Raw genomic sequence first — 72,089 nt, 5'->3', positions numbered from 1 at the left:
ACTGCCACTGTGAAGGGAAGGCTGCAGAAGACTGGAGACAAGCAAGCGACACTTCCAAGGCTTACACTTACAAGGCTAAGCAGGATTTAGTCTGAAACGCCAGCTTTTATCTCCGGCCCAAACTAGGTGCAAGGAAACACATGAAGGAAACAGAGGAACTCGTTAATCATTATTGTAGTTGCACGTTTCTCAATTGTCTTTTTCCCTTTAGGAGGATCAATTAAAGAACCAGCAGTTGTTGACAGTTGACATGTGCTTCCTGTATTACCTGGGTGAGGCCCAGCTGTTCAGATGTTATCTTGACAACAAGCATTGGTCTAGTTCTGCTTTAAACATTGGCATTATGTTAATAACTGAGCTGCCAAGCTACACAAGGTTTCAAAGGCAAAACATGATTCAAACTATTACTGTGATAAAATGAAAATAACATCTCTGATATCTCTAATGGGGGGGATAAGCATGACTAAGGCATGACTAGCCCTGATTACAGCTGGGACCATGACAGGTTCCCGATCCTTCTGGAACTCTCTTGTGAGTGCCTTTTGATATTCCCTTGGTTTGCGTCTCTCCTCTGGAATCAGCATCCTTTAGTCATGTCGCACCAACTGAGACTAGTGGCATGGAGACCTTCAGCAGACACTGGCAAGTGCCATGTCTTTTGAAACAAGCTCTCAACCTCATTGATAAGACGGATTTCACCTACAAAAGCTACCACTCAACATGGAAACATTGGTCCCGCTGGTGCATGGAAGATGCTTGATCCCGTTACAGCGGATGTGATTCATGTCACCAACCTTCTGTCTTCTTTAGCTGCTGAAGGGCTCCCTTATCATACTATCAACTATTACAGATCAATTATATTTGCAGGGCATATGGTGGTGGCCAACAAGCCTGTGGGTGAACACCCACTTGTGACTAATCTTCTCAGGGGAGTACGTTTTTTGTTTCCCCTCAGCCGAAATATTCTTCTTTGTTGGATGTTTCTGTTGTCCTTCATTTTCTTCAGTCCTGGCCAGATAATTCTTTCCTGGCAATGAAGCAGCTGTCTGTGAAACTCACACTGTTGCTTTGTCTGTTCTCTTGTAAGAGAGAGTCCAATTTTCAAGCACTTCAACTTGCAGGTAGAACCTTTATTCCTGAAGGTGTTTCATTTCATATTACCAAGTAAACTAAGACCACAACCAGACAAGTAGTGTTTCCAGAACGTCCAGCAGATAAGAAGCTCTGTGTGGTTCACTGCTTACAGGAGTATGGCAGGGTTACTGCCCCTTTAGACAATTCTCCATCTGGTCCATTGTAAATCTAGCTTGTACATCCTCAAGTCCCAGTTTCTTGCTCCACCTTGGTTTGTTGAGTACAATGACTGCTGTCAGAGGCAGGCAGAGACACTTCCATCTTTGATGCTCACTCAGTCAGAGGGGCTATAGCTTCAAGGTCCATTGCAGTAGGCACAGCTTGGAAAAAAATATTGGTTTGGCTGATTGGTCTTCAGATTCAATGTTTAAAGAATTCTGTCATAAGCCAGTAAGTAATCCATTTTCTTTGGTAGTGGATAAACTTTGAACTTGCATAATCTGAAGCCTCATGTCATGACCTAGAATTGAACATTTTATAGCATTTTTAAACAAGAATTTTCATTTCTATTAAGGACACAGAGGTGAAAATTATCCCACCCGCTCATGATATCTTGTGACATTCACATGTTTACAGTGATAAAGGTATTTGCTCATATTGTTCTCTGCATATGTAAACATGATTACACACCTGATTATTGTTAGATTCTAATGTCTATCACTTTCAGATCAAAAGCAGGAATAAAGTTCATAATTCAAGGACATTTTTCCTCGCAGCAGATAATGCAGAGTTAGAAGAGTTCAACTGGTTTATACAAGATGTGTTCACTGATTGACTGTTGGACATTTTTTGAAACATATATGGTTGCTTTGGATCTTGGGATTTGTAGTTTTTTTTATAATATACATATGTTTATTTTTTTTTTTTTTACATGGCTGCTATTCAAATAAAGCAAAGAGGAGAATGCATAATCGTCATCCCTGTGTCCTTATTAGAACTGAAAATTGTTGATCACAAATGCTCTAAACTTTTCAATTCTTGGGGAATTTTTAAAACGTGAAGACAGAGAGGAGGACTGCGCCTATGCAGAGCCGAACAAACAGAACGAGCTGCTCTTCCATACGACTGTGCTCAGGCAACCCGCTTCTTTAATTATGGCACCTTACGGTAGTCATGTGTCTCTGCTCTTTGCTATGTGCCAATCACTGAGTTTATCCAAATCAATAACATGCTATTCTGGCCATGCTACAGATGTAAGTTGTTTTATAATTCTTCACTTTCTTATTCCAGTCATGTGTTTGTGTTGAACAAAATGGTTCTTGTCTTCTCCATTACCGCCTGTGCGGGTTTCTATTTTCAGGGTTGGATTGGGATCAAATATAGGCATGGTCCACTGAAAAAAAAGTAACCTTCTTTCGTGGATTGCATCCTTTCACAAAACATTTGCTGGTCAGAGTCACCAGGTTAATTTTTGGAAATAAATGGGGTAAATGACCAGTTTGATCAACTGACAAATGTTCACCTCGCTGAGCTATCTGTTCAGCATGCTGACAGATTGTTGTTCATCGCTGATAAGTATAACACACAAAAAAGCTAAAAAAAAAAAAAAGGTGTATATTTAAACAGGCAATTGCATGTGCGCTACTGCTTTAAGTTGGATGAAAAAAGATGGGTAAAGTCTCTAAAATTTGTGTGGCCTAAAAAGTGTAGCTAGGAATTGTTTGAGTTGCATCAATTGGCGTGGCCTAATCATGAGCTCATATCCTGTGCTCTCAAGGTATGTCCCCTGACTAGTATTCAAAAGCCTACATATGTGTTTTCTGTTACGGATTCCAAATATATCACACAAGGAGCACATGCACATCAAATTGTAACACCATTGGACTTTATCAGTGCTTATTAGTACTGTAGTATTTAACATCAAATAAATGGGCATACTCAGAAACGCTGCATTTTCTTTTTCTTCGGCATCATGAATATTTTCAAAGCAGTATTTGTTTACCTAAGTGACACATTTCACCTAAAATACTAATTACGATTGCCAAATATGTAACTCCAACCACCGCTCAGTGTACTCAGTAGAGAGGCCACAAATTGGAAGAGTGACTATTTTATGTCCCACTGATAGACACTGTGAGGACCTCCTCTGATCTGTGAATCGTGCCCATCATAAACAGCCACCCACAATCTAAACTCACCCAGGCATGACTCAGTTCATAGGATGCACTATAAATGGGTCATAGGTTGCTTAAAAAATGAAACTAAAGAAACGCACCAGGAAAAAGTAAATAGTAACTTGTATACATAAAACGTGAATTGAAATAAGGTCTTCAACACTGACCTCGACTACTAAAGGTCACCGCATTATGGACCAAGAGATCAGTGTTTTGAAAAGCAAACTTTAATATGTATAAATAGGTCACGCACAGTAAAGGTCCGTTGCAATGTTTTCACTGCTGCTGCTTATCACAATCACTGCCTCCCTCTCTACCGTTTATGGAAAGCCCATGTGCTTTAATCACAGAGATGCAATCATGCACGGATTAAAATAACGTCTGACCTTTGGGAAACAATCACTTATGTCCTACCAAAACTGGGGGATTTCCTTGCCATGGGGCAGAAAAAAAGTTAAAAGATGTGTGTATTGATCTTGTCCACTGGGAATAAAGAAGAAAACAATGGGTGCAGTCTGGCCATACTGCCTAGTTTGTCCGTAATGGACACGGCCAGTAGGGAGGATAGGGTGACAAAGACGCACCTGGCCGCTGCTTTTGGTCTTTGGGGAGGTCGCTCAGCCTTCTTCACTTCACCTTGGCTAATTGTGCCCACCCGGAAGGGGAGGGGGTGTCACAAACCACAAGCATTTAATCTTCCGGAGGAGGAACCCTTGATCTCCTGTTAGCGCAGACTTGGCTTATCTATTTAATCATAGTAAGTGGTTGGACGCAGCCATATGGTCGATTAATCTTTTGACTCATTTAAATTATATTGAAATCAGTAGTGAAAAGCACATCAATGATAAACTGTTCAATAATAGAAAGATGGTAAAAGAAGCACCATGACCAAATTTGGCCAGAAATAACAACACCTTTTAGTATCAATTAAAATATTTATTTCCCTATAGTAACAACGTTAAGATCACGAAAATTAGTCTCAACACCAAATGGTTTAATAAAGAAACATCACAGGCTGTCAGATTGGCCTGAAGAATCTTAGTTTAAACAAAGCAATAAGTACAATAAACTCAATAGCGAAAACATTCATTAATAGCACCAATATTTGAGAAAGGGATATGTAATACATCTGTTTCAGCAAGCAAAATTAATATCAGTTCATTGGCATGAGGAAACACCTCACTCTGTCACAATGTGAATGCTTCTTACCGCGATTATCTGTCAATCTGAAGGCACCACCTGGTCTCTTGCTGGTTCTGGACTGACCAAGCTAAGGGTGACCCTTTCCAGTAGCCACGGTGCTGCTGATAGAATAACACCAGGCAGACCGTGACCTCCAGAATGAGTCCCACAGGTAAAAGCCCAATCCTGGGAAAAACCTCAGAAGTAAGGAACTCCTGAAAAAGAGGTAAGAAAAAAGAGAAACGTAATATGAACTGGAACAGCAAAAACTGTAGACAATAAAAAAAGGAGAAGTAAAAAAAAAAAAAAACACTGGATAGAAGAGCGAGGAGCGCCACCAGAACGGAAGTGTTTCAACGCAAGGAACAGAAGACCAATTGTGCTTATATACTGCCAAACAGGAAGTGACATGCAGGAAGTTCCAAAGACACCATCTTGAATTGAGAAAAGCCACATTAAAGTGAATGGAAAAATAGCCATGGTGTAAAAGAGGAGGCAAAGCATGTAGGGAAGAAAACACAGACTCCTAGGAAGAAGAAAAGATGGATAAGAGGGAAACCACAAAGAAAGAGAAAACAAGAAAAAAAGACAGAAAAAAAATAAGTGAGAGAGATTATAAGAGCAAATGGTGGGCACAGCACAAACCAGCACCCAAAGAAAAATTAACCGGTTGCGCTGTGGACCGAAAAATAGGCAGCGGCCCGAAACTGGGGTCAAAACACGACCCGCGGCAGAAATGGCCATCCAGGACACGGACTGCCGATCTGACCGCAGTCCGCAAGTGGGGCGCCGCAGGTCCTCGCTGTGTCACAGCAGGTCCCCTCCCTGAAGCCCCAAGCTTGTCCGTAAAATTCTGAAAAAAAGTACAGACTAAGCGAGAAGCATAAACAGAGGAGGCATCCTCCCACGAACAGTCATTAATGGGAGAGCCCTTCCAGCGAATCAAAAACTGGAGGCGATTCCGAAAAATGCGCAAATCGCATATCTCTTGTACTTCATACTCAGGATGACCATCAACCAAAAGAGGAGGAAGAGGACCATGTGCAGTTTTCTGGTAGGGATCTGGAACAAAATGCTTTAGTTGGCATACGTGAAAAACAGGATGCCCTTTCCAAGTCAATGGCAGACAAAGTCGAACAGAGACTGGATTAATCACATGCAAAACTCAAAAAGGCCCATAGTAACGAGGTTTGAACTTGTTCTGAGATAAGTGAAAAGGCAGAAATTTAGAAGAAAGCCGGACCTTGTCCCCGGGTTGAAAAGATGGAACATTATTACGCCGAGCATCAGCTACCTTCTTCATATATTGTTTTGTGGCCACGAGATTGGCACGTATCAGATTCTGGACCTGATGGAGATGACAAACAAATGAGGAAACTGCAGGAACAGGGGCGTCCTTAGAAGTGACATTAGGAAAAGCAGTAGGGTGAAAACCATAAGTGCAAAAGTAAGGTGTAGACTTTGTTGCACTATGGACTGTATTGTTATAATAAAACTCAGCCAATGGTAGGTAAGAAGACCAATAATTTTGAGTCGCATTACAAAAACAGCGCAAATATTGTTGGAGTCTTTGGTTTAGGCGTTCTGTTTGACCATTGGTCTGCGGATAGAAGCTGGAGGATAGGGCCACATCAATATGTAAAAATTTACAAAACTCTCTCCAACAACGGGATATATTTTGAGGTTCCCGATCAGAAATAATTACCTGACAAAGACCATGTAATCAAAATATATCTTGTATAAAGACGTGACTCATTTTTTTAGCGGTGGATAATTTCTTGAGGGCTGAAAAATAAGCCATCTTAGTAAAGGAGTCCAGTGTAACCATTATGACCTGATAACCTGCAGAAGATGGCAAAGAACATATAAAATCTGTGGTTACCGTATGCCATGGAACGAATGGTACTGGTAAGGGCATCAATCGACCTGCTGGCTTAGTCCGAGGTGTTTTAGTTTGAGCACACATTGGGCAAGATCTTACATTTTGGCATCAGACTTTAACATGGGCCACCAAAAAGAGCAAAGTAGTCGTTCCTGTGTGTTTCTAATCCTGCGATGTACAGAAATAGGACAGTCATGACACATTTGTAAAGCTTCTGTCTGTACTTTCTTAGTAGTTAAAAATATGGTGTTTCTATGAAAGTAATATTCCTGATGCTTCTGTAAGTGGGGTTTAAAGTGTTCCATTCTTCCATGGATAACTTCTGATACTCGGTCTTCACCCGGTCATAAAAAGATTGAACTAGTACCACAATGCGACATGGCTCAATGATGGGTGGAGAAATAGAAATATTGCTCTCTGGATAACTGCGGATAAAGCATCTGCCACAATATTTTTGGATCCGGGAATGTAAGTAACAATGAAATCGTATTGACTAAAAAAGAAAGCCCACCTGGATTGACGACTATTCCGGCACTGAAAACTGCTGAGGCATTGTAGATTGCAATGATCAGTTCGTACTTCAAAAGTCTTCTGAGAACCCATTAGGAAATGCCTCCATTCCTTGCAGGCAGCCTTTAATGCCAGAAATTCTCTTTCCAATACAGAATAGTTTTGTTCTGCGTCGAATAACACGTGGGATAGATAACAAATTGGATGTTCAAGGTTATCATCGTCTTGCTTTTGAAGTACCACGGCTCCAATGGCTCGATCTGAAGCGTCCGTGACCACAATACATTTCTTATTGTGTCAGGATGAAAGAGTATCGGGGCTTGGGTAAAGGCACGCTTTAGAGTCCGAAAAGCCTTTTCTACTTCTTCTGTCCAAATGAACCCCTTCTTTAGGCCTTCTTTTTTGATGGTCTGGGTTATACATGCTTGTTGTTGGTCAAAGTCCTTTATAAATTGTCTATAGAAATTGGACAACACTAAGAAGCACTGTGTTTCTTTGACAGAAGTAGGAGAAGGCCAATCTAATATGGCCTGTACCTTTTCTGGGTCCATGGCGATTCCAACTGGATTGATACGAAAACCTAGATATTGAACTTCGGTCTTGTTAAACTCACACTTCTCCAGTTTACAGTACAAATTATTTTGTCTGAGTCTTTCCAAAACTTGAAAAACATGTTCAGTGTGTTTGGGACTACGAGAATATATTAGAGTGTCATCTGGATAGACAACAACACTCTGGTTCAAAAGATTAGAGAAAACCAAATCCATAAATCTTTGGAATATGGAAGGTGCATTGGTAAGACCAAAAGGCATGACATGATATCAAGGTGGTCCAACGGAGTACGAAAAGCAGTCTTCCATTTGTCACCTTCCTTAATTCGTAAGAGATGATAGGCACCCCTTAGGTCTAGCTTAGTGAATATTGTAGCTCCTTGGACTGCTTCCAAAACATCCTTAATAAGGGGTAAGGGATACCTATCATTGAAGGTAATCTTATTTAACTCTGGAAAGTCTATACAGGGAAGGAGATCTTTAGTCTTCTTGGGTACAAAGAAAAGAGGAGCCCCAGCAGGTGACGAAGAGGGAGCAATCAATCCACTTCGTAAGTTTTCCTCTATGTATTCCTTGAGTACCTTCTTTTCCCGTTCTGATAGGGAATACATTCTTCCAAATGGGACCACTTCCGAAGGTATCAAAGAAATAGAGCAGTCATAGTCCCTATGAAGAGGCAAAATGGGTCTTTGAGGTTTCTGGAATACGTCAGAGTACCCCTCATAGCATCTGGGTACTCCCTGAATCATATTAACAGTACTGCTTGCTTCGTTGGAGGAAAACATGGACCCTTTTGGTGACCAATAGGAGTCAGTAGAATAGCAATGTAATTGACCAAAGTGAGAGGAAAGTGATGAAGTCCATGTCTCCCAGTTTATATATGGATTGAGTCTTGCTATCCAAGGAATATCCAAAATCATAGTATGATTAGGGGAAGATATCAGGTCGAAGGCCACATGTTCCTTATGTCTTCAGAACTGCAGGCAAAGATTGGGTGTGGTATCAACCACTGGTCCAGAAGTTAGAGAACAGCCATCTACCGTTTGGATGTGTTCTGGGATTTCTTTAGGAACACAAGGTATTCCTTTTCCTTTAGCCCATTTTTCATCTAAAAACATACCACTGGCTCCACAATTAAATAACGCAAAGACTTTTTCTTCCTGGTTTGGGCACTGAAGAATCACTGAGATGATAAAAAGAGCAGAGTTGTCTTCTCTGGAGTAGGAAAATGAAGGGATTTCAACACTTCCTGTCCCCTTCCTTCTCACAGGAGGCAGGAGTTCACGTTTTCCGAAGGTCTGATGGGACGGATAGGACACATTCAAATTAAATGACCTGCACTGCCACAATAAAGACATAAGCTTTTACGTCGTTGGTTGTCTCATTCTGCTTCTGATAACGGACCACGGGCAAAGTCTATTTGCATTGGTTCTTCCTCCGTAGAAGCGGAGTATTCTGATTGTTTTTCTTCAGGATGACGTGTAGATGGGTGAATAGCCACTGTCGGAGCCCAGACCCTGGATCTTCGTTTCTCTAATCTATGTTCCAGTAAACGGTACTCATGTTAAGGGCCAGGTCCACCAGTGCCTTCAATGATTCTACTGGAGTAGAACGCACCACTTCATCCTTTATTTTGTCTTGTAACCCTCGACCAAAAAGTGTCACAAAGGTGCGATCAGCCCCCGTGGTTTCAGCCACTAGTTTAAATTGGGTTATGTAAGTCAGAACATCCTGATTTCCTTGTTTTATCTCACATAACGCCTCTTTGGCAGCAGCTTCTAATCCAGGTAGTTCAAACATCTGTTTAAAAGCTTGCAGAAAGTCTGAATAATTGGATATATTGGATCATTGGCAGCTACCAAAGGGTTTGTCCAAACTAGGGCTGTGCCAGAGAAGGAGCTCATCAGATAACCAACCTTGGTCTTATCCTGGGTAAACTGAGAGGGTCGAAGCGCAAAGTATACCATGAAGGAGTACAGAAATTCCTTTAACTTGTTTGGATCTCCAGAATAATGATGTGTGGAGACAGAAATAGCAGGTACATCACTGGACCGTGACACCAATGCTTGTCTCAGAGCTCTGTTCTCAGTACACAGTTGTTATAATTCTTTTGTCTGTGGTTGTATAGTATGAAGCATAGACTGTGCAGTTTCCAAGACATCATCCGGTGGAATGTCCATGGAATCTTTAAGCGTTGGAATCTCTCACGATCTGAATGCTTCTTCATGTGGTTATCTGTCAATCTCGAGGCACCAGGTGGTCTCTTGCTGGTTCTGGACTGTCCAAGGTAAGGGCGACCGTTTCCAGTAGCCACAGTGCTGCTGATAGAGTAACACCAGGCAGACCGTGACCTCCAGAAGAAGTCCCAGAGGAAAAAAAAACAATTCTGGGAAAAACCTCAGACGCAAGGAACTCCTGAAAAAGAGGTAAGAAAAAAGAGAAGTGTAATATGAACTGGAAACAGCAAAAACTGTAGACAAGAACAAATAGGAGAAGTCCCAAAAAAACACCAGATACAGGAGCGAGGAGCATCACCAGAACGAAAGTGTTTGCAACGCAAGGAACAGAAGACCAACTGTGCTTATATACTGGCAAACAGGAAGTGACATGCAGGAAGTTCCGAAGACACCATCTTTAAATGGGAAGAGCCACATTAGAGTGAATGGAAAAATAGCCATGGTGTAAAAGAGGGAGAAAAACATGCAGGGAAGAAAACACAGACTCCTGGGAAGAAGAAAAGATGGCTGAGAGGGAAACCACAAAGAAAGAGAAAACAAGAAAAAAAAAAAGACTGGAAAAAAATAAGTGAGGGAGATTATAAGGGCAAAAGGCGGACGCAGCGCAAAGCAGCGCCCATAGAAAAATGTACCAGTCGCGATGTGGATCGAAAAATAGACAGCGCCCGAAACACGGCTCAAAACGTGACAGATTAGCATTAACATGTTGGGCTTCATGCAAATGTTTTCGTAACACTAATTTAGAAAACATCTAACTATGGCACTATCAAAAATAGCAGCAGTATTAAAACAGTAGCAGGTGGTACCTGAAAAACAAAGACAAACACAGTACACAGATTTATACATTTACCTATCCTTAAGGTAATCAGCAACTAGGTTATAACTTCATCAGGGGGACAGCAGCATCAGCATCAGCATCAGGTCAGGAACAGGGTAGGGGGATGGTTTCGAATTTTGACTATAAGATTACTTAACCATCAGAGCATTAGTTCAGTAGTGAACAGGCAAAGTAAACTCAGAAAATAAAAAAGAATGTCAATAGATTGACTGGCAAAGCATGAAGTGTCAAGGTGCCAGGTCACACCAAGAATACAAAGTGATGTCTCTGGATACCAGGAAAGAATGCGGTCCATGACAAAATGCGACTGACAATAAATCAAACTTACTAAACATTTTCCATTGGCTGAACACATCATGCAAAGAAAGAACATCCAATTACAAAAACATCAGATATCATAATTGTATCAAATGTTATCTTTGAGATCGTTGATTCACTTCTACTCTTTCTACATAATTCAGATTTATACTAAATGTATCTTGCACACTTCCTTCTCGGGCTGCATCTGTAGGCCCTTTTGTTTGGCATCGTCTGGATTTGCTTCTACTAGACAATGGTTACAAAGATGTGAAAACATTTCTTGTTGCACTACTTCCCTCAAGAGAAATACATGAGTTAGAAACATAACTACAGACAAATATGCAAATTCAATGAATGGAGTCTGTTAAACAACGGACGTGAAAGTATATAAATGTTTTAACAGTAGGAACACCGGGAGTTAGATAACTTTGCACTGTGGCCTTGTCTGCTTGAGGCCCAGCAGAAAACAAGAAATACCCCTATTATTTCAGCATTTATTTTAGCAGAGAACATGTTCTTAAAGAGACAGAATAATTTCTATTACAGCATTAGTATTGTATTATAAAGCATGTGCAGGCCTTTCACTTGATGGCGGTCAATCACAGAGGCACTTTCTGTGTTAACATTAAATTTCATAGTTTAATTATTTCACAGAATTAGTACATCAGTATGATTATGTAAAGGTAATTATTCACGCTAAGTTTCGGCTCTCACACTCCCCCATTGTTATAGACATTTGATGACAGGGAAGCCTGTGTCAGAGTCCACCACTGCCTTGTCAAATTCTGTTGTTTCTGAACCTGCAGTTCATCATGCTCTATTGCTGCCTACAGCCTCGGTGTCCCTGTCTGTTTTTTGATGTACTGCTGCATCAAACCTGAGTGTCACGGACTGCTGTTGCCGGAGACGCCAGTATCTTCTGAAGCATCCTTTGGGAGGTTGGCTGTCACACGCTGGCCAGAGTTGTGTCAGGTACTGTCTTGTGCTAATGCTGTGACTGTAGCATGAGGCGATGGAGCTGCTGTAGTTTGAATATATCACATTGGCTGCTGCACTTGATAGCATCACGTGCCCTGTGCAGCTGCACTGTCATCACACATCACGCAGCCTCTGGCAGCCATTTTAAATTGGAGTTACTACAAATAAGCCCCACTGCCTGTAGAAACACTTTTTGGAACCTGTGTGCAATGTAGTGGCCATTTTGATCCTGTCATTCTTCAGAGCTTTGTCTGCACTGTGGGTGACAGGCACCCTTTGTGAAATGGTTTTCCCTCAAGTTTGGTGCATCTTCCTGACCTCACGGTATAACATCTGTGGAAGGTACTATATTAGTGGTTTCATCGTTTGTTTTTTGTTTGTATCTCATTTTCAAGATTGTGTGCATCCCCAACTCTTGCTTTGTTTTAGCTGCCTTCATTATATTTATTAAGGTGTTTTCCTAATGCTTCATGGCATCTTATCAGTACATAATGCAAATACCAGATTTCCTACGACAACGGGGTAAGCCGTCCATGACACGGAAATACAGGCAAAGCAGCTTTCAAAATTGCCTAGTAATAATAGATGCCACCAAATTTAATGTAGTTAGAAAAATGGCTTTGCTCTTCGGTCATTTGGGCCAGGAAGGGCAGCAGATTTTTGACAACCTTCATGAATTAGATGCTTCTCCTGATTATTTTGGGTGTTGGAATGCATATACTGAAACTGTGGCAACACTTACCAATATGTTCTCAGAAGAGCGGAGTGTGTGATTAGGAAGATTCAACTTCTTCAAGAGGAAACAGGCAGCAGATGAAACTGTGAAAGAGTTTGTTTCAACTCTCAGGGTGTTAAACTCCACTTGCAATTTTGGATCTGCTTTAAACATCTATATAGGAGATCAATTTGTCTACAGTTGCTTTTTTTTTTTTAAGTCAAGAATGTCTCGAGTTGCTCAGGTCCTACTCTTTAGTAAGTAGTTGACATTGCTAAGCCTAAAGGAATAGAACTTTCTTTGATTGTTAGCAGACATATAGGTCATGAGCATTCTTGTATTATCAGATGTTGAAACTGTGGAGATGATCTCTGTAAAAGAGTCAACTTGCTTGCTATAGATGTGAATCTAAAGTACATCTAGAAATAGCGATAGTTGACCTGCTATAGGGAAGTGTTTGCAGAAGTATCAAAAACAAGTCAGCGAACAGTGTTGATCTCGATATGGAGGAATATGTGTATGATCTATCTAAAGTGATCCTCACGGTTGATTTGGAACCTGTAACCACATCGAAAGTGAAGGGGCCAATGTGTGATGTGTTGGTGGGTGCTGTGTCCCTCTGCATGATGGCTCCCTCTGGTGGTCCCATCACAATTTTGTCTGACAGTCTTTTTCTATATATGGGATAAAAATGTAACCTTGAAAGAACCTGATGTTCAGCCTAAAGCATTTGGTGAACAAGACATTGATTTGCTGGGATATTGTTGATTTATTAATATATCTTGTCAGAAAGACTATTACCAACGTCTATGTGGTAAAGAAAGGCAGGAATATTGTGGGTTGGCAGAACTTAACAAAACTTGGTCTAATGCTTGTGCCGGGTTCAGAGACTCCTGTCATGATGGTAGCAATACCTTTTTCATTAGCTGAGAATAGTTTTAAGGAAGGGTTGATGTAATTGTTAGAAATTTTCCAGAAGCTTTTTGGGGCAAGATTGGTGTCATCAACAAGTTTGAACACAGGTAGAGGCTCAAATCCAATACTTTACCTGTGGCACAAAAAGTAAGACACGCTCCTTTGGGTGTGAGAAATTATCTTAGAGTTTTGCCACAAAATTTGCCCACTAAAGGGATCATCCAGAAGACTAATTCTGCAGAATTGGTAATTTCCATAGTGATTGTTAGAAAAAAATCTGGTGAGATACACTTGTGTTGGGGATTTGCGCACTACTAATGACAACATCATTGTGGATTGCCATCTTTTGCCCAAAATGTATGAGTTGCTAGCCGATTGGGATCATGCAAAATTCTTTTCACTTCTTAATTTAAGATCAGAACACCATCAAATTCCTCTTAATGCCAAATCACAGCAATTAACCACCTTCATTATGCCTTTTGGTGCCTTTACATTTCTGAAAATGCCATTTGGCTTAGCTTCTGCTGCTAGTGTATTTCACAAATGTAGGTTGGTATTGTTGGTGTACACATCTTGCAGGATGAGGTTTTCATTTTGCAGAAAGCATTCAAGATATAATTTAATCTTGGGAAAAGTGCTGTCTGTTTTTAAAGAGGTTGGTGTTACTTTAAGATCTGATAAATGTAAATTATTGACTGAAGAGGCAGATTACCTTGGTCACACAATTACTTCTGAAGGGATTATACCCAATCTTTCCCTTGTTCAGGCCATCAAGGATTCTTCCCCACCTAAAGACAAAGATGTTGTTCGTTCATTCCTTGGTTTAATGGAAAATTAAACCCTTTTTATTGATGGGTATGCTTCAACTTTCCAGCCTTTTCGCTGTTTACACAAGAAGGGAGCAAAAGTTGTGTGGAGCAATGATGTGAATGAGGCTTTCTTGAAGGTGAAAAAATGTATTGTTTCTGTGTCTGCACTCACACGATTTATATCTGGAAAAAATATTTTCTAACAGTTGATGCTACTTAAATTAGGCTGGATGCTGTTTTGTCTCAATGTTTGAATGGTAAAGAGATGCTTAATGGGTGAATGATAAAGAGATGACTGTTGCCTTTGCCTTCTGAGGCAACATGAAATAAACTATAGCACCATTGAGGGAGGCGATAACATGTACTTGGGCTGTGCAGAAATTTAAAACCATTTTATGGGGAGCAAAGCTTGATATTTTCCCAGATCATAAATCACTGGTGCACATGTTGAATGAAACTGTCTCAGACAAGGCTTCGGTTTGGTTGGTGTTGTAAGACTTCATTAAGGTTGGTAATATTGTTACATCTTTGATATCAAGTGCATTTCAGATGGTAAGGGTGTAGAATGTGATTGTTTGTCCAGAAAGCCATAGTATATAGGTATTTGTGATGTGCAAAAGCAAGTAGAATATGTGGTTGCTTTGGTGGAGGATCTATTAGATGGGAAAGGTGTAGTTACACCACAGGAGTGGTTGGGTGCCTGTAAGTGTGATGAGATCGTACAGTGATTGTTACATTTCTTTATTGCAAGTTGGCCCAAGGAAAGAAATTTGGAGGTTTGTTTGAAACCTTTTGCTAACGTTTTTGGGGAAAATTTGGATAATCAGAGTAGTTTCAATGCGTAATGATAGGTGCATCCCTCTAACATCCTTTTGTGCAACTCTAATCAGGGTAGCTCATGATGGGCATCTAGGTGTCAATAGTACTTGTAAGAACTTAAAGCAGTTTTACTGGTGGCCATCTATGGATGTACGAGACGTGAAGGGGATGAATTTGTATACTACCTGTCTGCTTTCGGATAAGCATTGGAAAACACATGAAACTCCTTTGCATCTGGTTAAAACCTGTGGTGGATTATGCCGACCCTTTGATTTGTTACCTTTTGAGAAGAGATTTATGTTATTTCTGGTTGACTAGTTCTCTGGAGTGGTGTATTTTGATCTTGTTTCTGCTCCTAACACTGCATCAGTGATTACATTTCTTAAAGAGGTTTTTCAAATTGAGGGAGCGCCCAAGGAACTTGCCATAGACAACAGCACACATTTTACATCTACACTTATGAGGCAATTCACTGACTCTTATCCCTATTGAACATCTTCAAGTGGCATGTATTCACCCACCACTACTGGCCTTGGGAACAGATGTGGAGGATTTTTGGGGAAAAACATTGTGGTCTTATGTAGACATGCCACATAGGAATACAGGAGTGTCTCCATTTGAGCTTCTATGGAAGAGAACTCCCAGATTCATTTTATGTCATGTTTGGGTGAGAGACTTACACATGAATGTGAAAAACCTAGTCATGTTCCAAGTAATGTGTTTGTTGACAGTGTCATCTCAACTGGAAAATTTTGACAAAAGACAATGTGAAGGAAATGGGTTTCTATGTTAGTGATTGGGTTCTGGTTAAAAAAAATGCCAGGTTAAGAAAGGTGAGTCTAAGTTTATGTCATCTGTTCAGGTTGTGAAATTGTCCAAGGGCGTACTGCTGCTTTCTGGAGAGAGTTGGTGGAGCATGAGGAACATAGGCATCTGTTTGACCTTAGTGAATGGGTTACTCCGTCACAACAGTGATGGACATCCTATCTGCCAAAATCTAAATCCTTTAGGATGGAATGGGATTTAGATTTCAGTGGATGAGATATGCATCACCGTTATGATGGAGTAACCCGTCCGCCGAGTTCTAAATTAGGCCCTAAGTCAAATTATCTGAGAAACAAGCAAAAAAAAAACTTGCTAGTTAGGGTGGAAAGTATGCATTCTTTTGCTGAATCCTTTACCACGCCTGACAGTGCATGGTGGTTGGACTGCAATGGTGATAATACTGTTAAAGCATTGCAGGGTAAATGTTAGAAATTGGGTATTTAGTTGGCAGAGGTATACACTCTGTCCTAGTAGGGACCACAACCCTAGACAAGGTAAGTCACAACACAACCCAAATTACCCTGTGCTCACCCTATAGTAGCTTGGCACAGAGCATGCAGGCTTAACTTGGAAGGCAATGTGTAAAGTATTTGTGCAATACCTCATACAGTAATACAGTGAAAACACCACAAAAATGCACCACACAGGTTTACAAAAATAGATAATATTTACAAGAATAAAATAAGGTCAAAACGAAAAAAATCCAATAAGCACCAATTAAAATATCACTTTTAAAAGGTTTAAAAGAGTCTCAATCCTTAGAAATCAATAGTTGTTTCTTTGTAACACACAGTACCTGGGATCTGTCAGAAAATGACGCAGGGGGACCACAGAGGAGGAGATGCGTTAAAAAATAAGGTGTTGCATCGGATTTTCCGGTGTGGCACATATGATGCATTGTTTCTTTCCATGCTACAAGGGGGTGCGTAATTTTTCAGGAGCCTCGTTCCTCACTGCGATGCAGAGATATTTTGACACCCTGGGACGATGCGTTGAAAATCCTTGATGCGCTAGTAAAAGGAGCAGGCTCTCCCTCGATTTGGCAGGCGATGCTTCAAATTTTCCGTCGCAAGGTAGGCACTACATTGAATTTTCCTTCAGGAAGTCGGTACTGCGCCGTTCTGGTCAGCGTGCGGCGATTTCCCAGCCACAATACAGGCTTTGCATCGATTTCTAAAGGTGTTGCATGGATTTTTGTTGCACAAGTATTTTCTTGAAGAATTTAAGCTTTTGTTGGCCCTGAGACTTCAGAAACAGGAGGCAAGCGTAATCCAAGCCCTTGAAGAGCACCTGAGGAAGGCAGAGTCCTTCTTGCAGAGTCAGGGGTCAGCAGGGCAACAAGCAGGCCGGCAGTCCTTCCACCAAAGCAGTCCAGATGAGTTCTTTGCACAGCCAGACAGTCTCTCTGACAGTGTCCAGGTGTAGGTCCAGAAGTGTCTGATTTGGTGGGGTCAGAGACCCGGTTTATATACCAAAAAAAGCCTTTGAATTGGGGGAAACTTTAAAGAGTGGTTGTGAAGTGCATAAGTTCCCCTTTCAGCCCAGTTCTGTCTGCCAGGGTCCTTGTGGGGGGAGGGTTATCAATCCTTTGTCTGAAGGCAGGCCACTGACTTTTGAAATGTAAGTGTGAGCCCCCCACCATTCCTGCTTAGGAAGACCCATTCAGTATGCAGATGAATGCAGATGTGATTGGGTGACCTGTGTTTGTAGTTGTCTGGGTGGAATGCACAAGGGGAGCTGTCAACCAGCACAGACAAGATGTGGATTGGAGACAGGCTGTAAGGCACAGATGGCAGTAAGTTCAGAGAAATCCCCACTTTCTACAAGTGGCATTTCTAAAATAGTAATATTAAATCCAACTTCAAAAGTAAGCAGGATTTTCTATTACTATTCTGGCCATACTTAACATGACAGGGCTACTCCTTTCACATCAGAATCTCCCACTTAAAAGTATATAAGGGCAGTTGTTAATGCTGGCCTCAGAGAGGAGCAGGCCTCACAGCAGTGGAAAACGAATTTGTGAGTTTTCCACCTCCAGAACATGTAAAACACATAAGTACATGTTCTGCCTTTTACCCATGGGTTACCTAGGACCTACCATAGGGGTGACTCATATGTAGAAAACGGGGAGTTTAAGGCTTGGCAAGTAATTTTGAATGTCAAGTCGAAGTGGCAGTGAAACTGCACACCCAGTCCTTGCCATGGCAGGCCTGAGAAATGGGTAAAGGGCTACTTATGTAGGTAGCACAATCAGTGCTGCGGGCCAACTAGTAGCATTTAATTTACGGGCCCTGGGCACATGTAGTTCACTTTACTAAGGACTTACAAGAAAATTAAATATGCAAATTGGGTAGGAACCAACGTTACCATGTTTAGGGGAGAGAGCTTATGCACTTTGGCACTGGACAGCAGTGGTAAAGTGTGCAGAGTCCTATTACCAGCAAAAACAGGGTCAGAAAAATGGAGGGAGGCAGGCAACAAAAGTTGGTGGATGACCACCCTAAGGCTGTCAGGTCTAACAGTAATATTTTACATTCTGTATCACCTACTCTTTCTGTTTTAGGTTCTGCAGTTTCTTTCGGAATTTATTTTTCAGGTTCAGCTACATATCGACACTAATGGAATTAATTTGCATGATAATTACTCCTCAGTTGTACAAGTTTCTGATGACACTGGTGTCATGCTTCCAGTTAATTCCAGATCGAGTTGTAATGCGTCTATGACTGCAAGATTTAAGGATTTTTGTTTGCAGTCATATTCTTTTTGCTTTGCTCTGGATTTTTGTGTTTTTTTGTAGGGGGAAGGTGATGTACTGTACATGCTAATGCTCCACTAATGGTACAGGTTAATGTTTTCCTGATGGAATGTTTAATGCTTTACTTTTACTTACCTTGTTATTGTTCTACTTGGTTCCATGAGCTGGAATGTTGCTCTTCCACTCAACCATCCTTAAGGCAGTTGCTTTTGCACATCACTTGAGGCGGCAGCTATTGTTTGTGTGCTCTCACTTTTTTACAACTGGAATACATTAATTTTTCCTTCGCTCTTCGGTTGTGTAGCTCTTCTTGACACAAACCCATTGCTCTGTGCCCGACTGCCTGCCTTCCCAAACTGACCCTGTGTACTCTACTGTAGTTCATTTGTATAGTGCTTCCTACCCCTGACGAGCTGCCAACATGCTTTTATGAACAGGGATCATGTTACTTAATGGGAATGGATGGAGATGTGTGTCTGTCATGTAGCCTTTACCGCTAGACTATGGATCATGTGATCCCAGGGCCCAGAGCTGTGCGGTAATCATGTTATGTCGCCGAACCAGTGAGTTTGAAGCAAAAATGAATAGGATACGGACCACTTAGGCATGAGATGCTACTGTACAGATGGACAGAAAGCGTGGGAGTGCAGTGTGTCCTCTGTGGGAAGTATTTTGGCATTTTGAAAAGTATTCTTGGGAAGGTGCATCCTGCATCAATTATAGTCTTTAATACGGAGGCTACACCAGAGTGGCAGAGAAGCAACGTTGAGGAATGGCATATGCTCCGAGGAGTACACCCAGAAGCACAAGGGAGTAGAAGAGAGGAACAGGCATTATTCAACCAGCCATAGTAAACGCTGTAATGTATACACGTGGAGCAACAATAGGGGCAACCATTATATGACTGACTATATCCATATTCTATGACCGAAGAGTCCTCCCAAAAGGGTCAGGGAGCAACCGATAAGACGTAGGCACTGTGGAGTCAAAGAGAAACAGTCATTAAGTGATCAGCCATACTATATGCCTGAGGAGTCCACCCACATGTGGCAAAACGGAACCCCTAGGAAAAGGCATTATGCAACCAGGAGTAACAGAACAACCTATGGAATAGGCATTATCTGATCATATTTGGTATGTAATTGTATCGCCATACTCTGGAGCAACAATGACGACAACCACTATAGCACCACCTATATCTAGTGTCTGAGGAATCCACACGAGTGGAGAGAAACCCCTAAGAATGAACATTTTAGAACTAGCCATAGCATAATATCTGAGGAGTATTTATTATGCATCCGGCCACTATGGTCTGAGGAGTCTAGTGGAAAGCAACACATGGGACTGGTTATCCTACAACTAGCCTTGATAAATGGTCAGAGGCATCCACCAGGAGCAGCAGCGGAACAGCCCAACGAAAAGGGCATATTCAAAATGCCATGGTCTGTACCCTGAGAAGCTGATAAAGGAGGGATAGGAAGCAACCCAGTGAAATGTGTATTATACAGCCAGCCTCAGCGCTTTGAAGGGTTCACAGAGGAGCAACTAAAGGGACAAATATTACAGGGCCAGATATAACTTATGCCCAAGAAGGAGCAGCTGGCAGAAACCCATAAGATTGCGTATCATACAGTTAGCCAAAGTATATGCTCTGAGAATCATCGTGAATCCAGGCACTATAAACGCGTAAAGAAGCAACAAACTTATTACTGGTCATTCTGGATAGAGCCTTGCTATACGAGCTAAGGCATGCACCCAGGGTGAGTAATATATATGGACATTATAAACCAGCCATGCTGTATGGTTTCATGGGGATCAACCCAAGAGCAGCAGTAGAGCAACCTGTGGTATGGGGCATTATATAACTAGCTATATTCTACTGGATGAAGGGAATCGAGCCACAGTGCAGTACTGAAGCAACCTATAGAAATGGGTACTGTACAAGAAGCCAAGATTTATGATATGGAAGGTCCACCACAGGAGGAGGAGAGAAGAAACCCTCACTAATGTGCATTACTCGGCCACCTTTAATATATGCTCTGATACATCAGCCACAGAGCAGTAGCAGAGCAATGCTTTATGCAACACGCCATGTAATATGAACTGCAGCCCGAAGTGACAGGGAGCAAACCATAAGAACAGTTATACAACCAGCCATAGTACACTCTAAAGAGTATTCATTTTGTAAGCAGGCACTGTAAATGCTCCGAGGAGTCCACAGACGAACAAAACATGGGACTGGTTGTTCTATATCCAGTTATGCTATAAAATCTGAGGCATCGACTCAGATGCAGCAGTGGCACAATCCAAGGAAAGGACATTATGCAACCAACAATGCAATATGGTCCGAGACATCCGCCAGGGAGTGGCAGCGGAACAACCCATAGGAATGGGGATTATACAACCAGTATTCCATATGGTATGGATGGACCACCCAGAAAATGGAAGCTGCAAGCACAGGACTAAGATTTATACAATTAGCCCTGCTACACGGTCTGAATGGGCTCATCCAGGACCGGCAAAACAACCCCCTGAAATGGACATTATACACCCTACCATGCAATATGTTTGAGGAATCTACCCAGAAAAGGCAGTGGAGAATCCCATTAGAAGGGGCATTATGCATGATAACTAAATATCAGGAATTTCATTTGCATGGTAGGTGGGCATTTACCCCTGCCCCAAGTGACCCGGCTGCATGTGAAATTGGTTTCCTGACTTATTTTTGGACTGGCTACTAGGTTAATCCAGTGTGTGCACTGAGGCCTTGCACTGTCCATGGCAAAGCCAAGATCTCTTAATTGTAATGTGATCTGAATAGGTGCACCAAGCATATCTGCTGCAGAGACACAGAACTATAGTCCGTGTCCTTGTATTCTGACATACAACACTGGTCTTTGGAGATTTAGAGCCCTCAGCAGATTTTGTTTTCTGTTTCAAAGGGGGAGCAGCCTACTGGCCCCACTCATGTACAGTTCCACTGAAATGTATTTATTAAATGTGTGTTTGCATTATGGATGTCTGGCACATGTAAGGTAGCAAGAATCCATGAGTGGGGAAAATAAGATTTCTGAGATCAGTGGGATCCATTACGGATGCCTCTGGTTTAGGAGGGCAAAAGATTAAGAGTGGATACACTTTCCCCAAACAGTGGAACTTTTCGTGGCTGGAGGAATGAGAGCCACTGCACCGAAATTCAGAAGGATGGAGACAGGGCTGCCTCCTGTGAGAGCCCTCACCTTGCACAAAGACTTTGGCTGCACCAGAATTTACATTTTAAACTGAACCACCTCAAACTGGTTCAAGGACCTTAGACAATGGATCAACATTCCCCATCTGGAAAACGAGTATGAAAGTGGGGCCAAACCGTGCCACTTTGTCCACTTCCAAGTTCTTTGTGAGTAAGGGGGTGCTCAACCGAGTAGCCAAGGAGCTGCTGTGTGACTAGGTCTAGTCTCCCACAGGTGGGAGCACAATTTCCTGGAGAAGGTGTGGACGTACCTAGAGCTCAGAAGACTGATTAGATGTGGCAGGAGAGTGTCTGGCCATGGAAGAGGGTACACTGTTCAGACGAAGCCAGCTGTGTTTCTGATGTGTGAAACAGCAAGTAGAGCAGACTTGCCCTTGGAAGTGTTCCCGGTGTCAACAAAAAGGTCACCTTGCACCTCGCCATCCTCCATGTTTCAAATGGTAAACTATGTCAAGCAATTTAAACTTTCTCTTCCAGTGTGGCATTGGGCATTTCTTCCTCGACCTCAGGGGCCTGCCTGTCGCTGTGGAGCACTGCATCCAGATGTCAATGCCACTACAGCAGAGGACTTTTCCAAAGGACTGGAGGCCACACATATCAAAGAAAGACAACCACTGACTCCCGGGCCTGCTTTGCCTCAGTTCCGACTAAAGGCAGCAGTACAAACCTACATCTGCTATTGGGGACACATATTGCGTTTAGCCATAGAAATGTGTATCGAAATCCGGCATCAGTGCTGCCACAACCTCATTAGCCAGATATAATTTGGACTGACCTACAGGTCCCCCCATAATGGGCAATGACGTGCCTTACCAAATAGTGTCATCATACTTGAGCTGTTTCTTGACTGAGAATCCCCATTGGAACATTTCCCCTTAGATGGCTGGGAACCACAGCCACAGTACTGAATTGCTGCAATAGGGCAGGAATTGGCAGCCCTTATCCAGAACCCCAGGACAGTGCAGGTGCTTTAAGGCCGGTTGTAACTCGTAGCATTTGAAGGACATGGTAACTGGACCCCACATCTATGTGTAGTGTTATGCTTTATCCGTTATTCTTCTATTTCACTTCTACAAGTAAGGTACGTGTCTTAATGCCATATTATTGTGTCTGTTGGCACGCAATTGAGTTGAGTTCTGGCCCCTACACTCTTCACTGAGAAGCCTGCGACTGTTCACCCTTCCTATGCTGAGAGCCGTGTGCAGAAGAGGTATATTTGGCCTTGTTTGCCGAGCTGCACTAGAAAGGACTGTGGGTAACAAAGGCAAACAATCCCAACCACCAGAATTGTGGTAAGTGGCCAGTAGTACCCATCTGCTCATAACCCCATGAAGGGAGTCTAACTGTCGTAGGTGGCAGGACTTTTCCTGACAACCTGTGCAGGTGACCTACAAATGAGCCCTATTTGAATGTTAAACATAGCTGCACTAATCCTTTAGACTGTTTGTGGAAGGTTTGTCCCCTTGGAAACTACTATATGTGGAACTGTGATAATAGCTTTCACAGCGTGCGAGATCGCTATATTATTTCATTAAGGGGCTGATATTAGACGTACTAACAAAAATGCAGAACAGAGAAAATCTTCCATTCCGCTATTTAGGATAATAAGAGAAACAGATGGTGCCACCAGTTCAATCAAAACCATAATTGTAACAGTTGTAATGTGCAATATAAAATGTTTTGGGTTTTTCTAACATAATTAGTTTATGTTATTATACACATGGCGTGTGTGCTACTTTCACATAATAAATAACAAATCATGATAAACACTAATTAACAAGTGTCTATTACTTTCAGGCTTCAAGGTAAGGTCTGCACAACTACAAAGATAAGAGTGTCACTGCCAGAGTTGTCTGACTCACAGCACTATAAATCTACCTGCCAGTTTTCATTTTCTCGTAGGGACAGGGGGTGTAAGGAAGTCAATAAGCAAATACCATTAGGGCTAAGGAAGTTTAACTGGGTGTGCCCCATGTTTAGGAGGGTGCAAGACTCAACAGTGCTATATCATTTAAGATGACTACCTTGGCCAAATATTAATACAAACTAAATGGTGTTCCACATCCCCATGTCATTAAATCACCACCGCAATAGTCAATGTTTCAGATACTGAAAAATAGCTTCAAAAGAGACTCTGTCGTTTACTGTAAAGGCCCGAGAACCCACCCATTACTTACAATGTGTTGGCTTGCATGGCACTCTTCTTTACAGCCTTGTAATCCATCACTGCAGGCCAAGCATAATTTCCGCTCCTCTCTGTGGAGCAGGGACCAAGCACTGATTGATTCAACTTAATCAATGCCCACCCGCTGCACCCAAAGTGACTGAGGTACTATTTGTTCTTTTTAGCTTCTAGTGCCCTGGAAACAGAAGGCGTGTGACTGGCAAAAACATGGCCGGCATGACAAACAAAATTGCTAATTTTTATTTTCTATAGCTACCTTTCTTTTTTTTGCCATGCCATTCTTTCTCACTTTGCACTCATGTTTTCTTTTGTTTTTGCTCGTGGGAGCTCTTCTCAAAAGATGATGATTATCTTGTTCTAAAATATTGCAAAGCAACATTGTTTCTTGCTTACTTGTATTTTTCTGAAATTATGCTTTAACACATAATCGTACAGTACACCCCAATCCACCTAACTCCAACCTGCCCCACTCCAATCCACGCCAACCTCACCCCAAGCCAATCCACACCACACCACACCACTCCAATCCAATCCAATCCAAACCAGTCACTCCAATCCAATGCACACTAACCCACCCAACTACAATCCCCCCAATCTAATCTGCCCCACTGAAATTTGCCCCAATCCCATCCAAAACAATCTGTCCCACGCCAATCCAAAGCAATGTGCACCACTCCAAAACAATCTGCCCCACTCCAATCCTAAACAATATGCTCCACTAATCCAAAACAATCTGCCCCATAATAATCCAAAGCAAATGCCCCACTCAATCCAAAACAATATGCTCCACTTCAATCTACCCCACTCCAATCCCAAAAAAACTGCCCCATTCCAATCTCACACTTAAATCCAAAACAGTCCCCCCACTGCAATCTGCTGCACTCCAATCCAAACCAATCTGCCCCACTCCACCCCTCACTCCAATCCAGAACAATCTGTCCCACTCCAATCTGACCCACTCCAATCCATTACAATCCACCCACTCCAATCCAGAACAATTTGTCCCACCAGAATTCACCCATTCCATCCCAATTCACCCCACTCCAATCCAACCACTTGAATCCAATCCACCCCACCAACCCAATCTACCTCTCACTCTAATCCAATCCAATTTACTCCATACAATCCAATTCACCCCAATCCAACCCAATCAAATCTACCCTACTCAATAAAATGTACTCTATCGCACTCCACCCTAGTCCACCCACTCCAAAACAATCTGCCCCACTCCAAACAAAATAATCTGCCCCACTCCAGTCCAAAACAATCTGCCCCACTGCACTCCATTTAAATCTTCCCAGCAATCTACCTCGCTTCAATGTGGCCCACTCTAATCCAATCCATCCCACACCAATCCAATCCACCCCAATTCAGCCAGTCCAATCCACCACACCACACTCCAATCCTATCCACCCCCACTTAAGTCCAATCCACCCCACTCCAATCCTTTGAATCCAGTCCACCCCACTCCACCCCAATGAACCCGACTCCACTCAAATCCAATCCACCCTGCCCCAGTCCTATCACTCCAATCCAAACCACCCACCTCAATCCAATCGCATCCACCCCACTCCAATCCATCCCTTTCTAATTCACATCACTCCATTTAATGGCATCCCACGTTACCCCACTCCAATCCATCCCACTCTACGCCAATCCACACCACTACCTCTATCCACTCCAACCCACTCAATCCTATTCTACTCCACTCCACTTAACACACTCTGCCACTGAACTCTACTTCCCTCTACTCCACTCCAACAAATCCACTCTATGACACTCTATTCCTGTACTCCTCTACTCCACTCTACACCAATAACTTTTAGCCATGCTGAACAGCAGCCACACTGGCATACAACATGGCAAAAACACATTGCCAAAGCCAATAGCTCTTGTATAGGTGAGACCTATTGGCTTTGCCAATGCTTCTTTCCCCTGCATGCATTCGTGTTCTCTCTTTTCTTCATGTGTGAGGACTGGGTCTTCACACATCTGCATTATTGTCTCCTGGCTCTGCCTATAATTACAGACTAACAGGTGGGCTAGCTTTTTTAATTACGCATCTGTATGGGAGATATTTAAACTTTGCCTTGTGGGCATGTCTTTGTTGGGTCTCTGCTTTGTGTGTATTTAGAGGCAGAGTTACTGAAGGCATTTTCCTGCAGGTGTGGTTTTGAGACAGTGTGGGCAGATTTCTGTACTTATTCTAAGGATGGGAAAACATTTCAGGAAGTGCAGGAATTCTGATACATCCTCATCAGCTCTTCTTCCTCTGGGGATAGGAAGAGGGATAGACAGGAAGACAAATCCCTTGAGGACAGCATTAAAAGGATTATGGTGGAGACCATATATATCCTTTATTACCTCTACATCCCTCGTCCTTGAACCAGTCCTTGCCTTTGAGGTTTAGTTAAACAATCCCAGGACAGGAAACAAAACTAGAAATGCTACCTATCCACACCCACCCTCGGCTGGGTACTACAAGGGTGTAACCCTCCCACAGCACTTCCTCTTTTGTTTCCTGTCCTTCGGACATAGACAGGAAATGCGGGAGTCCTTGCCTCTGGGGGAGCAACGCTGAAGGGGAGTATTGACTGGATCCCCAAGCACTATGGATCTGCATCTGGCACAATGGACAAGTCTTGAGGTTTGGTTTCAGCATTCTTAACGTTTTTTATATTTCTTAGGAATTGCTTTTATTATGGTTACTGCTGTACTTGAGGGCTTCCTCACTTCCACCCGCCAGGGCAGGGTACAGGCTGGTGATTGATTAGCTCCAGGAGGCGGGAAGCTTGTCAGCCTTTATTGTGCTGCTTTTAAGCGGCATGCCTTGGCTGGGTGGGCACCTAAGAATGAGGATGATGTTCCCATGGGGGAAGCACATGGCCGGGAGAGCTCTGTGGCTCACTTATCTGGAGGTGCGTTGCACCCCTGCCTTGTATCTCCCAGGCATTGTTAACTTACTGGTCGCCAACAAGCGTGCAGTGATTTGGTTCATTTAACTCATTTCTGAGCCTGCAGGGAAGGGATGTGTCCCTTGTTACCGCACACGCTTATTATTTGCCTGGAATTAATAGGTTAGCGCTCTAGTGTTTTGGGCTGTGGGCTACAAGGGGCGCATGCATGCTATCGCATTCTCCCACTTCCTTATTTATTCTTCCAGAGGTGACTGTACTAACACTTCTTGTAGTAATTATTTAGTTTCTGCTATTGTTCTGCTGTTGTGTTTGCTCATTATGGGAAAGTGTGTCAAGAAGAGGAGGCACCTCTCCCCTCCTCTTTCTGGATCCCCCCCCTGAATCGAAGTCTGCTTCTCCTCCAAAGAAGAAAATCCAAATCCTCCCTAGATGCAGAAATAATTAGGAGTTTGACCGTGGAGATATATATATATTTTTTTTTTAAAGAAACACTAAAAGAATATAAGTAACCAGGTGGATCAGGAGAACATTTATTCTGATTTATCGGACTCAGATTCTTCTTATTGTTCTTTACTTACCCCACTGGAGCACAAGGGATAATCTATTTCTAAGGACATGCTCCCAAACGTTATTATCCATATTAAGGATAACATGGGATTTCTTAGCGTGGAAGTAGGGGAATCTTCTAAAGATGCATTCCTACGACAGTTTAAGACTCCTATTGATATAAGAGGGGCCCATCCATCAGCATGTTCTAGATGTAGTCATGAATGAGTGGACGGACCGTGACAAGAATAATGATCCTCAACTGATATCCAGGCTGTATCCATTGGAGGCAACAGAGGACAAATTGCCTGACTCAGTCCATTTAGAATTTGTAGTGGCTAGCCTTGTTGGCCATCCCTCCATGGCTGGAAACAGCATCCGGAAGGATCCAGCAGATAAGAAAATAGATGGGGCTTTGAAGAAGATCTTTGCTTGTTCTCATCTGGCCTTTCCTAGTGGAATCTATGGGACTTACACTGTTCAGTCCTTGTTATGTGACTTTAAGGAGACTTTCACATCTATGCAGGAGGATACAAAGTGTCCATATTTGTTGGAACACATGGAAAAGCAGGTGGAACTCCTATCAGGTATTTCTTTTGATGTTGTCCAGGCAGCTGCCTTGTGATTTGGGGCTTCCATAGCTGCTAGACAGAACCTGTTCTTAAGGGATTGGAATACAGACCGCGCACAGAAGGATACGGCTTTAAGAATGCCATTCCGGGGTGTTAAGCTGTTTGGCTTGGAATAAGATGAGAAATTGCAGACATTATTTAAGAAGCAGAAACCTTCCTTTTACTTTCGCAAGCAAAGTTAATATCGTTATAAAACAAATTCCTTTAGACAACCTTCTTGGAGAAAGCCGAACATGGCAGAGGGAGCGAGAGGCAGAGCCACTACCAGGAAATTTCAAAGGAAGGGGAAACAGGATCTTTAGAACACCAATCAGTGCTTCTGAGTATTTCAGAGGGGATGAAGCAGGTGGTTCTAAGTAGGAGGTTGGTGGCAGAATTAATTACTTTCATCAGGTGTGGCAATCAACATCATCAGACAGATGTTTCTGTGAATAATCAAGGGAGTTTACAAGATCGAGTTCGTTACCCACCAGTTTCCTCAGGGGCTATCATCACTTCAATCCCCAGGATTCACATAAAGCAGGTGGCTTTGAAAGAAGGCATTCTATCTCTGGTTCACAAGAAGGCCATTATTCACGTTCCAGAAGGGGAGAAAGGAAAAGGGTTATAATTTATTTCTGGTCCCCAAAGTTCAGGAGGGGAGGGAGATTCTGATTGTTCTAGATTTGAAATCCCTGAACAGGTTTGTGAAAAAGACACCATTCAAAATTAAACCCAGCAGTGGATCATCCTGCTAACAGAACCAAATGCTTTTCTAGCCACCTTTGCTCTAATGGATACATATCTTCACGTTTCATTGTCAAAGCAACATCAAACGTTCCTCAGGGCTTGTGTCTGGGGCAAACATTGGCAATATAGAGTTCTCCCCTTTGGGCTCCGCTTTTTTCCAAGTGTTGTGTTTCACAAAGATGGTGGCTGCACTGGTAGCTCACCTTTTTCTCAACAGGGCGTCACTATTCCAATACCTCGACAACTGGCTGATCCAAGCTCCATCAGTTTCAATTTCAAAGCAACATTTCTCCATGACCATTGCCACTCTAAATCTTCATGGTTTACTGTTGAATTTTCCAAAATGCTATTTTCTCCCTTCCAGGGATCTTCAGTTCACAGGAGCACGGTTTGATACCTTGTTTGGTATGGTGGGCAAAGTGTTTCTCCTCATAGAAATAATTGTCCATCTCCAGTATCTACTGACGAATCTCCTTGTGACCAAGAAGGGCTCCCTGCTCAAGTGGATGAAAGTGCAGGGTCATATGTAGGGCTCCCAGTAATTGTTTTTTTTACTGATAAATACAGATAGAGAACCATATATTTTCCTGTCTGTGTTGAATTTTAAATATGGAAAATAGGTTTTATTTTGGACTATTCTCACTGCTATCAACCCTGAGTGCTAGGCCAACAGCTGTGAGGTTTGACAGGCAGAGGAGTTTATTAATGAAGCTTAAATAAATGCAGCAGTACAGTGGTTCGAGCTAAAATGCAAATGGTTTCATCTGACTATTATACTGTAAGTGGCTAAAACCCATCGGACATTCAAACACGAGTAAACATTTAAAGTTAAATAAATCTAGAAATATACTCAATTCGCCTTCATTTTTTACACTTAGCGCAAAATAAATACAGATAAAATAAGCAAGCCCTAAGTGGGAAGGGTATGCCCAGACGTGGGTCCCGTGCTTCCCATGCCACTGGATTCAAGCTAGCCTGGCTGATGAGGGGTGAAACCTCGAAACCGGTCCCAGGATGCTTGTTTCCAGTCCAGGGAAGACCTGGCCTAGCAGTTCGGGCTGGACTGTTCCCATGGGGAACAGGGTCAAGACTGATTTGCATATGGCTGGGTCCAAACTGGAATGGCATGGGCAGCAAACAAACGATGGATTAAACCCAGATCTGTGACTGGGGGTGAATGTTTGACAATGTTCAGCATTCCGTCCATCACTTGTTGTTTTTGCATTTGTCGCCCTAAGTGGGAAGGGTATGCCCAGACGTGGGTCCCGTGCTTCCCATGCCACTGGATTCAAGCTAGCCTGGCTGATGAGGGGTGAAATCCCGAAACCGGTCCCAGGATGCTTGTTTCCAGTCCAGGGAAGACCTGGCATAGCAGTTCGGGCTGGACTGTTCCCATGAGGAACAGGGTCAAGACTGATTTGCATATGGCTGGGTCCAAACTGGGGTGGCATGGTGAGCAAAAGAACGATGGATTAAACCCAGATCTGTGACTGGGGGTGAGTGTTTGCATTGTCAGCACTCCGTCCATCATCCTTGTTGCCCCAAGTGGGAAGGGTATGCCCAGACATGGGTCCCTTGCTCACTGTGCCACTGAAATCAAGCTAGCCTGGCTGAAGAAGGGTGATACCCTGAAACCGGTCCCAGGATGGACCTGGCCGGGCAGTTCGGGCTGGACTGTTCCCATGAGGAACAGGGTCAAGACTGATTTGCATATGGCTGGGTCCAAACTGGGGTGGCATGGTGAGCAAAAGAACGATGGATTAAACCCAGATCTGTGACTGTGGGTGAGTGTTGCACTCCGTTCATCATCCTTTTGTGTTGGTAAAGTTGCCCCAAGTGGGAAGGATATGCCCAGACGTGGGTCCCTTGCTCACTGTGCCACTGGAATCAAGCTAGCCTGGCTGAAGAAGGGTGATACCCTGAAACCGGTCCCAGGATGCTTGTTTCCGGTCCAGGGAGGACCTGGCCAGGCAGTTCGGGCTGGACTGTTCCCATGAGGAACAGGGTCAAGACTGATTTGCATATGGCTGGGTCCAAACTGGGGTGGCATGGTGAGCAAAAGAACGATGGATTAAACCCAGCTCTGTGACTGTGGGTGAGTGTTTGTATTGTCAGCACTCCGTCCATCATCCTTTTGTGTTGGTAAAGTAACTGTCCTCACACTGCGAGACTTCATATGAGAACTCTGTTGCACCATCTACTCTACCATGGTGCTCTGGCAGTCAAGAACTTGAACAATGTGGTTCCTGCCTCTCTAAAGGTCAAACATACTCTGTAGTGGTGGATGAACAGAGGCAACCTCTACAAGGGAGTAGTGATGCGCCCAGAACTTCCAATAACATTAACAATAGATGTGACTGCTGTGGGCTGGGATGCATTATTGAGGTCATTGACAGCTCAAGCAAGATGTCTGGGATGAGGGGCCAGAAGTAATCAAATTGGAGAGAGTTGATGGCAGACTTAAGCTCTTCAACCTTCAGCCAACATCTGTCCTGTCACAATGTGCTGGCAAGATCAGACAACATGGTGATGGTGGCGTACATAAATTATCAAGGAAATACCTATTGCCGATCCTTCAACTAGTTGGCCTGCATTTTGAGTCACTGGGCTGATACTCCTCTCCTGTCCTTGTCAGCGGTGCACATCAAGGGTCTGGACAATGTGGTCAAAGATGCCTCGAGTTGAAAGTTTACTCCTTCTTAGGATTTCCAACTCACAAGATCTATCTTCAGCGCCATTTGCAAGAAGTTCAGCTTTCCCTTTCTGCATCTCTTTTGCTCCAGGAGCAGTGCTCTTTTTCTGAGGTATTGTTCCCGGATCCCTAGAGGAGGGAGCTTGGGGTATGGATGCATGGATTCTGAAATGGCCTTGGGAACTTCTTTTTGCCTTCCCACCAATTCCTTTGATTCAGAGACTCTTGTGCAGGATTCAGCAGGAGGGTGCCCATTTAATTGTGGTGGTTCCTTACTTGCACAGATGCTGCTATTTTCTGCTGCTGAAGCGCTTGGCACAGTGTCATCCATGGATTCTTCTGCAAGCTCCTGCTCCCCTGAGGTCTTGCACTCAGCTCCAGCTTTGTCTGACCCTCTCCGTTTGGAGGTTAAGAGGATGAAATTGGAGGAACAAAGTTTACCTCCCTATCTTATTGATGTTGTATAGAAATCTAGAAGACCTTCTACTCTTGCCTCCTATTCTAGGTACTGTAAAATCTTTGATTCTTGCTGTTATTCATAGGAGGGTCTTCAGTGGAATGTTCTGTATCTTCTATTCTTTAATATTTCTCTTTGAAGGGTTTCAGACAATCTTTCTCTCTCTACTTTGAGATCACAGTGGTATACAATTAGGGCATTTCATGTGAGCCGTGACATGGCTAATAGTGTGGTCACTTTGGTTGCTAGATTGTTCAAAGGTTCTGCTATCTCTAAGCCTTTAGTGAACCATTTCCCTCTTGGGATCTTCCCTTGGTGTTTAAGGTATTACAAGATGTCCCCTTTGGACACTGTGGAACTCCAATTTCTCTCCTTCAATGTCTTTTTCTTGGTGGCTGTCACTTCTGCCCGTCGGCTGGTGGAACTTTCCGCTCTGCTGTGTCATCCTCCCTTTCTTTCAGGATGATGAGTGGTTCTTCGCCCAAATCTCTTCTTTCTTCCTTTAATTCTGTCAAAATTTGATGAGACTCGGGAACTCATTCTTCCCACTTTCTTTCCTAATCTCACTTCTGAGGAGGAATTGCAATGGCATTTGTTGGATGTTGTTAGAAATGGGGTTTCTGGTTGGCTAGTGTAGTCACCTCTGCCAGGCAGCTCCCACCACTATATTCAGAGTAAGTTACACACGAAAAGATAGCCTGTGCTCACCCCTAGTAGCTTGCCACAGAGCAGTGCAACTTATGCATGAGATCATGTGGGAAGTGTTTGTGCAACACACACACACACACACACACCAGTGACACAATAAAATACACCACAAATAAGACTTCATATTATATATAGTTGTATATAATAATATAGTAGATTGGGTGTAATATAAATCAGAGACAATATTAATACATTCTGTGCTCACTATGCAAATACTGTAATAAGGCTCAGACTGTAACAAGGTATGAAATACATAATCCATTTAGGCGAGGCAAGTTCATTTAGTGGAGCACCTGGATCATAATACCCATAACCCTGTGATTACTGAAATAAGACCCAGTCTCCTGAATGAGCAAGAGCAGCATACAACACATATCTCATCATGTAAAATAGCAGATTGGTTAGAATAGGCAAACACATTAATCATCAAATGACCACACAGCATGGTGTGCCTAGGCTCGTATCCAACTTTTCTACAGTAATTAGAGGGCCAATGACATCCCATGCATGTTGGTTACCCCACTCCCGGTATTGCCAGAGTATCGCCTATCCCAGAAGATGTAACACAACACAAAGCATTCACTTCCAAAAGGGCTATAGGCCACAGGGACACCTGTACTCACAATAGCCTGTTTGTAAGGGTCTACAGTTTTGCCACGTAAGGCAGCATTGGGCAGTAATCCCACACTGCGCTGGGGGCCTCCGTGGAAGGTCTCTCCCCTGTATGGCAATGATCAAATGAATGGCCCCAAGGTACGTGAAGACTACGGGGAGCTACACATTGGGCCCATGTGGAAGCTCATGGTCGGTCCCTGCTCTCAGCTCTAGACTGTAGCTACCCGAGGCCGTGCAGTGAAGCTGCCAATCCCAATACCTGTGTGGGCGCCCTGCAGTCTCTTCTGACCTGGGCACAGTGTCCTCTGCTGTACGGAGGGGCTCGGGGACAATCGGTGGTGGTTAAAGGGGTCTTCCTTGGACTGTCAAGCCCCACCTGCTGACTGACGTCAAAAAAGTTCCTCTGCTCCAAACCCCCCCCCACACATCCCTCCCCCTTGGATTTCTCTCCTGCCTGGCGACTTTCTACATGGGAGGAAAAGGCGAGGTGTGGTCCTCACTTGAGGGTTCTGCCCCACTCAGTCAGAGAAGTGCAGGCTCCCTTAAGGAAACCAGGAAAATGGAGCAAAAAAGCCACTCTGCCAGAACCATGTACTTCGACCAGCAACACAAAGACCCAAGGCACCTCATACTTGCTCCTGGTGCGGGGAAAAGAAATGCCCAACACGCGCTGATCACGGCGAGCTCTCCTTGCCAAATGGGTTGTGCTCCACATGCACCCACCCCACGCGGGAGGGTTATAAGACACATAAGTCAACAGAAAATGCGCTCTCCACTCGCTGAGGGAAGTGGAGGCGCTCTGTACACACCTTGCTGCAGGCCCCAGAACAAGACTGCATTGGGAGGGTGAGGAATAAAGTGCTATAGTGGAAGGACCAGGGGCAGCAACCAGCGCACAACACGCACTGGGCTCCTGGGAGAACACTTGGTGGTGGGGGGGGACACAAATCAGGCAGAGGTAGGCAGGGAGACCAGCACAATAAGGCCCTTAATGGTGGTTCCTCCTGGCAGTCCAGCAGTGTCTATTTAGTCCAGAGTTAGGGAGCAGCTGGTAGCAGGGCAAAATGCAGAAAAGCAATCCAGATGAGCCCTTTGTGCCACCCATCAGACAACAGGCAGCAGGGCAACAAACTGAAGAGGAGTCCAGATGAATCCTTTAGCGGCTCAGCAGTCCTTCTGACAGAGGTTCAGTCCCAAAGGTGCTCTCTTTGTCAGGGGCAGAGCCCCTTCTACTTCAGTTCAGGGGGGTAACATCAAAGGAGTCCTTTCAAGTCAAGCACAACACCCCTTTAACCAAGCACTGTCTCCTGACATCAGTAGGGGGTAATCAGTCCATTGTGTGGGGACAGGACACAGCCTATTAACAATAAAGCTTACCTCTCCCCAGACCATGAAGACTGTCAGTATGCAGATGTCTTTCTGTCACACCAATCCCTTGCTGTGTGATGGCTGTCTGGAAAGTATGCACCAAGTGAAGCTGTCACTCTGCCCCAGGCGTGGATTGTAGTCAGGCTGTGTAAGCACAGAGAAATGCCCACTTTATAGAAGTGGCATTTCTAAAATAATAATGTAAAATCCACCTACATCAGTAAGCAGGATTTCTCACTACCATTCCAGATATACTAAACTTGCCCATGCTACTCCTTATAGATCAGAAAATACCACATAGACACATCAGGGCATTTCCAATGCAATCCTATGAAAGGAGCAGCTCTCCTAGTAGTGAGAAACTAAATAGGCTGTCTGTCACTATTAGGACATGTAGTACATAAAGACATACGTCCTTTTACATACACAGCACCCTATGTAGCCTTTGGGCTAGCTAGGGCCTAACTTAGGGGCGGCTTAGTTGTGGCAAAAAGGGAGTTTAGGATTTGCAAGTAGTTAGACTTGCCAAGTCAGTGTGGCAGTAAACTGTGCTCGCAGGCGCTGCAGTGGCAGGCCTGAAACATGTTTGAAATGCTGCTTCTGTTGGTGGCACAATCTGTGCTGCAGGCCCACAAGTATCATTTAATTTTCAGACCCTGTGTATACGTTATACCACTTTACAAGGGACTTACAGGTAAATTAAGTCAAAAAAGAGTACGCCAATTATACCAAGAGAGAGCACATGCACTGATTAGCAGTGGTAAAGTTCCCAGAGTCCTAGATCCTCTAAATAGAAAGGTGGGTCAGAAAAATAGGAGGAAAAAGGCAAATGGTTTGGGGATAACCCTGCAGAAAGGGCCATTTCCAACAGATATTTAACATGCTCTCTCTGTTCCTTGACAGATCCAAGGATTACAGAAAGTCCAATTCTCTGTTTGCCACTAATGGCACTACAAAGAAAGGGAAGGAAGAGTCCAAGATCATGATGATTCACTGGATCAAATAAACTATTTCCTTGGCTTACACCACATCTAATCTCCCAAGATCCTCCAGCTTCCAGGGTTGTTCCACAAGAGGTGTTGCAGCCTCTTGGGGAGATGTAACCTTGGAGATTTGTTGGGCCAGAACCTGGGCCTCACATCACATCTCTATGAAACATTACAGGCTGCATGAACTTCTTCTACATGTGCATCAGAATTTCAGCTCTGGCGTCTTGCAATTAGTATTAACTTGAAGTGTTTTGGTGTGTTTTCTGGTTGTTTATTGTTCAAGAGATGTTGTCATTAAATTACTGGGTATTGCATTATGGCATAGTCTCCTGGACGCTACCTCAAAAGGCCTATACTCTGCTTTGGTATACTCAAAGTTAATGGCTGGGTCGAGGAAGAGGGGCGTAGAGGTAATACCCTGATTAACCAACAGAAAGCTTCATTACTCTTTGGCCTTCTCATCCTCAACCCAGTCATCCATTCCCACCCACCCTCCCTGGTATTTCGGCCTTTTAATCAAGGGCTTGGTATTAAGGAAGTGCTGGGGGAAGGCTACACTATTGTAGTACTCAGCTGAGAGCGGGTGTGGTTAGGTAGCATTTCTTGTTTTGTTTCCTGCCCGGGGATTGGGTAACTAAACCTGAAAGGTAATAATTGGGTCGAGAACAAGTAGGTCTAAGAGTAATGATTATCGGTAAGTAATTGAGGCATTAATGCTACTCAGGCTCCTAAACCCTAAATAACGACCAGTACTCTTCCATTCCCATGTCTGGAACAGAACAGGAGAGCTTTGACGTCCTTCCTTTTGACATAAGGGCAAATACATAAATAAGGAGATGCTGCCTGAGATTCTGGTCATACTGCACAAGAATATGGGGCTTCTTGCGGAGGATATACCCTGTACTTCTAAATCTGTTCTTAGGCAGCACAGCACCCTAAAGCCTTAGGTCTTCTTACTCACCAATATGTTGCAGCTGGGGTCAAAAGAGAGTGGAAGGTTTCAGACAAAATGAATGTTCCTAGATTTGGGTCTAGGCTTTATCCACTGGAAGAATTTGGCAAGTTCACGCCTGAGTCCATGGCTGTGGTTTCTTTGGTTGCCAGAAAATCTATAGCTGAGGAGAGTATCCTTAAGGACCAGTCTGAAGAGAAGATTGACTCTTTGTTACGCTAGGGCAAATTTAGCAATGAGAGCTGGTATTTATGGTGCTCACACATCGCAGTCTATCATCTATGCTATCAAGAATCTGTTTAGAGTAGATCAGGAGACGGGAGTGCTCTGAACGTCTTGCAGCCTTGGAGAAATGTGGAGTTTTTATCTATCTCCTTTGACATAGTGAGGACTACTGCATTGGCAGAGGGTGCAACCATCTCTGGTAGAAAGGACCCTTAATTGAAGGTGTGACAGACTGATGGCGAGCTGAAACCAGTGGCATTAAGAATGTATTTTGAGGGAACTAAACTCTTTGGTATAGACTTTGAACAGAAGTTACATTGAATCTCCAAGAAATGTGCAGTCCTGTTGATAGAGTGGTGTTCTTTGGAGTCAGGATCACACTCCTCTTTTTTTCAAATCTTCCTTTCACCAACCTTCAAGAGGGTCTGGTCAGCAACAGCACTATTCTTTTTACAAAAGACAGAAAGGCAAAGGAATCAAGGAGATCGAAATAGAAAAGTTGGCTCATCAGCCAGAGACCAGTTCTCCTGACAATGCCAGGAATATGCCTTGCAGATTGACTGCCATCTTATGAAGCTAGCGACCTGCTTACTTCCAAAATCAGTATAAAGGTAGCCAGAGATGTGAACTTAAACCCTCCTTTCCAGAAGAGCTCGGTTTTGTCACCCAAAGACATTATACCCAATTCACAACTTATACAGTCATGTTGGAGAGGGTTCTCCTGGGCGCTCTCAAAAGAACTCTGGGGCTCATGAGATGCTAACATCAAACTTTCTAACATGGAATGTGGCAGGAATTAGAGATGAAATAGAGGATGGTGACTGGGGGATGTACATAGATAAATTTAGTATATGCTCCAGGAAACTTGGGCTACATCAAATATTTATAGACAGGGTTTTTGCTCCTTCTGCAAGGCAGCAAGGCAGTCCGCTGCTGTAGGGCTCATCATTTGGATAAAAATTTCAGAGGTGGGGAAAGTCAAAGACGTGAATGTTGAGTCGCCTGACATACTGCCCTTGTCTATTCAGGCAAAGCAAGGCTTACCGCTACTTTATGTGAATGTGTACAACAGGCCAGACCAGCCAAACAAAATGTCTTGAACCATTCAAATCTTGAATGCCCTCGTGATGGACCATAGTTTGACTCATTATATCATAATTGCAGGCGATTTTCATGTGTCCTTGGAACCGAATTCTGCACTAGCAGAAATCACACAGGTAGAGGATGTGATATGGAATATTCCTCCGTATACATCTCAGCAAAAGCAGATAAAATCCAATGTTAGTTCCCTGCAGGTTATAGATCTTATATTAACCTGTGGTCTTCGTCCAGGGAATGGTCGATTTCCATCTGATCTCCCTGCCAAACCCACGTATTTTAGAGGGTCTTGTAGCAGCACTCTTGATCTAGTACTCATTGATGTAAGATTGTGGCACTTTAATAAAGATCTCAAGGTGGGGGACCAATATAATAGTGATCATGCCTCCCCCTTTGGGTAATATACAATAGGCAGCTCCTCAAAAAAAAATGTGCACAATTCATCATGAGGTTCCTCTTTCCTTGGAGGTATCTTCTAATAAGCGCACTTTGAAATGGATTTCATTTAGGAACTCAAATAAACTATGGGAAAAGTTCTGTAATTTAGTTTCTTCTCATCAACTATCCGCTAGTTTCTCCCCATGCTCCCCGAATGAGATAATTAATTAACATGAGGGTCTTTTTCTTGTTATGAGAGAGCTATTTATTAGATCCTGTGGTGCGAACAAACGTGTGGGAACAAATCCACACCACAGGTGGTTCAGTAAGCTGTGCAAAGATGCTAAGAGCAATTTTTTAAGAGAAATTAAATAAAAAAATTGAAATGAGATATTCCAAGCTAGGGGTGTATATGCATCAGCAATCAAGATTAGTAAACAACAATGGGAAGAAACAACTTGGCAGGCGTTATAGCTGGCGGCCAGGGACAAGCATTCTCACGTTTTTGGAGCCTCGTTGCCAGAAAGGGACGTAGCAGAAACTCTAGACCTGACTGACATATTTTCCCTGAACAATGGATAATCCATTTCTCTGAGTTGTATAGCTGTAAGCCGCCTTCCTATATTGTCCTCGATAATGAACCCACTAAAGACCTGCCACCTATATCTAGTCCTATTCAGTTTTCTTTGACGTAAACTATGAATGCTGTTAAGGCCCAAAAATCTGGCAAAGCCCCTGGGTTGGATGGTATACCAGCAGACATGTAAAATTCTGATCTTGCCTACTGGGGTCCCTCTATTAATAAGGTGTCTAACGCCGTTTTGGCAAGCAGCATCCATCCCAAAACCTGGAAGGGAGCAATTATTGTATAAAAAGGGTGGGAGAGGCATACCAGGAAATTATAGACCAATTAGCCTCCTTGATAATTTAAAAAAAATATTTTGCTATCAGGTATTGAGTAGGCTCAAGGAATGGATGGAAAATAATCAAGCACTGAGATATCTACAGGCAGGCTTTAGGCAGAAGATTAGTACGGTTGACCAAGCCTTTTGTTTCCTCACGATTAAATGGAAATTGGTGGATTTGGAGGCTAGGAACCATGTTGCATTTGTTGACCTTAGGTCTGCCTTTGACCTTGTCCCATGTGGAAAACTCTGGGAAGTAATAAATAAAGTTGGGGTACCAGGCCCACTGCTAAATCTCATTAAAGAGTTGTATTCTGGGAGTTATGCCAGAATTAGATGGGGGACAAAAGGGGAATTGACAGACGAGACTGCAATATGTAGAGGACTGAGGCAGGGTTGTGTGTAGGCCTCTACCCTCTTTTTTTTTAATGATTTATGAACACCTGTATCCCCCCCACGTAATGGATTGTGCAAGTGATGCACCCAAAATAGAGGGGGCGACAGTTCCTTTCCTGTTGTTTGCAGGTGATACTCTGCTATTATCTCAAACTGCCTTAGGCCTTACTAATCTGCTCGAGAAGTGTACAGGTTTTTTCAAAAATCACGGCCTGGAAATTAATACTTTCACAACCAAATTTATGGTGTTTGGCGACCCTAGACAAAAAACAAGGAGGAAGATATGTCTGGAAGGAGAGGTCCTGGAGAGAGTAACTGACTTTGACTATCTGGGACTAAGATTGGAGGACTCCCATAAATGGCAGGCACATTTTTTGAGGTATCTTATGAGTTTAAAACAAAAATCTGGGTGTATCTTAAGATATGCTGCTAAATCTCCCAGTTTCGCCTCGCAAGCCTGTGGGAAGAAGGATAAACATTTTCCTTGTGGATTGGGAGAAATCTGCTTCTGTAACGTGGGTTAGTCAGGATGAAGAAAGGTTACCTGATAAAGGTTCTAGAGACAACACTGGACTCTGGGGTAACTCCTATACCACTATCTCGGAATGCAACAAGGGTGTTAGTCTGGAAGCAGGGCTTTTTAGTTTAGTCTGCTGAAGGAGATAGTGGTTCCAGTTCTGGGAGCAGAGAGGGGTGTGAGTGTGTATTTAAGGATCATCTAGTCCCCAAACTCTCAGATCAGTTCAGACTGATAATAAACCTAAGAGGGGTAAAGAGATGAATAAGGATTGCATTCAAGATGGAGACAGTTCAAAGGATCAATCCTTTAATCCCAAAGAAAACCTTTATGATCACTATGGATCAAACCAGTGTCTATTTCCACATTCCCACAGTGGGATCTGATCAGAAATACTTCAAATTTGATTGCTCTAAAAGACACTATCAGTTCCAGGTATCGCCGTTTGGCATCAAGTCTGCACCAAGGGTGTTTACAAAAATGATGGCATCCTTGGTCTCTCTTCTCTATCTTTATGGGTGGAGTTTTTTTTCCATATATTGACGACTGGATTCTCCATGGCCCTACAAGAGAGAATGTATTAGAAGATTGGGACGTGGTGAAGGATGGTCTTCGACAACATGGTATCTTCATACATTTGGAGAAATGCAAGCTGGATCCCTCACAGGAAAGGACTTTCTTTGGAGTCTATTTCAGGACAGATTTAGGAATGTTTTTTTCTGCCAGAGGAGAGAGCAGTGAGGCGGAGAAAAACTTTCACATCTCTATTATTCTGGTCAGAAGCAACAGCAAGATGGTTGCTGATTTCAGGAAGGACAGTCTAAACCAGTATGTGATGATCAGAACATTAAATACAACAGCAGTGTCATATGTAAACAGACAGGGGGAATAAAGTCTGCCTCCCTCAGTTGGTGCATGGGTAGAGAAACATAATCTTCCCTCAAGCCAACTCACATCTGGCAAGAAAACAATACAGTAGCAGACAGGCAAAGCAGGCACTTTGTCTCCTCTGAAACCCAGTCTCTCTTCCATCATGTTCACCCAAATATGTCAAGAGGTTTGGGGCACTGCTTTTAGACCCGCTTGCATCCAGAGAAGACACTCTGCTTCCCAGATTCATCTCCAGGTATGGGGACCCAGAACCATGGGGGTAGGTGCACTAACGTGACCTTGGCCTCCTCTGCTGCTATGTGCATTCGCACCCAATCCTCATCTGCCCTCGAGAGTTCAGAAGGAAACAACAGATTGTGGTGGTAGTTCCATCACTCTTGGCACCTCTCCTAAAGAGTATGGCTGTTCCTCCTCCTTGGAAAGTCCCATCATTTCCCTTTCCACTGAAATCAGTGGGGTGCCTACCTCTTCAGCGAGTGGCTCTGTTGGTCTGGGTATGGAGAGTATTGGATTTTAGAGAAGAAGGGTGCATTAGGGCGTAGCTGAGATTATTCAGGGGCCCAGACACCCTTCCACACTAAAGCCTACTCCAAACATTGGAGGAATTTTGAATTATGATGTGCTTCTAAATCCCTGTCAGCTGTTAAATGTAAAAAGTCCTCAGCTTTGCAATTCTTGGTCGATGGATTTCAGAAGCAACTGACTGGAACTGCTCTAACAGCCCAGTGGGCTCAATAGGGACCTTTAGAAACTCAGGTCCATCCAATTCCAGCAGTGACTCTGATTTGAGGGTCAGATTCATAAATGGTTTTTCTTTTATTTTTAGACCTTCGTCTAGCCTAGACCCTCAGTGCCTCCTTGGGATTTGCCTTTAATCCTGAAAGCAGTGCACGGCATGCCATTTGAACCACTAATTTTTGTCAATTTAAAATAGTTGTCTTTCCTAGTGGCTATTACCTCTGCTCTGAGGATTGGGGCATGGAAGCATTGTTATGAAGACCTGCATTATTTTTAAATAAAGATTCTGGAAGATGAAGTCTTTTTAAAGCACAATCTGGCTTTCCTTCTCAAGGTAGCATTTAAGATGCACAAGGAACAAGTATTGTTTCCTGTGTTATTTCATTCTCTGTCATCCAAGGAGGAGGAGGAACTTTTTCATTTATTGGATATTAAGAGAGCAACTGAAATGTAACTCCGAAGGTTTCTTTGTAACTTTTGGCAGTGTCAATCAAGGGCACAAAGCTTGAATGTTACTTTAAGTAGATAGATTAGATCTATTATTGTTTTGACATACACTTTGTCTAATCTTGCTCTAACCGAGAAGATACAAGGTAGATCCACTAGTGAGGTGGCAGCCTTTTGGGATGAGGTACAAGGAGTTCCCCTGTCAGAGATCAGTACAGTGCCTACCTAAGCCTCAGCTCAAGCCTTTGTGAAATACTGAGACAGTTAAGGACAGCAAGTAATTTGGGGAAAATGTGTAGAATGCAGTACTTTCTACATAATTTTAATTATTTTGTTCTTACACTGATTACAATTTAGTGAGCAGCATTGGAGTAATCTGTTTTCAGTTTTCTATTGAGATTCCAGTTTGTCGTGATGGCAAGCTTTTGTTTGGGTAAGCCTAAAAAAATAACGACTGCAACGAGGACATGGGGCATAGGGATAATGCTGGGTGATTTACCTGTAAATAGCATTTACCCTTGCCACTATTATTACAACTCATCCTGAAAGCTGACCTTCATGTGACTTAGTATGGTCAGGACCTGATGTGGATTGACGCGTTTTTATCATACTCTAGGATGGGTGGGGTTAACCCACCACTTCCTGTTTTCTCTCCTAGTTGAGGTGAAATTCACCTGAAAAGTAATTACTGTGACAAGGACAAAAAGGGACTAAGGATAATTATATTTATTGGTAAGTAACTGGACATTACTCTTAGTCCTACTCGTCCTAGTCATTACTTTACGAGGTAGATCCCACCTCAAACTTTAGGAAATCCTGCCAAAGATAAGCCCTGCCCATCCTTACCGGGGCCCATAAGAGGGCGGGCATTCCCAGCATTCACCAGCACTTCTAGATCCAACTAGTCGATAGCAGAATTAGGTACATTATGCAAGTCTAGAAGAGATTTCCCCATGCAAAACATCTTCAAGAGCTTAATTTTTCTTTACACACAGATCATGCTCTTTCTTCTGTAAAGCAACCAAAGTTTTAATTTCATTTTTTCTTCTCCTTCCCACCACAATATCTGGATCTCTTTGATGAAGGAGAACAGGAGGAACAGTAGAAGGGGACGTGTGTATTTTTTCTGTAATGTTTGCCAATTTTAAAAACAAAATAGCAATAATTACAGCCCAGCCAACCGCCTTTTAGTTACCTTGACAACACATCCCATTCACCTTTGATGTTGGGAGAAACTGAAAGCTTGCACAGTACACTACTCTCAGACAACCACTGCACATGCATCGATCATAGGCCACTTCCTCAAACCCAGGGAACATACCACTCTCTTATTAGACACCCTCACCTCGGACAAGATAAACCTTTGCCGCCAGAAGCGACCAGAAGGCTTTCACTCCTTTGCCTCATGCTGGGAGACAGTGTTCAGAAGCATCAACAAAGGTCCAATCCCTACAAGGATCTATACTTCTTAAAGTTCTTGCTAGACAGGGAAAAAACACAGGAGGGTAGTGGGAATGCAAGCTCTCTTGTGGCACTGAGCTAAGGGTGGGTGGTTCTTTCATTGACAGCATTTCATTAAGCTTTTCTCCTTCTTTGGAGGTGGAGAGCAACCTCATAAGGTAACAACTAGGACAAGGTCCAGAGACGTAGAGGTAATGTCCTGATTCAACATATACATGGTATTAGGAATCCTGCTCCAATCCCAAAGAAGATCCTCTGCTCAATGTTTCTGTGCTCTCATGTCTATGTTGTTCTCCTGTTGTCACCCGTTATTCCTCCTTTGACAAAAATCCAGTACTAGTTATTGCCCATCCATCATAGTCAAAACAGTTGTACAGATTTTAAGTTTCTAACTTTTAAAATCGACCTCGAAGACAGTATTCATCATGAACCTTTGTTTGTGCACAATACACACAGAACACTGCAGCTGGCTAATTAATGCACTAAACCTAATTCGTTCATTATGATTGGTTAAGTAAACACTTGATTTTACATAGAAAAGCATTTCTAGAAACAATGCAGCTACACAAAATTGTCGCTTAGTGACACCACAGCCACTAGACTATCTTATGCAGATGGTCGTTATTGGGAGAAATCCTAGAAACATTATGTAATGAGAAAGAGATGAAGAGGCCATGGTATAAAAACAGTTTTTTTAGTCATTAATGGCACTATTCTGTTACTGTAAGTTACTGTAACCTAGCCACCCCGGAAGAGTTCCAGAATTCAAGAACACCCATCCTGCTATTGGCAGTCCACATTCATTGGCTTGGTAAGAGCTGATCGCAGCTCGTGGGGGCGAAAAACCCCTATTTCAGTGATGATTCCTCCAGTGATTAGATCTGCAGGGGTGACATCAAAGGCAGGGTTCCATACACCGATACCTGGGGAGAAAGTAGAGTAAAATACATCAGTGAGCACAACGTTTTGTAAGCCACGGCAAGTCTAGACCCCCCAAATACTCAAAAACACACAGGTTGAATTACAACGTACAAACGTATGCAAATATTTCTAAACCACTGGAATGACCCGCTGTGGCGCTGCCAGCATTCTATAGCTTCTCTACCACTACAGAAAGATAGATAGATCTACACTCTTCTACAAATGACTATAAAAAGGTACAGGAATGGCCATGTCACCTCTGCACACAATAAGCTTCCCCCCCACCTCTCCAAAATCAATTGCATTTTGCCACTGAAAGAGCAGTCTATCGGTGTTGCATCAAAGCGGTCCCAGGCCCTGTCCCAATAACAAAAAATATATAGATATTTTTTTAATGTAATAGCTGGGCATGCTTGGCCTGCTCAATGCTGACCCTTGTGCTCTTTAGTGCAATTAAATAAAAATAAAAAATATATTCTACTGGCTCGTTTCTCTTTACCTTGCCTCACTTCTTCCACTTCAAAGGTCTCTCTCAGTTTTTCTCTTTATCAGTCTCTCTACTCACTCACCCCTCTGTAGCTCAACTCTTCGTACCTACAAAGTGAACCTCAGCTTTCATTCCCATCTGCAGCACTCTCCTAGTCTCCCCACCTCACGTCTTCACCTTACATCACTGCTGTCTTTATTTCAGCGTTAAACCCCTTCTTTATCTCACCTACATCTGTTTACCTTATACCTCTCTACATCTCAGCTCTCAACACCTCACACTATCTTATTTCACATCGATCCTCTCCACCTAACCGCTTAATTTAGCTATTTGCTGCCATTGATTCACCTGTGCTAACGCTACTTCATCTCTGACTACCTTGCCCCTGTTTTGCTACCTCTTTCTCTACCTCCTTTCCTCCCTCTGCACCTTTCACTTCACCAGCTCTACCTCAGTGTCAACCTCAACTGTCTTTCTTTACTTCTCCATTTACGTACTTTATCTCTTTCCTTTCTACATCTCATCTCTCATTACTGGTCCTATCTTTCTATACCTCCTCTCATGTCACCCTCTCACTACGTCACCAGTCTCTCTAGCTTTTATCTCCTGATCCTACTCTCGCTACCTCATCACTTTACATGCTCACCTCGAACTGCAGGACTTTACTTCTCTCTAACTCAGTTCTCCTTGTATTTTACCTCTCCCCCCCCCCTCAATAGCTGGTGCATTCCATTTCTGCGTCCTTAACACTCCCCTCTTCCTTCACCTCTAGTTCGATCACTTTACTCCACCCTAAAACATTATCTATATACCCTTTTCTCTACCAACCTTTTGCCCGTGTTATGTCTGTAGCTCTTTTTAGCTACTTCACCTTTCCCTCTTTACTTTGTCTCTCCCTATTTCACATGTCTCTTTACCTCATCTCTATCTCCCTTCTCTCTCTGTTTCACCTTTCTTGCTTCACTGTTCTTTTTACCTCCCTACCCTTCTCATTTGTCTTTCCCCTCTCTTTCTCTTATCCAATAGAGTTGAAGGTCACAATCTAGGCAGAGAATTGTACACACAGAAAGAGGAGGGGTAATGCTGGGGGAAGTTAATTTAGGAGACAATGTGTATATCGTCAGCAGGCAGAGTGGTGACAATCCTCAGAGCAGTGCTAGGTGTACATTGGCAACAGACAGAGTAGTGACGATCCTCAGAGCAGTGCTTTGATTTTTTTTTTCTGTTGAAGCAAGAATGCCAATTGTGTAGGGGCATTTATTTGCATTACAAATATTTAGCAATTAAAGCTATCATTTAAGTACTGTGTGTGTGTGTGTATATATATAAATATATATCTCCTTAAGTAGTGCATTAAACATCGTCACACTTGCCTTCTCTTTCCTACAATGGAAAAAAATAAAAAATAGGTTAGTTAGACACGAAATTCTACATACAATATTGTTTTTGCAAGGGGACCCCCCCCCCGTCTTGTTTAAAGTCACTCTAAGTTATGTGAACCCCAAGAACCATGCTCTGCCATCCTGTTTGCATGTCGAGTGCTTTTGTGTGCAGTGAATGTGTAGCACACATATAAGTCAAAGTACGAGGCTACTAGGAGTCCATTTTGGATGCCTCCGATTAAGCATGGTACAGGATAGAGGACGAGGACAGCTTCTCCAGCCAGTGAAAATGTACTGCTTGCATTCAGATGGCTGAATGTTTGATACCAAGACACTGAAGTGATGGATGCTGTAGAAAGGGCTTCCCTTAAAAATTCAATGACGAGGTTGGCAAAAGATTGCGGATTAGTTCTTCCTGAGCACTAGCATTCAGTAGATGGTAGGGGTGGGAGAGAGAGAATCTGTAGTTTCGGTATTTCATTCTGAGGATATTTCAAAGCAGGACCTGCATTTTTGCCAGTCTCAAAATTGCTGCATCAGGAAGAGTGATGGCAGTCAAAGACTGCAACTGCTGAAATGAGTACCTGTCTACACCCAGCCAGGGATGCTATCACTGCCGAAGACGGGTGCCGCTGCTAATCCAGCTTCATTTAGCTTTCCCGGTTCCACTGCAAGGGCAACATCATGGCTCCAGAACTGAAGCGGTTACTGAGATTTCTGGTACTTGAACTGCAGTGTCAACAAGCAGATAAAAAACAGGGCCTAGCTTGGCTCCGGAATGAGCCAGAGAAGATGCAGAAGAGGCTCTGCCTGAAATTGAGACTTTGTTGCCAGAGTGAACGTGGAGATTATATATGTTTTTTTTTTTTTTACTGAGTTGCACAAGTGATCGGCGGTAGGGGGTTAAGGAAATGTGATGTAATCTGCACTTGTGACTAGTGGATGCCAATGAACACGACATATTGGGGACTGTTGTCATAAGATATATCCTGTAGCAGTAGAGAAAGAAAACCAACTGGGAGAAGGGTAAACTGATGTGGGGAGGGATTCAACTGCCTTACTGAGAATAAGAATTTATGTTACAACTGTGTAATTGCATTCCAATTTGCTTCTGTGGTGAGGTTAAAGTACTTTCTTGTACCTAAAAGATAAGTGTTGGGATGGACAACATGTTATTTTGTCTGTTGGTTGGCTGTTGAGTAGTGCGCTCTTGGCCCTCACACTACATATCTGAGAAACATTGACTGCTTGCCCTTGGTGCCCTGAGAGTCAAGTGCAGAAAGTGTTGTACTTGGCCCAGTGTGCAGAGCCAAAGTAGGACAGACCTCAGGACACCAGTGGCAAACTACCTAAACTATCATGGTTTGTGCCCAGTAGGCCCCGCCTGCCCTGTGGCCACAAGGACAGGTTACCACAATGACATTGGGAATTAGCCTGTGATGAACCTGGTAAATGGTCTGATAACACATCTTTATTGCTTTAAGTCCAGACTTTCTCATCACAATTCTTATATGATGAGGGCGCATCCCTACCATGGAGATTGCCCCTTCACTTAATAAAGTCTTCCCGGATGACCAAATCAGGATCTCCGTATTCTTTTTACAGTTATCTTTTTTTTTTCCCCCCCCAATACAACCCCCTCCTTTGTGTTCTAAGGTGCAATGCTTGATGACCACCCCTTCCCCATTCAAGTTATAATTATCTGACAAACCGGATGCAAAAGGAAAGTAAGTGCAATTTAATGATGAGGAAAACTGAAGCGCCTCCTCCATGCCTCAGTTTTTACTCTGTGAGAATCTAGAAATAAACCAACATCTCTCTTGAATGGGCGTTCTACAAATGCACCAGACCAAGGAACAGTTTGACACGAGTTACTGAGAAATACATATGCAGAAAAATGTGTGGCACGTGGAACAGATTGCAAGCTCTTCTGTGCCCAGTCTACAGCGATGAACACAATTGTGTTGAGATAGTTGGGTGGCTGCAGCACAAGTCAGTTGAGAAACCTACAGTGACCACAGCTAAAAATCCACAATATCCCTGGTAAGTCAGCCCTTCTTGATATTACATGGATCCTTCAACCCATAAGCTTCAGAAATAGGCAGAATATGGAAACACCTTAACATGGTAGAAGAATTTCGACATCCTGCTTGCAAGACCGGACAGGCACACTTAAAGACCCCCAAAATAAGAAAGCACATGGTTCGTTCTAAATACACCAGGAGGGTTGTACGCACAAACGCTGTATGGATAGTGACCTCCTGAGGAAACTCTTGGTGTGAATTTGTTTTTAGGGACTATGGTGTTATATTTGAAGCCAACAAGACACCGGGGCATAACTACAAAACTGGTCTTAACAATGCACTGTCAGGAAATATGTGAATGGAATAAGAAAGCATATGTTGGTATGAGTAAGCACTTAAAATAAAAACACACACACACACACACACTGAACACCATACGGCTTTACACCTGGAATGTTTGTTAGCTCAGTACCAAAAAAGTCTAGGTCTAACAAGAAGAATTTATTCGGTATCATAATCCACAAAACTGGCCACTCTTGCCTGTGGACTCAGTTGTGTTTTCAGGGCTTCATGGAATTCTGTCCTTGAACATTATTGCTGGATCAATTTCTAGTTATTTCTGGAACAGTGTATTAATTTTACAAAAAGGTTAATTATTGATTCCTAAATTATGGGTAATCAAAGATTCAAAATCCTTGAACGTTTCAGATGGTCTTCAGTCTTTAATGTGATAATTCTTACATCTTTTTTCAAATAGTTAACTTTTGTGCTTAATCAATGGTTAACTACCACAATTCCTTCGGAAAATGACTCCAGTGTTGCCTTCAATTCAGCAACCCTTTCCAGAATATTTCAGATATGCCACACTCATCTGCCTTCTCTAGGTGGATCTTTAAAGAACATCACATATGTTCTTATTGGGCACTGGACTCCTACTTTTCATAGGCTAGCTTCGCAGTATCCTCCTGGAATTCAGATCCTGAGAAGCCCAGTGATACAGCTGACCGTTTTAATTACACTTATATGAAAAAATATGTTTTTAGACAGCCCAACTGAAAGCACTGATGTCATTCTGGATTGTGATCACGGATGTAGTGTTCTAGATCCATTCATAGTTTTCTGTTGCAGCATTGGGCAAGGGCCATAAAACATTTTGATTTGATTAACTCAAATAAGCTTCTCTTGACAAACATCTGTGGGTCCTGACTCTGAGCGCTCTGGTTTGCTACCAGTGAAAGTGTTCTAAAATGAATTAATTCAGTATTGTTTATAAGACCAAACTTCTTCGTTTAAAACTTTGAATTTGACTCCTTTGGGCATGCTACAATAACTATTCCCAAATACAGAGAAGAGCTTTTCTAGACTGTAAAAATGGACTGGCTTGGACATGGTAATGTCCTGCTTAAATCAGATTGGCTTATTGCCTTCCCCGTGGTCCTTATGCTGCACATTCCCACCTGCCATATCATCTGGTATAAGGTGCTCAGAACGCATTATAGTTTAATTCTAAGGACAGGTGTCCATAAAGCGAAGTAAGGTGGTGGTTGTGGTGCTGAATTACTGCAAGAAGAGCCCAAATGAATTACCCTTTGAAGCGAATGGGAGGCTCTCAAACAAAATGCTATTTTGGAGGCCTAAAAATACCTGTAATATGGTTAGGTGTATAGTTTCTTTTCAATGGTGAACCCCTGATGCAGTAGTAAACTGCCTAGAGCAGGTGACGCAGATTTGAAGGGTACATAAGCTGTCACTATATATTTTGTGTATGTGTGTGCTTCTTCTCTAGCACAAAAATCAGAATCTTTGTTTCTGGATTTAACTCACAGTACCAGTGGCATTCTGAATATGTTGTAACTTTGACATTAGTTAACTTGGAAGTCCTAAATAAAAGGAATTGCAATAATAAATGTGTGAGATTACTGAAGTCTGAATTACAGTATTCATGTGATTCTGAGCTAGTAGATGAATGATCTTTCTCAGGGTTTGCAAAGTGAAAGTAACTGAGTGAGAGTTCTGTGATGTGTGGTTTGAAGGATAGCTTTGAATCAAAAATAGCCCCCAGGTTCTTAACGTAAACTGATGGGACTGGGGGAGCAACCTATTTCAAGTGGCCAGCAGTCATTTGACCAATAAGAAGGAATGCCAAAGATCAGGACTTCACTTTTATCTGTGGAGAGGCACAAGAAGCTGCTGCTCATCTGCTGTATAACTGCACACGGGCAGTTTTTTCAATCCATCACATTCTTGAAGGAAACAACAGTCCGTTTTATAAACGGAATAATCAGCATATGAAAATAAATAGATTTCAAAGGAATGGATTAATGCCATTAATGGAGTTCGACTAATATTAAAAGAGTAGGTCTTAAAGCTGAGCTCTGAGGTGCCCCAATGGTTAGATATTTAAAGTTTGACATAGAATGTTTAGTATGTTTCATCAACACTGCTTGAGACCAGCGTCATAGCAGCAAAGCAAGCCAGGTAAGGGCCATGCCCTCAACACCAGTATATTTAAGGTGCTGAGAGAGAAATGAATGGCACACTGTGTCAATGGCCGTGGACAGATCCAAGAGGATCAATGCATCTGAGCCACTATTTTAGAACTAAAGCCTACACGACTACCAGAGTAATTGCTGTAAAGAACTTGTTTTCTTTGATCAACAAAGTGGCGAGCTTACGCCGCTCTCAGTTTTAAAAACGCAATAAAGAAATTGGGTGATAATCACCAGAACACAGGGTGGCGAGTTAGGTTTCTTCAGAAGACAGGTGACAATTGCCTCTTTCCTGGAAGGCGACACGAATCCAGAATCGAAAAACAGATTACAGTAAGCAGTAAACTGTGGTGTCAATGTATTATACAAAAGTTTCATGTCGTCTGCAGGGCGTGGGTCTAAAGGCGAACCCAAAGACATTCTTTGGCATTTGTTGCACAGACCTGGTCTTTTGAAACAGTATTAAAAGAGGATAAACTATTACTACTGGCGTTAAGGACACACAAGCTTGGGTGAATTGTATCTTTAGCATAAGGTTGAGCAACTTCTAATTTAGTCTGAAAAGTGGATTTGATAGCTATTGTATCATGGAACTAATTAGAAATAGTTTCAAAGGGATCCTGTGTATGTGTTGATTGAGAAGAGTCAACCCTGGGCACGGTCAAATCTTTGACAATTGAAAAAGCAGCTCGGGACATGTTAAGTGAGTCATTGTTTCATGCCTGTTTAAAGACCCGCTTATAGTTTCTGATAATCATTCTATTTTTATTTTCTTTGCATAGGTTTCCCTCCAAATGCATTTGTGTTTTCTGCACTGTCTCTATGCTTTTGCTAGCCCTCCTGTAAACTACCGCTTGGCTGGAATAGACTTGTGACGGTTCCTAGATTTAATTGGAACATAAGAGTAAAGTGCAGAAAGTAATCCAGCCATTAATTTCGGATTAATCATTTTCAATATTATTAATGAGCTCTGGGGCACAGTAGTATCTAGCGTTAGCCATATTTGGTCGAGCATAGACCATGGTCTGTTTAGGAAATATGCTTTACTGCTTTTAAGTATATCGCTAGGAATAGTAATTGTAAACAAAAATCGCCATGTGATTGGGTCAGGCGACAGCGACAATTTTCGAAAGATTGCAACTTTCTGATTTGGTAAAAATAAGATCAAAAGTGTAGTTACATGTATGTGTAGAACCTGAAACTAGCTGCTGAAACCCTAACGCTTGACATGAACCTTACAGCATCCGATAAATTCACTCACCCTATCTTCAATGGCAGTAATTCATTCTGTCAGCCCCCCTCCTATGTATCTGTGAATGAACCAGAATACAGGCAGGACAAGCAACAATTTAGGTTGTTGAATGGCACGGCATGATTTAGCTGCAGTGAAGTATCTATGGTTTGCAACGCAGCAAAACTCTTTAGAAAAGTAGCATTGCATAGCAACAGGTAACTTGCACCAGTTTTACAGAGGCATCCGTTTCTAATACCGTTGGCTCCCTTTACAGCTATTGCTGGCTCTAGGGGTGATACAGTGGTTTGGCCAAATACAAACTGTGATTAATGGACAGTAGCGTTTCCAAGAAATGCTATTTGCTCAATCGAACCTCCAAGATGTAGAGATGAGGTGGCATCAGGCAGGCAGGCAAATGGACACTGACTGCATAAGCAATGCAGATTACTTATGCTTTGGGTTGTGTTGAGACTGTTTTTTAGGCAGCTACGTAGATGTTTCCTCAGTTAGCTAGACAATAATGAACACACTGATGGGATTCTTTTTTTTTTGGTTTACACATGAGGGGGAAAGAGGGGTTACCCAAAGATCAGGCCACTTAATGACAATGGTTACTGCCCTCTCGACCCAGGCAATGACAGCCCAAATGTAGAAGGGGCATAATCTGTAGTGGATGTGCAAGCCCCTCCCCCCGCATTTCAACATAAGGGGGAAAGGGGTCGCAATTCCAGCTTCCTCAAGGTAAAGTGTGTGAACGTCGCCATATCTAGGCTTCTGAGGAAGGAAGGGAACATCAATTTAGATTTTTCACATCTGCTCTTGGGCACGTGAATGGTAGAGTAGACTGGAATCCAGGCTTGTGCCACCCAAGTTGGCGGTCGCTTTTGAGTGAGGCTGCCAATGTACATCACAGACACTGAAGGCTGCACATCATCTAGCTTCCTCTAAAACAACAGTTTGCTCAACAGACTGGCAGAGATTCAACAAAGTGCCCTTTGATGTAGTGGCAACTCTCCTATCAGAGTAAAAATTTCCCTTCAGTTTTTCCAACTGAGATCTCCATATTTTTAGAATATGGCCTCCTGTTTTGACCTTCAAACGTTTCACCTGAGCCACCTTAAATCTGCCCCTGAAAGGGCTGCGTGACAAGGATATGAAATGAGCACTCAGATATCGCCCCTGGTACTGTGAGAGAGTCAAGTGTTGAAAAGAATTAGTTGATAATTCAGCTGGAGTGCAACAGTATTGTGGCCTCAAGACACCAGTGGAAAATGAAATCCTTTGTCTTGATGTTAATTAGTGTTGATTGTCTGGCAAGCAATTGCAAAAGGCATCAGGATTTATAGCAGCGCTTCCCAAACGTTTTGGAACCACAACCCAATTTTAAGAACAACTTTTTGCAACCCACCTAGCTTTAAAGACATTACAAGAGGCTGGGCCATTTCCTATTACAGCAGTAGACGTGATTTCAAAATGTTGTGAATTAGTAAAATAACATGCTATTTACAATTTTTGTCTTCCTATCTAACAGAAATTGTTTGTAAATGTCATTACCTTGACCATGCCCTTCGATATATCTTTCTCAGACTGTGGCCAAGATATTAAGCTGCCCATAAAAGTGGCGGGTGGTGAACTGCACTGGGAAAACGGTTCAGAGTGGGCTGCTGGCTTGTGGCATCTGTTCACTAAAATGACAGGGTTTCTAAAAATCTTGGTGCTGATACCAGTGATTATAGCACATCTGAAAAATCCCTTCTGCAGCAGAGTATGGGGTAAGGCCTCCATTTTTGTGTTAAAATTAGTTACGTTATTGGCCCAGAGCCAACACCAGGTCTCAAACCAGGTTCCCCAGAAAAGTTGTTAGCTCTGGCTATTAGGCCACGTCCATATTTCTCAATTTAAGTGTGAAAGTCATACACAAGTGGGGTGATTGTAAATGATTACATGTTGTGAGCACATTATCTGTTGAAATGGCTTTGAGAAGTAAAAAAACATCAGTGACAAGTACTGGAAGGTTCACCGGAGTCTTGCTTGGGAATATTTGCAAGGGTTTGTTTTGAAACAGAACTTAGGGACATAGTTCACCACTGGTGCTGGAACAATTTTCAGAGTGGGGGTGCTGACATCAATGTTACATGACTTAAGTTGTAGGAATTGTGAAAAATACTATCTTACCACATAGTGTAGCAAATGTATTCAGCAACGGAGTGCTAAGAGTGTAGTATGTATCTGGTGATGGATTCGGAGCACACTGTTGCAAGTAAGTTACTGAACTAACGTGCAATAGTGTTCTGTCATTTACAGACAGCACATTTTCTATTGAAAGGACCATTAGATTTGTATAGACAGTTTTACTGATAAAACTATATAGAAGGAAAAATATAAAATGCTGAAATAGAGAATATTTATTGTTTGCGCATCAGCAAGTAAAGGTGCCTGGATTTGTTTTGACCCTTTTAAACTACTTGTTTCCAACACACAGAATTACAAAAAAGTGCTTATTTTTTTCTTTCCTAACTACTGATGTATTCTGAAATGTGTAGAGTTTGTTTACAGGTATTTAAATGTTGTTGTGTTACAAAAAAATGACTTCTTACAGCTTTTCCTTTCACACTCCATGTATCCCAAGCAAAACTGTCACATAGTTTCACTTTAGACCATCCTCTCATTTTGCAGCCAGAGAAAGAAAAGACCAATCCTCATGTAACAAAAATAAGCAGCATTTTGTCAAAATGTAAAGCCTGTCATTTCACCTATGTCTCTGAAGCACAGCAAATGGGAAAAGATAAATGCAAAATGTAAAGGAACCTGTATTGCTCTTTCGTGACTCTCTAGAAACTGCTTGGCGACCTACAGTTTGGGAAGTACTGCTGTATAGCACATTATCATTTTTCTGTTTTTTTTCAAGGAAGAGCAAATACATTATTCAGTATCATCAAGATGAATGACATTGCCTGGGTTCACTATAAAGGTATGTGCATCCTACAAAATAAATCCTTTATAATGCAAATAGAGTAATTCGCTGGAGTGAACATTTCAGATATGTGTGGAAAGGCCTGCTCTATGCAGACAATATTGGTATCCCCTAAGTAACTACAGACAAACGTCTACACTGCAAATACATCAATAGGTTATACCATACACCAGTATCGCTAAACAGATTAAATTCCTTGCACAGTCCCCGGTCATAGGTGCCGAACTCCATAGGCTGACTTCATGTACTTGGCATGACACTGCCTCCTGGTACAGCCGTACTGGTGGGAGGTCATATCAAATAGCAGAGCAGAATATCTAGTTGTCCCCATTAACTGCCCTAATGAGCTATCTCTAGACAAAAGGTGGTGATTAATTTGTTATTCACCAAACGCAGGCTGGCCATTACCTGGTTGCACACCTTGATCCTCAAGGTCAGAACCTGGCTCTTGGATATGACTAAGAGCTACACCTTGACAGAAGGATACAACTTCCTACAGCCGAAAGATCACAATATTTGGGGCTCAGTCAGGAAATATGTTTTTAAGACTACAGAGGACTCATCACTAGAACTTGATGCACAGCTGTGGAGTGAACAGGGTTGGGACATGCTGGGATGAGGGAATAACTACTTACTACCTGAGAGTATACCTTTCTTGTGCTTGGGACTATATATGGCCAAATCCAGGAAGGGGCTGGTATGCTTGCCTTGTGCAATGTCAATTAATAGTCTCAGATGGTCATTTGATTATTAGACATTTTACACACTGTGCAATCATGTGGTTCTACAATAAATATGAATGTGGATAGGGTATATTTTTGTGAATGTGGAATTTGCTTTGAGTTGTATTTTGCAAAATATCAGTTAGAATAAATAAACTCACAGAGTAGAGCCATCCATGGAAATCCATCTTTTATTCTGAGAAAAAGTGAAATGCCATGTTTGCTCTCATACACTTTGATTACCCAGTCAATGGTTATTGATTCCAGGTTTCACAAAGAAATACATTTGGCTGTAGGGCAATTCGAAGTAGGATCTTTTTTGTCTTTGGCCCCTTCTCAATTCAAATTCTCCTGACTTACGATCAATTCACCCTTTAGCTATTCTTTTAGACATGTTTTTTCTCCAGTTGTTCTTCATCATACCTGATTATGTAGGAACTTTGATGTACTCTAAATGAGTATCGTTTTATATTTTTAGAGAAAATGTTCTCAAGCACCACTTGCTTGCTCACAATATTTCATGTTTTGTCTAATAAATACAAGAAAATTATTATATTGTTTTGGGTTTATGACCAAATTATTTTCCATGAATTTGAATACTGGGCCAGAGTCAGACAAGGAGGATATTGTAAAACTACTTTCCAAAAGCCGTTAAATTCCTTCTCAACATCCATCTCAGTCTCACCTAGTGCTGCAATCAAGCTCCACTCTCTAGAACTATATATACTTTTTCCCCTCACTTCGAGCAGTGTTCATGCTCCCCTCTCACGTCCATAAGAGAGCCTAGTCACAAGCTGCATTCAAGCTCTACACTGCCGTCTAGCCTATGCAGGCGGATCATATGAAGCAGCGATCAAGCTCCTCTCTAGTTCATACCAGAGGCACACCTGGTGCTGCAATAAAACCCTGCACTCCATTCTAGTCCATATCAGAAGCTCACCTGGAGCAGCGATTCGGACTCCGTTCACATCAGTCAGCTCCTGGCTGGGGCGTTCCTCTATCACAATTTTGTCCCCTTCTTCAAGGCTCAGGTCACATGAGGTTGTGGGGGCTGCCACATAGAAGGGTATCCCATGGTGCTTTGCAGCTATGGCCAGCTGATAGGTTCCCACTTTGTTGGCCGTGTCTCCATTAGCCACAACCCGGTCTGCACCCACGATGACAGCTGGAAACAGCAAAGTGGAGAGAGAAGAAGAGAAGAGCGGATGAGGAGTAATATAAAGAATGTTGTACTCATGCACTGGCTCTTAAACTGCTAATTCACGCAAAGCCTGGATCGCCACAATGTGGTCACAAGATTGGCTCTGTGCACATACTCCTACTTTCAGTTCAGAACTGATTGAGAGTGAGAACCCACTTGTTCATTTGTTCAATGATTTCCAAATGTTTTAATTAAACTTAAACTGAGCATAGTCTTTAATCATTTATTCCAGGGTATTAGAAGAAAGTTGAAACATGCAGATCAGACAACAGCTGACACGTGTTTCACCCTCGATGGTGAGTCCACATAGGGCTTTCTCAAGGCATTAAAATATTCATATATAACAGAACATCTAATGATGTGTGGTCATTGCAAAATTCATATAGAACAAAGCATCATGTAGTATTTGATCTTCAGTTCTGGGTCACTAGAGCGGTTTCTTCCGGGGCGACAGAAATGACCACTTCAGGAGGGGAGGGGAGGGGGGGGGGGGGGACTGGGACATCTTTTCTGGATTTCAGCCTCCCCAGAAATCATTGAACAAATGAAAAAGTGGGTTATCACTCTGAATCAGTTCGGACTTTTCTCTCTAAGGGGAGGTGTTTGTCCATACCCCCTGTTAGAGTTCCCACCACTAGACTCTTTCAACCTCTAAAGGGCATTTACACAGGAAGAAAATCTGGACCTTCACTTTCTCAGGTTAAAATTTGCTACTTTCAGTTCAGACCTTTACACTATTTGGACCCAAAGACTAATGCCCACCACCATGTGATCGTCACCAGAGTCCCATCCCAGGTAGAATATCAAGACTTCCTGCAAAGTGAGGGCATTTGGGCAGTGACTGTGCCACCTCCAACAAACCTCATTCCAACTGTCAGAGGTTCTCAGACACAGAAAGTAACTTGTCTTTAATGTCCTCTTTTCAGCTGTTTAAAGGGCAAGGAGCAGCACTGGAATTGGAGAGTTTTAATTTGGCTTTTAAAAGTACACAATAGTAAAATATCCCTAGAAGGATTTTAAAACCAGCATGACCCTCAAGTGCTCCCAGTTCTTTCAGACAGTGAAACAGTGTCTCATTCCACCGCCCCCCTTGCTTTGCTGTTCCCCAGAGATTCGAAGCTATAGCAACCCACATGTAATTGCTTGAACTGACTTTCTAGCAGACACTACCCAATTCTATTCCACATTACTAGTTTTGCTGACAGTTGGACTGCACATTGTTTAAACGTGAAATTTTTATTTTATTTTTAAATGTAACTATGGGAGCCAGTCCATAATAAACAAGCATTTGCAATGCAACGGGTCTCGCATTTCACCAAGTTAGAGCTATTAGCAGTTGTAAACTCCCAACCGGGCTTTTCTTGCCACATTAAATGGAAAAAAAAGAAGCGCGATCGCGCTGCTACAGTTCACGCGTAGTGAAACCTATCAGCAAAAGTGCAATTATCTACATAACAGGCAAAAGTGCAATTAACTATGTAACAGGGTCGATATCATGCAAAGTGCTCAACTTCCGCCAAGCGAGATCACGCTACGAAAAAAGATAAAAAGTAGTCCACAAACCGGACGGATAACAGCGAGCTGCGCTCGATGAGGGCTAACCACCGGAAAAGGCATGACGTATGCATGCCTTCCATTAATAAAGCAAGCAGATTTTAAAAGTCAAGCCCACGAACCAATGAAAGACACTGACGTGACATGAACGGGGCTCCAAGACCTTTTCTAACTACTAAAGCATCTCGCAAGTGAAGCGCATGCAACGCAGGCTCGACCCTAAAAAAACTTCCTAAAAGGGCTCTCCTTGTGCACAATGACGGACTGCACAAGCGTATTAACTCAAAGGTAATCAGAGGCTTATGTCACACCCACCAGACACAGCTTTCTCCTTCATTGCCAAAGAGGCCATGCTGTCTGCGACAAGTGTGGATGGGATCTTCTCATAAACCAGCTCGTATGCAGTCAGCCGAGCCCCCTGGTTGTAGGGCCGCGTCTCCGTGCAGTACACATGTGCCAGACAGCCAGCAGCATGCAATGAGCGCACCACTCCTGCGGATGTGAAAGGAAAAAATGAGTCAGTATGTTAGGCATTAGCAGTCATACAAAACTACGCAGACTTTAAAGTCAAAGAAGCTACAACATTGTACAAACACTGCTACCAGTATTTTGGAGGGTGGATCCCAGCAGGAGGCGTTGCACTGCCATAGTGGCCCTCCTCCATCCGAAGAGATCAGAGAGGGTCAACTGCGCAATTTCACTTCTGCATTCATTATTTAAAAACAATTTAAGCTCATGCAGTAGTGGAGCTCCCTATGCTTCTCTCAGGGTCATCCAACAAACAAGAGCTGGTGCTCTGGAGTGGAAGAAGTAAGAGCAATATTTCAGGACGTTTTCTCCATGCTCTAAGCGTTTTAAAAGGAAGGTGAACGTGGAGCTCTTCTCTATGCTTTTGTTGTACAGATCATTTACCCCACAGGCAAGCTCTCAGGCTCTGGTGGGTTAGCATATAGGGGATGAAGTGGGAGGAAGATGTGGACTCTCTTCTCTGCTTGCGTCAGGGCTGTAGGGGTTGTCAGTGCGCTAGTGACCCAGGTCTCGGAGGTATCCTCCAAAGGGTAGACTGGTTGGCGAACCTTTACACCCAAGTAAAAGGCAGCCGTTTCAATGGGAGGTAATACCTGGAGAACAAGGAGGAGGATCCTCAAACTCTCCTCATTGATCCTGCTGTACTGGTAAACCGGAATTCTACTTCTGTGTTCATAGCACTCACATGAGGGAGCCATACCTCTATGCTGCCATCAGACACATTTTTGTGTTATTAATCAGACACACAAGGCCCCTCCAAAGCTTTTGAAATACGTTTTTGGAGAGTCAAAAAGAGCACAGTTTTCCAGTGTACCTGGGAAGCAGCGCCTCCTTGAAACCTCCAGTGTGACTCACCTAGAGCAGTCCCATAGCCAGCTGTGGCCAGGGAGCCGGTATTGCAGTGAGTCAGTATAACAATGTCTTGGTTTGGGACTTTCTGCAAGATGTGCTTTGCGCCGTGCTCCCCGATCCGACGATTATCCCCTATGTCCTTCGTCAGCATGTCTTCAGCCCACTGAATCACACTAAGGTGGATGCAAATGAAGAAGTGAGACCTTTATGAGAATCCAAGAGGTGATACCTGCTGCAGCAAAAAACAAGCAGATGGGTAAGGAGAGAGTTGTTGCAGAGAGAACAAGACGAGAGGGGAGAGCAGCTACAGCAAGGTCGGTGAGGTGAGATTTCTAGTGCATGCACAACAATGGTAGACCTAAGACCTCCCACAGTGGGAACAAGAGAAGAGATGATATCTGGTTCAGCAAGAGAGAAAGGAGAACATCTGTAGAAAGAAAATGGGAATAGATGCAAAGGCTATAGCTGAAACAGACAATTAGGGCTGTGGGTGACCATTCACATCTCAAACTGCCTCAATCCTGCAACCCTTTCAGAAAAGTTGCAGTGTCAGGAAATCCCCTTCTGACCATGTACAAAGTTCTGCTGCTTTCAGAAAAGTTCACGTTATAGGAATACCAGATACATACATAAATACTTTGCCCCTGTAAGTCATTAAACTCTGAGTATGGCAAACCTTTAAAATATATTCATAAATATGCTGTACGCATCCAAAAACCTGAGGTAGTGCATGGGCAGCCGATCCAAATGGCAGCAGAGGTAAGGAGTTCGTAGATGTAAGGCCAGAGACAGGGCGACCAGAAAACCATTTGTAAAAGAAAGCAAAGAAACTGCACTACTTCAGCATGACGGTGGTGAGTTTTGCTGAGGATACAGCATGAGGACAAGACAGGATCTGCTTCCTCAGACCAACTACAATTTGGCAGAGCGATAAATATGAGGCTGGGGGACACAGAGTCCTGACAACAGAAATAATGTGATATACAAATGTAGTTAGAACCTACCGACTCACATCTAAGAATCAACACCAAAAGACCAAGGTTGAACTTGTGTAGTGGTGGGGTTTACAGAAAGAGGACACAAAGATGGAGTATGAAGTGTTTGTGGGTGTACTAGATGGCAGTTGATTCCATAATAACCAGTTACCTGTTCTGAATGCTCTCAGAGGTTGTGTCCGGCTTCTCAGCTTCCTGCTTGACAAAGGTTGTCAGTTCCATGGCAGCTCGAGCCATGTTGACGGCAGTGGGACGTGAGGTAACAAGGTATGCCAATGACTCCAAAATGAAGGACACCAGATCATCTTTCTTCCTCTTGTGACTGTGGTGCAGCTCTACGGCTAAGCTGAGGCAGCCCACAATAGCTATCGCTGGTGCGCCACGCACCTGAAATACACCAGAGTCCCGTTTGCAGTCTGTATACTAGCTCCCAATCTAGGAGCTCTTCAAACCATCTTCAACCACCCCATCAGCACTCTTTTCCAAACCACGACCGCAACCCATACATCTTAAAAACCAACAGCCACTCACATAGTGAGTGCACCCTACAAGCGAGTCCCCCTCTCTGCTTACCTTGTAAATTGTGCATCCTGAAAACCAGCTCCCACCCCAACAATCTCTCAGTCAACAAATTAGAACTTTCTTGGTCATTTTAGATTTCGAGCTCCAAACGACTGGTGTAAGTAGCTTACTTAGCCATATGATCCCGGATGGTTTTATGTCAAGTAAAAGTACCTTACACAGTTCTGTTTTTCAGAACTGTGTGCGCACTAACATGGAGCAAATAGATATAACTGGGAAAGATACTCACAGTAGACAAAGGAAAACCAGATTTTCTTCAATTACAACAAAATTATGTGGTCTTAAAAATGTAATTGACAGTTGTTGCCTTTATTTCACAACATTTATGTATACTGGTCATACTTTTTGCCGATGAAAGTTATAATACATATACTCAAAACTGACATGCCATTTAACCAAACATTCCAATACTTGAGAATACACATGTGGGCGATTTATTTAAATAAATTTAAAAAAAACTGAGGTGGGGGTGGGTGGGGTGAGTATGAGAGTGTTGTCAGCCAAGAAAGCCATTTATGACTGAGGCTCCAAAAACCTGGTTACAATATCCATCATCATCTGCTACAAGAATATACTAATGCCTCTTAAGATTGGACAGTGCTGAGATGGGGGATCCGTCCAAGTTTGTGAATTACACCAATCTGAAAGTGAAACACTGAGATGATCATTGTGCCACTAGAACTTGGCTGTGGGGAGTGCAGAAGCAGGGGGATGGTGAGAAGGCAGCTGCCCTTGACTTTGCCTGTGGACTGTGCAGTTTTAAAGAGCGTGAGTACCCAATCTTTATGTATTAGAGGTGAGGTCCACCCGGCTGCGGGACGCATGATTTGTGCTCTGTGCTGCCAATACCATAGCAGATCACAGCAGGCCCAGATACGGCAGTCCGAGGCTGGCTTGGTGCACTGAAGGAAAGTGGCCTGTACCAAAGCTGGTGAGACTGCAATGCAGGTCAGGGGGTTGATCTTCTGTGCCTGACTGGACTCTTGTAGGGTGCCCTACTTGCCAGAATGAAGTTGGTGGAACACAGAGGGTCCTGGCTTCTTCAGGCCCCCAGCTGCGTACCTGCCAGTGGAGTGGGGCATGGATTACCCGCCTAAGTTGAAATGCACCTTGTCCTAACACTGAACTGATGTGACATACACTGACCCAAAGCAGCAAGCTCAGACACTGAACCTGCAGAGTTTGTTATGACAAGATTTGATGGCAGATTATGCAGGTTTCAGTGTCCTGTTTCCTGCACTGACAAGTGTGGAATTTAATAACATTTCTACTTGTAAATTGGACAGCTTGCTTCTTAAATCTACTTATCCTGAAAAAAAATCTGCGTCTCCCTTTGGTGCCATGTCATGTGGCAACAAATGATGGCAGCACTCTCATTATGTAAGAGATCTGATAAATAGTCTCTCCCGATTATGCCAGGGCTACTGCGATAGTATGGCTTGAATACTTGTAACTTCAATCCCTACTATAGCAATTTACTTAATTTGCCACCTTTCCGCAGATCTATAAACTTGGGCTGGAGGAAGCAGTAAGCAATAGTTCCAGGGTTGGAATGCCTTAGAGTCTGCAAACCTACTAACTTGCATGTTTTAAGGATTTTCACCAGCTCTTCTCCAATCTTTTCCCATAATGAAAAAGGTTGGAAATGTACTCCTGACAATGGCAGATATAGATGTTCTTCCAGGGTTGGGAAAAAAGTGGTTCAAGGGAAAGTGAACTTGTAAACGCTCAATAGATTGTCACATGAGCAAATCTATACATGCATATTTGCTTGTGCTAAAATACAGTTCATAAATATATTCTAGGAGTTACGATTTCCTGGTCCACTTCTGTAAGTTCTTATGGATTCATGAATGCTACTAATTCAAAAACATATACCATAAGTGCACTTTTGTGACTTTCTTTAAGAATTGGGTCCCTAATTAGATCCTTCATTAACAAGGATATTTTGTTTATATAATTAACTTCTATTTCTTTCTCTATCAGCTGGCTTTGCTGTGAGTGATCACATTCTGCTCTTCCACAAGGAGCATATTGGCACACAAAGTAGTTTTCTTCAGTGCCAGAAACTACTGTGGTAACCAATGGTGTAAAAACAACTGGAGGGGGCTTCCCTGCAAAGAACATGGAGGGCCCACCTCCCCCATACTCACTCAAGGCAGGTGCTGTCCTCAGCAGGTCCCCTGGAGGGGGGCTACAATGCCTTTGGTATGCCAGTGGAGAACGTTTTCTTTTTGCCAGTGTTTGTTACAATGGATGGTGAGGGTCTGGCAGCTCCCACAGCAATAAAGTGTTACAAAAGCCATGTCAAAACAAGACACGCATTGACAAACCCAAAAGACTCAGAAAAAAAATGGCAGATCAGTCGGATTTGCCAGTGCTTGTTTATTTTCATGCTTCCCATAACCTTTTTGAAAATGGCTACACTGATTTTCAATTAGGAATATTTTTTGGAAATACTAGCATGCATCAACACATTTCATTAAGTGACACTTCAAAGAAATAGCATCTCAAATTTCATAGTAACAAAACGTTTTTTCCTACTTGCATTTTTTCTGAACATTTTATTTTGAAAGCAAAGAATCATCACTCTTGCTTACAAGTTTCTGCGAACATTTGCATCTAATCAGAAAGCATTCTGGGACCATTATACTTAGCCTCATACTGCTAAACTTTTCAAATGTGTGTACACTTTCTTTTTTGTTTTTTTACTCGAACCACTGTCAGTAGTGCAGTGTGACCGTAGAATGCTTATTTACAGAGCCCACCCTAATAATGAAGCTTTTCATAAATGAACCACAAATAGAAGTTCAAACAGCATTAACATATGGACACACTTATTACCTCAACTGTAGAGAAGTTCTCTTCTTTGTAAACTAGCAGTCAAAGGGTTTGTGCAGCAGGGGTTGGGCCTACTAGTCCCAAGGACAAAATAGGCATGAAAACTTGTTGCCCATGACCCCAAACAATATGTCCCGGGCGTTGGGCGAAATTCCACATCCCTGTGCACTGAACTTAGGCTATGTCGCTGTATTTGAGAGGAGATGCACTGAACAGCTCAGTGAGGCTTCAATTCTGTCTTCCCTTTCTGCAACTGAACGCCTAAAGCATGACAAAAATAACATGCATTGGCAAAATCAATAGGTCTCTCCTTTGTGAGATCTGTTGCTTTTTTTTGTCTAATTGAGTGGCATTGAATGGAATGGGAAGTTTCCTAATTTGCCCCTGAGCTGCCCTATAGCACTTATGATGCTCCCAGACTGCTCCCTGAGAATATGCAAATGCATCCGTAAACATAAAATTAAACAAAAAATGCCACTTGAAAAAGTTGTGCTATACGTGTGCGACCTTGAACACCTATTCTCTAAGGTGTAATTTAATAAAACATCAATATTAAAAAAAAATACTTACAATGTAACATCTTTATAAGCAATATGAAAATAAATTAGAGGTCTTATTCTTAAAGTTCAAAAGCAGACCCACAGGTGTATGTATGTCCTTACATCCCAACCAAGAACTGGTGATTTCAGTCTACTTCCACCCACGCATACCTGCCAACATTTTAGAAGAGGGAGATTTTATAAAAAATAAATCGGTGAATGTATTTACCCCAATGACTGCTATTGAAGCAGAGGCAACTTCAGGCAGGAAACAGCCAAAATAAAGCCATTTTGCTTTCAAAAGTAGGGAGGATCACACGGGAATCGGGTCTACTGATCTGAATAACCATGCAGAGCTGCAAAGCGGTGGCAAAAATCAAAACCTTAATAAATTATGAGCACTGACATAATCAAAGAGTTTAGTGTTGGTATTCTGATATAATGATAATGTTGTAATTCTCACCTCATCGCATGGCACATTAAAAAAAGATGTTTTTTTTAATGATATATATATTTGGGGGGGGGGGGCAGCAAATACATTTCTGAAGCATCCTGACCCTTGGACAAGTATCTATTTTATAAAACTACACACACACCATACATACCTACAATCAAATAGTTTGACACTTGCAAAAAAAATATCCACTTAAACTGAAAGGTAATATGGAGGCAATTATTTGCTTTTCACTGTTCCTAGTTTGTGATTTTCTATTCTTAAAATTTAAGACTACAACAGATTAACTGAACAGTTGATGCAGCAAACCGCCGCAGAGGTTAGAATGAAGAATCCATGTCTTCATACCTGCTAATTCAAACCATAACCAGCATTAATTTACTAAAACAGTCTGATCTTGAGAAGACCATTTCCTTTAAACACACACCTAAACGAGCAAAATCACAGTTCTCCTTCGTTTTCAAAAAGCAAGTTTGTAACGGCCTGCTTACGGTGTCATCACCAAGACACCTGGCGCTCTAGTTCTTGAATTGAACTATACGGCGTGGAATGGTTCTACGCCGAAAAACGCCGTTCTCTACACGAGTCGCACGTGACTCGGAAATCACTCCGAAGTGGAAGCTCTATAGCGAAACGAAATCGCCACCCCTAACCTTCATCAATCGGATGGTTTCCCAACCCTGTTGCACATTTGTGACATCTTCATAGACACTGGCGCGCGGCAGCAGCAACTGATTAAGAACTTGCAGAGAGCCTCGACTGTAACGCAGCGACTCCAACGCCATCTTTTCAGACGAACGCGTCAGTTCCGGTGATCACTGCAAGAGCCATTTTACCTGGGTCCGTGGCCATCTTGGGATTGGATTGTTTCACTATTGGGGGACTGCGAGCTCCGATGCCACGGTTGTCGCTTGTAAAACAATTTAAATGGTCAGCATGTACTTTTTCACTTTGGAAATTAAAGCAGACCCAACAGTGTTCTACTGAGCGTATTTGTGACGGCGACCCACGTACCAGCGTTAAAAAACGTTCAGCACCATAGCCTTCAAATTATTAAATCGCACGCTCTTGAAGCGTTGTAATTCACATAGCGATTGTCGACAGCGTACAACTTTTTTATTATTATTGTGTAACCGGTCCCCGTCGTTGGTTGGATCAACCTTCCTCTGTATGCTTTATTTTAACAGCAGCCAATGAAAATCATGGAAAGCAAAAACTACATGACCCAACATGAGTCATATCACGTGCTAAACCATAGAGGAGGAAGCATATAAAGTGTTGCATCACACCCAGCCACTCCTATTTCTTTGCTGCTTCACAGCCAGATAAGTGTGATTTATTTTTTCTATTGTGGATATACTTAAATGTGTTGGAGCAGGCTTTTCCCCTCCTTATAAGCGTCCTTTGGAACGCTTTGCCATCAAGTGGAGTGGGAGCAAGGGAGCGAAGACTTGCGCTTCCGCGCAGTCTTTTTCTATGCCCGTGAGGTTTTTCTTTCCTTTCTCTCCTCTCAGGTTTTATGACCCGCGCTCAGCGTGAGCTCGTTTTATGGGTCTACGCTAGTTTCTTTCTCCCCGTTTCACTGCGTGTGCATTCAGACGCGTGAGTGAAGCCTTCCTCCCTGGCCGCATTTTGCTTTTCCCTCCCGGGCCGATTATTTTCTTAACGCTCGGTCGGAGCGTTCTAACTGGGTGTGTCTTCGCGCTCGCTCGGAGCGCTCCTTTTCTTGTTTACTCTCCCCCGGGGGGTCTGAATCAAGCGCTCGTACCAGAGCGCGTCTTAGGAATTTTCCCTTTTCTTCACAAGGGCGTTTATTGAGGCGCTGCCACGTGTGTATCTAGCGCTCCTGCGCCATTAACCTCCTCGTCACGGGGACGTGTTAGAGGCTCTGCCTCTTGAAATCAAAGCGTTTTTCAATGCCTTTAAGACCCTCGTTAAAATTTCCTCCACCGGCTCAGCTCCCATCTACGCCCCAGTGCTTGGACACTGGGGTTGAAATAATTCTGACTCAGGCTGGGCCTGGCTTAAGGGTATTAACCCTTTCAGGGCAGCTCCCTCCACATCTTAAAAAAATAAATTTTGTGTTTATTGCCCTGATTTATTATTTTATTAATTTTACTGCTCCTCTGGAGCTCACCTCTGCTGGGTCTCAGTATGGCTGGCTATGATGACCAAGCCGAAGAATTGTACTATATGGATGATACTGCTGGCTCGTTTGACCAGGACTTAGTGTATGCTCTAGATGCAGGGGTGCGTCACTCAGTTAATCAGGCCTTGGCTCAGGCCATTCAGCCCATCAAACATCATCTCTTGGGCTTGGTCGATCAACAGGCTTGGGCAGCTCCAGTGAGCGCCTCTTCTATGGGAGATCCTTCCTTTGCGGCAAGCCCGCAACCTGAAAAACAACTTTCTAACCCACATGCTGCTTATAAGGAATATGGCAAGAGAGCATGATTACAATGCAGGCTCACAAAAGAAGGGTGTGGATGTTCCAGCCTCTTCATCTTCTTCCTCTGAGCCTTCCTCCGAGCAAGAGGACTCGCCTCCTCGTAAACGCAAGAAGAAAGCTCACCACCAGGAGGTTCCTACCCCTAAGGTGTTGACTTTCGAACCAGAGGACATCGTGCATCGCAGATCTTCTCTATGGTTACCGCCCCCTGAGGTGGCGGATTATGTAGAAGCCCATATTAGACATGTATTTGATAAAGATATTCATTCTAGATTAAGGTCTGAGTGTCCTAGACCTGATTTTCCATCCAAGGTTACTGAGACTCCAGAGTTGGATCCTACCCTAGTAACTTTCCTCAAAAAATCTGCTAAGGATCCGAAGAAGGGTATCGATCGCGCCTGGCGTGGATGCCAAGATAAACTTTTAGACATTTCCGGACCTCTTACTAAGATCCTCGAATTAGCCTTTCAAGCCAAGGAATCGGGTGATCCTATTAACCCAGATATTCTGGTAGGCTGGGCTCAGAAAGCTCTATGTTTCTTAGGCAATGCTAATTGCGCCATCTCATCTGAGCGACGCAGATCGGTTTTGATGAAGCTAGATCCCAAACTGGCGGACCTCGCTGCATCAGCATCAGGCCCCGTGGCCCAGGGTTTACTTTTTGGCTCGCCATTCATGAAGGAACTTTCTAAGTTTGTATCCACCTATGCCAGTCTAGACAAGGCACAAGGATCCATCCGGAGAGTGCTACGTCCACTTTTCAGAGGGGCCGGACGCTACAGAGGGCATGCCTTCGGCCATTTAAATCAACAAGGCCCCCAGCGTGGATCCTTCCAACAAGGAAGAGGGGGTTATCAGAGCTACGACTCCTCCTCTTCTACCTTCTACCCTTCAAGACCTAGGTACGGTCGAGGCAGATTCCGCAGAGGGAGATCCAAGGGACAACAATCTTTCTCCCAAGAGTCGGGAGCCACAGGTGAGCTTGGTCTTGAGTTCAGAAGTGATTTTGGGGGCAGAACTCAGAAGTTTTTGGAGAATTGGCGTCTAATTTCTTCAGATGCTTGGGTCCTAGAGACCGTGCAGGGGTTCAAGATAGAGTTTTACGAGTCCCCTTATCAGACATGCCTTCCCAGGCAGGGATATTTTTCCCTTCAAGAACACAGTCTTATATCCGCAGAAATTTCAGCTCTGCTCAAGAAGGGCGCCATTATCAGAGCTCCCCATCATCCGTCAGGTTTTGTCAGCCCAGTATTTCTGGTCGACAAGAAGGGTGGCGGCTCGCGCCTAGTTCTAAACTTTAAAGACTTCGACGTTTTTTTGCTATATCGTCATTTCAAAATGGAAGGTATCCATTTACTGAGAGATGTTCTCCAAGAGGGAGACTGGTTAGTCCGCTTAGATCTAAAGGACGCTTACTTGACCATTCCTATTTTTCCTCCACATCGGAGGTTCCTTCAGTTTTGTTGGGGGACCGAATATTACAAGGACAAGGTGCTCCCCTCTGGTCTGTCCTCTGCCCCTTGGTGTTTCACAAAAGTTATGCATCCAGTAGTGGAATTCCTTCGATCCCAAGGGGTCAGGTTAATCATATACCTAGACAACATCCTAATCATGGCCCAAGATCGGGACCTTCTGTTAAATCACCTCAAATGGTCAGTGTCTCTGCTCCAGAGTCTGGGTTTCATAATCAATGCCCAAAAATCCGTTCTGGCCCCCTCTCATCGGATAGATTTTCTGGGATTCCAGATAGACTCGTTGCAGTCTCTTCTGATTCTTCCTTCCGGGAAGATCCGTTCAATCAAGAGAGAATTGAAGTGTCTATTATCCAAACAGACTGTTTCCTTGAGAGCGATTGCTCGCATGGTGGGCCTGCTTTCTTCTTCGATTCAGGCGATTTTCCCGGGTCCCTTGCATTACCGAGCCCTTCAACGATTGAAGATTTCTCATCTTCAGAAGGGACTTCGTTATGCAGATCAAATTCCCCTGTCAGAGGAGGCCCGTGCAGAGATGCATTGGTGGCTCGATCATATGGAAGCCTGGAACGGCAGAGCCATATTCAGCTCTCTCCCGGATGTAGTGATAGAGTCTGACGCCAGTCGGTGGGGCTGGGGAGCCCGGTGCGGATCAGTGTCCACGGGAGGCAGATGGTCCAACTCGGAGTTGAGTCTCCACATAAATTGTTTGGAACTCCTAGCAGGCTCTTTTGCAATTAAGAGTCTTTCTCCCATCAAAACGAATTGTTGTATTCTACTTCGCATGGACAATATCTCGGCAGTGAGATATGTCAACAAGTTGGGGGGAACTAGTTCCCGCATTCTGGCGGAGATAGCCAAGGAATTCTGGCACTTTTGCCTCCAGCATAGAATTTCAGTGGTGGCGGAATACCTTCCCGAGGCCAGCAACTTAGTGGCCGATTGGAACTCTCGTCACCTGAGAGACTTCAGCGATTGGAGGTTACATCCCAGAGTTTTCCAAACTCTCTCTGCGAAGTGGGGTCCCTTCTCGATCGATCTGTTTGCATCTCGCCTCAATCGGCAGATGAAACGTTTTTTCAGTTGGAGGCCAGATCCGGAGGCATCAAGGACGGATGCGTTTCTTCAGGACTGGTCTCAGGAACTGAGTTATGCATTTCCTCCCTTCCTAATGATTCCCAGGGTTTTGGCCCAGGTCAGACGCCAGCAAGCGGAGTTAGTTCTGGTGACGCCCCTTTGGAGATCTCAAGCTTGGTTTCCGGTAGCAATGGAACTGAGTTGCGATCATCCGATCCTTCTTCCCTTCCGGGAGAATCTTCTCCAGGACCCTCGGGGCTTGTCACATCCGTTGATCCTGTCAGGCAAGCTATCCCTGATGGCATGGCGTCTTTCAGGGAAAGATGGGTCATCCCAGGACTTTCACAAGAGTCTTCCGACTTCATTGCGGGTTCCTGGTCCTCCAGTACTCACAAGAGATACGCTTCGGCGTGGAAGCGATAGAGTGCTTGGTGTAGTTCTAGGAGTGCAAATCCTTCTTCAGCAGGTAGCTGTCTGGTCTTGAATTTCCTTTCCTCCCTAGCAGCGTCAGGTTTAGCTTACCGTTCTATTAATAATTATAGATCCGCCATTTCAGCAGGCCATCTACCAGTGGAGGGTAAACCCATCGGTGAGTCTCCTATTGTGTGTAAATTAATGAGGGGTATCAGGTTAGCTAATCCCCCTCGTCCCCGTTATTCGTCCCTTTTGGATGTTAATGTTGTCCTTCGAGTTTTAGAATCCTGGCCTGCTAATAGATTTTTGTCTAGGAAACAGTTATCAGCTAAACTCACCATGTTGTTGTGTTTGATATCTTGTAAGAGAGTTTCAGATGTTAGAGCACTTGATTTGGTTGGGAGAGTGTTTTCTCCTGAAGGGGTCTCTTTCTCCGTTTTGCGTAGAACTAAATGCAATCTGAAGTCAGTGTCTTACCCCTGTTTTGTAGACAATCCCAAGCTTTGTGTGGTGCAATGTCTTAAAGCTTACGAGGTGAGTACAGAAGAATTTCGTTCTGATATGGGGGGTCAATTACTCATTTCCTTAGTTAAACCATATCATCCTGTTTCCTCAGCCACGCTCGCTAGATGGATGCGTTGGTTGCTGAGTGAAGCAGGTATTGATGTTTCTAAGTTTGGTGCGCATTCTGCCAGAGGGGCTATGGCATCGAAGTCTTTAGATTTGGGTTCTCGCTTGGAGGACATTTTAAAGGCAGCAGATTGGTCTTTGCCTTCAACTTTTAAAACGTTTTATTATAAACCTATTGTTGATATAGCATCTGCAGTGGTGAATCAGCTTTGAACAAGCATAATCTGAGCCTCCGGTCCTGACATAGAATAAAAAAAATTCTAGCATTCGCGCTAAGAATTTTTAAATTCTATTAAGGACTCGGAGGTGAGGATTATCCCACTGCACTGTATACATATATATGATTGTAGAGTTTCATGTTATGTTTATTGATTTTGTGCAAGTTACTGTACTGCAGTGCTATCCCTCCCTATTGAATAGTTGATATAAGTATTTCTTACGTTATTCAGTTTTTATGGCCTGGATTTTTTCATTTTTTCTAGGAAATGATGAGAAGTAGTGCGGACTGCCGCGGTATCGTTCTTCTTCCAGTCAAGTGGGATGCCAGTTCATCTGTTTTCAGGATTTTCGTTTACAAGTTTATGTTAAGACTTTGACTTTTCTGTTG

The 72,089-nt window shown here is 43.1% G+C and overlaps 1 protein-coding gene across 1 annotated transcript; it reads right to left on the bottom strand.

Annotated features, from left to right (window-relative positions):
* Window positions 1-43,204: 43,204 nt before the first annotated feature.
* Window positions 43,205-66,251, bottom strand: MRI1 (methylthioribose-1-phosphate isomerase 1). Its single transcript, XM_069230443.1, has 6 exons — window positions 66,094-66,251; window positions 61,176-61,411; window positions 60,033-60,202; window positions 58,965-59,141; window positions 56,835-57,059; window positions 43,205-44,584 (listed from the first exon to the last, which is right to left on the bottom strand). The coding sequence occupies exons 1-6, from the start codon at window positions 66,223-66,225 to the stop codon at window positions 44,445-44,447; spliced, it is 1,080 nt and encodes a 359-aa protein (XP_069086544.1). The 5' UTR covers window positions 66,226-66,251; the 3' UTR covers window positions 43,205-44,444.
* Window positions 66,252-72,089: the final 5,838 nt, after the last annotated feature.

This window comes from Pleurodeles waltl, chromosome 4_2, assembly GCF_031143425.1.
Source record: "Pleurodeles waltl isolate 20211129_DDA chromosome 4_2, aPleWal1.hap1.20221129, whole genome shotgun sequence".
NCBI lineage: Eukaryota > Metazoa > Chordata > Amphibia > Caudata > Salamandridae > Pleurodeles > Pleurodeles waltl.
This window is presented reverse-complemented; position numbering and strand designations above follow the sequence as displayed.

Coding starts and splice junctions, on each gene's coding strand:
- MRI1 (XM_069230443.1), bottom strand. CDS start 66,225: ATGGCGTTGGAGTCGCTGCGTTACAGTCGAGGCTCTCTGCAAGTTCTT. Junction 61,412..66,093: donor AAACCATCCGATTGATGAAG/GTTAGGGGTGGC, acceptor GGTGTATTTCAG/GTGCGTGGCGCACCAGCGAT. Junction 59,142..60,032: donor TGGCTATGGGACTGCTCTAG/GTGAGTCACACT, acceptor TCACATCCGCAG/GAGTGGTGCGCTCATTGCAT.